General features: G+C 35.9%; 1 protein-coding gene across 1 annotated transcript; it reads left to right on the top strand.

Annotated features, from left to right (window-relative positions):
• Nucleotides 1–34,675: 34,675 nt before the first annotated feature.
• Nucleotides 34,676–42,053, top strand: LOC104896516 (protein NRT1/ PTR FAMILY 3.1). Its single transcript, XM_010683269.4, has 4 exons — nucleotides 34,676–34,979; nucleotides 35,096–35,313; nucleotides 37,570–38,111; nucleotides 41,120–42,053. Exons 1-4 carry the CDS (start codon nucleotides 34,889–34,891, stop codon nucleotides 42,000–42,002), a joined length of 1,734 nt encoding a protein of 577 aa, XP_010681571.2. The 5' UTR covers nucleotides 34,676–34,888; the 3' UTR covers nucleotides 42,003–42,053.
• Nucleotides 42,054–72,089: the final 30,036 nt, after the last annotated feature.

Below are 72,089 nucleotides of genomic sequence, written 5' to 3'. Positions count from 1 at the left end.
AACAAGAAGGATATGTGCCTCCTCAACCATTTCCCCTTGAACCTTACTGCAGCAGCATGATGAGAGTGTTTCTGCCATAGATCTGAGATACTCTACCAAGCTACATGTGCTCTTGTATGAGGTGTTCGGGTTTGCTAGGCTCTTGACAACTTAAATGCTATCAGTGCATACCGTTGAGTCTAGGAAAATAGATCTGATTATTGTATTCATGGTTTTAATGATGAAAAATAAAGTTATTGAGTCTAGGAAAAAATAAGTTGAGTCTAGAAAATAAATTGTGTAACTTAGAATTAATTTTCATATTGTCTTGAGTGTAATTTATTTAATTATAACTTGTGGAGAAATGATTATGAGTTTAACCTAGTCAAGTTATTGAAATAAATTAATTCATTTGCTCGAAATATTATGTGTTATAAATTGCTAACCTAATTACATTCAATATTATTTTGAACAAAAATAATCTCCATGATATTAGAGGGAGTATGCGTTTGTTACTTTCTTATATATTGAATGGGTGAAGTTTTGGGCGTAATAAATCATAACAACCTGAGCTATTGCGAAGGACACTAAAGTCACGCTGCTGTTCCTAAATTCTAGGGAGTGAATTCCTAGAATCTTGGAGGAGTAACCAACTACCAAAGATAATAGCGCACAACTAACCCAAAGCTGAAACTGTGGAAAGGTGGCTAGAAGAACGTGGATTTAGTGGGAAAAATAGCGCGAATATTATGGCTACATCAACGGATAGATCACGGGTAATTTCTAACACCCACATCTATATAATGGAGCAAAAATAGGAGCTGTTGAGATCTCCTATATATGGCTTAACAACAAACCAGAATATTTGTACAACTTTTCAAATTTATTTGTATTATTTTATAAGGACGTTTATTTCGGTTTTATTACTCTTTAAGCAATTATTCGTGTAATACTTTTTGAGTGTGGGTTGAGAGAGAAAAATCTTGTAATCAAGAGTGAGAAATAGAAAGAGAAAGAGAAAAAGAAGAGAGAAAGAGAAGACTTCTAGTGAAGTCAAGTGAAGATAGTCACGTGTTCAGGGGGAACAAGGTGACTGGGAACTGGTTCCTAGAGGAACTAAGTGAGAATTGATTTATAATAAGTTGTAATAACTATTATAAATAAAAGAGAAATGTTTCTTCCTAAAGAATTAAGGAAGAGAACCTTGTTAAAAGGTTCTTCTTGTGTTCTTCCTTATTGTCTTTTCTCTTGATTAGCTTTCAAATTATATTATCCGCAAAAAGGTCAAAAATCTCCCCAACTATAGTTCACCCCCCGCCCCCTCTAGTAGTTGATCTAGTTTTTATACAAGACTAACAATTAGTAATAGAGATCGGTTCCTCCAAAATCAGTTAACCTTGAGGAGCTAGTACCTGGTAATTATTAACACTACGGGAGAAAGGCCAGACGAAAGTAACTTGCCCAACACGAAGGTAGGTTTTAATGTTATTGAAGAAGAGTTATCAGAACTTAAAAAGAACCAGCTTATGAAATTGTTTTTATAAACGTTGGATGACTACATGGCATTCTGCATTACAAAAGATAATATGGAGAATGCCTTAGAAGTCACTAAAGAACATTCATACTAGTTTAAAATTTTAAACTCAAGTAATGAGGAACTTTTCTTTGAAATTTTTGATAAAATCCGAAGTATTCAAGAAGGTTAAAAATGAAAACTACTTCTTGAATATGGAGTTGGCAGAATGGAAACTAGTTGTTCCTGAAGGAACCAATTCCCCTAGAAATACCAGAACTAATTTCGAGAAGTTGAAATCTAACTATCAATCTATTTTATATGAAAATCTGGTACTTAAAGGGAAATTGGAATCTTCAAGAACAAAACTTCCTGATCAGTTTGCTAGATACAAAAATATAAATATAAAGGAAGAAATGGACTAGGTTTCAATCATAAGAAGAAAAGCAAAATGAAGAAGTATGTTGATATGCCAAGCAACAGAATATGCTCTTACTCTGGAAACAACGGTCACTTAGTATCTGACTGTTCCACCACGAAATAACATATTGAAAGAAACACTCGCTTATTTAAGCAAGTGTGGAAGATTAAAAGGAACTCAAGCCCGACAGAGGAATACATGTCTTACTGGGTTCCTACCACTGACTAATTATTCTGGATGCAGGCTAAAGTGAGGGGGAACAACCTGTGGTACCTTGATAGCAGTTGTTCTAAGCATTTGATAGGGGACAAAACCAAATTTCTCTCATTGTCAGTCTATGAAGGAGGAACTGTGACATTTGGAGACAATCTTATAGGTAACATTGTAGATGTAGGTAAGGTTAGGAAATCTCAGTCACATTCCATAGATAATGTATTTTTGGTCGAGGTTTTGAAACATAATTTACTTAGTATTTCCTAATTATGTGATAAGGGGAACAATGTGAAGTTTACTAATAAATATTTCGTAGTAAGTGATGTAGGTACAGGTACCAAGATACTGGAAGGAACTAGGAATGAAAACACTTATGTTGTTGACGTGAACCTGGCTCATAGGAACAACCTGACTTGTCTAAGTGCAATAGAAGATGATCCACTCCTTTAGCATAAAAGGTGTGGACATGCAAGCATGACCTTGCTTCATAAGCTAAGTGGTAAGGACTTAGTCGTTGGTCTTCCGACAATAAAGGTCTCAAACCATGAAGTTTGTGGAGCATGTGCGAAAGGAACATAAGTTAGATCCTCGTTCAAAATAATGAAAATGGTAAGTACACAAAGTCCACTTGAATTGATTCACATGGACTTATGTGGCCTTGTACGTGTCCAAAGCTGATCAAGTAAGAGATATGTATTAGTCATAGTTGATGATTTTTCTAGATACACTTGGGTTATTTTTCTTTATAGCAGAGATGAAGCTTTTGATGAATTTCTGACCTTTGCTAAGAGAATTCAAAGGATGAGTGGTCTTAAATTTGAAATACTTAAGATCTGATCATGGTAAGGAGTTTAAAAACTCCAAGTTTGATGATTTTTGCGGCCATGAGGACTAGATCACAACTTCTCTGCTCCTAGGACCCCACAACAAAATGGCCAGCAATCTTCCTAAGAAATTTTGGGCAGAGGCAGTCAACCAGCGTGCTATATCATCAATATGGTAATGCTAAGACCCATTACCTTGAAAACCCCCTATGAGCTTCTCAAAAAAAGAAAACCCAATATCTTTTACTTTCGAGTCTTTGAATGTAGATGTTTTGTACACAACAATGGTAAAGATAACATAGGAAAATTTGATGCTAGAAGTGATGAGGCTATTTTCATTGGATATACTATAAACTCTAAAGCCCATAGAGTGTCTAACAAAAGAATAATTTGTGTTGAGGAGAGTGTTCACATTATCTTTAATGAAACTAACACACTGCAGGATCCATGTTATAATAATGATTTTGAGATAAGATTGACTCGATTTGAAGAGTCAATCAACTTTGATGAGGAGCTTACTCCTGCAGGTACCAATAGAAAGCATATTCCTGAAGAATAGATGATTGTTCCTGATCCTAGTCCTTAGGGGGAACAGGAAGATGAAGGAACTTCTGATGAAGAAGCACAGGAAGAAGAATTGCATCCAGAAAATGAATCTACAGAAGGACCTCAAGTAGAAGGAACAGGAATAAGAAGGTTTGATCCAAAACCTTGGAAGCACCTAGACTCCCATCCACTGGAGTTGATCATAAGAGATATTGAGAAGGAAACTCAGACAGATCCCAGCTCAAAAACTTCTGTGCATTCCAAGCCTTTATGTCCATGGTAGAACCTCGAGATCATAATGAATCCCTACTAGAGTCTGACTGGATAATTGTCATGCAGGAGGAACTGAATGAGTTCCAGAGGAACAAGGTATGGCATCTTGAGACCAAGCCTAAGAACCAAAAGGTAAATGGGATGAAATGGGTCTTCAAGAACAAGTTAGATGAGCATGGAACAGTCATAATGAACAAAGCCAGACTTGTGGCTAAAGGGTATAATCAACAAGAAGGTATTGTTTTCGATGAAATCTTTGCTCCTGTTACTAGAATAGAAGCTATTAGAATTTTGATTGCATTTGCTGCATTTACGGGGTTTAGGTTTTATCAAATGGACGTTAAATGTGCTTTCTTAAATGGATATTTAATAGAAGACGTCTATGTGGAACAACCTCCCGGATTTGAAAACCCGAATCTTCAAAATCAAGTCTATAAGCTAGATAAAGATCTTTATGGGCTCAAACAAGCTCCTGGATCTTGGTTTGAAAGACTTTCAAAATTCTTACTTTCACATGATTTTATAAAAGGTAAAGTTGATAGGTTCATGTTCCTTCGATCAAAAAGAACAGACATTATAATAGTACAAATTTATGTAGATGATATAATCTTTGGTGTTACTAACAAATCTTTTTGCAAGGAATTTGCTGATATAATGAGTAGTGAATTTGGGATGAGCATGATAGGAAAATTGAACTTCCTTTTTAGTTTGTAAATCAAGCAAACTGAAAGAGGAACAATGATCCATCAGCAAAAATATGTGAAGGCATTATTGAAGAAGTATGGACTTGAACAAGCAAAGACCAACCATACTCCTATAGAAACAAGAACAAGGTTGGATGAGGATCAAAGTGGTAAAGTGGTGGATCAGAAAAAATACAAAGGTATGATTGGATCTTTACTTTATCTAACTGCTAGTAGACCTAACATTTCGTTTAATGTTGGATTGTGTTCTAGATTCCAGTCAAATTCAAAGGAATCCCTTGATAGCAATCAAAAGAATTCTTAGGTATTTGAAAGGAAGTGATGATCTTTGTTTGTTCGATCCTCAAACTGACATGTTTGATCTAGTTAGCTACTCTGATGGTGACTATGCTGGGGACTGGATAAATCGTAAAAGCACTTTTGGAATTACTCAGTTCCTAGGAACAAGCTTAGTTTCTTGGAGTTCAAAAAACAAAACAATGTTGCACTCTCAACAGTTGAGGCCGAGTGTGTAGCAACAACTGCTTGTTGTTCCCAGGTATTGTGGATCAAACAACAGGTACACGATTTTGGCATGAAATATAACTATGTTCATATTTTCTGTGATAACACTAGTGCAATATGTATCTCCAATGATCTAATACATCATTCGAGAGTCAAGCATATTCATATTAGACATCATTTCAGGAAGGACTATGTTGAAAAAGGCTTAGTAAAAGTAGAGTTATGTCTTTCTGAGAATCAAATTGCAGATATCTTGACCAAAACCTCTTTCTAGAGACAAATTTGAAATGATTCGCTTGGAACTAGGGATGATCAGAACAATATGAAAATGCCTTTACATTTTTCTCCTTAAGTAATATTCATTACTAAGTGTGTCCTGCAACTTTTATGAATTTTATTCATACACCTTAGTTAAGGTTAAGGACTTACATTAGTCTCATAATATTCCCCTTAGTGTCCTCACTAGTACTTTGAGAAAATAATACAGTACTTGTACAACTTAGCTCGAAGGTATTATACGCGTGAGTTCAAATACTCGAATTCTCTATTCTTTTTCTTTTATTTTCCCTCATAATTTATCATTTTATTTATTTTTCTTTATTTTTTTGAATTTCCATTTTCTTATTCACATTTCATACGTTGCATTGGTTCGAAATATTTAAATGCATTCCTATTTGAAAAATTGAATGTCTAAGAAAAAGGGAAAGCACCACATTAATGAACTCTCTTTTCACACGCATAAAGCCTCCTTCATAAACACTTCCCTCCATCCCATCATTATTTGCGCCTACTATTCACTCTCAAAATCTCATCACTCCCGAAACTTCTCATTTACTCTATCTCCTCTCAAAAACCCTAATTTTCATGGCACCCAAGCATTCAAGCACCAAAGGTATTCCTCTTCCACAAGAGAAACCTTCGCCTCTTGTGGAATATGATGAAAACGATAATGAAACAAAGGTATCGAGTCAAGCATCATCTACATGCAAGGAAAAATCACTAGAATTGGAACTCTCTTCTAAGCAAATGGAAGACAAAATCGAGGAAGAGGAAGAAGTAGAAAGGGAAATTAGAATTCCTATGAAAAGAGGTAAGAAGTCGAAATCCTCAAAATTTTTAATTGAGTTTTGTGTGGATTTGAGTTGGTGAATGAAAGTTAAGTGGATGAAATTTCTTGTATTAGTAAAATTTCAAAAGTGGTCGAGTATTTTATGTGTTGATGAGGGGTTATATGAAAATGAAATGACTGAATTTTGTTCCAAGTTTGTGAATACAAATGTTCTGTGTATAAGTGTTGTTGGGGGTAATCTGGTACAATTTGACGAACAAAAATTGAGTGACTGGTTCCATGTACCTGCTGCTGGGTACAAGGAATATGTTCAAGGGAAAGCAAAATTAAATGTGGCAGGGGCCACAAAAGGGAAGATCTTGAAATTTTTTGGTGGCCATCCTTATTACCTGTCTATGGACCAAAAAGATCTCAACTCTTTTCATAAATTTCTCTTTCAATTAGTTTGGCGATTCCTTGTTCGTCGTACATTAAAAAGAACCCAAGCCAATCTACTTGACCTCTCCCTCATGTACTGCCTAGCCAACAACAAACACATAAATCTCCCTGTCCTAATCATAACTCATCTTACTCATTGCATAACCCACAAGATTCGCATTGGTTATGGAAATCTCATTTCCATAATCTTGAAAAAAATGCAAGATTAAACTTCCCTCTAAACGCTCTTTTGCCTTCGAACCGGAGAATCATTTAACCAAAGACACCCTCTTCCGTCTAAGCCTAAGAGTTCATGGGGGTGTGTTAGGATTTTAGGTTGAGGAGGTTAAGGTTTAGGTGAGCAGGAGTCTAAGCCTGCTACAAGAGGAAGAGAGAAGAGGAAGCAGGATCTAGGGTCAAGCAATTTATCACGAAGAGCCAGAGACGGGCTGAACCTAGGTAAAACCCAATTAGTGGGATCATGATTGATCTAGAGGAGGATAAAGTTCCTCCAGGAACAGCTACTCAAGCTGTGGACTTTCCCCTCCAGGACAAAGTTGCCTTAATGTTAAGACTGTTGACTATTCTAGTGCTGCAGGTTTCACTACTTAGTTTTGATGATGACAAAAGGGGGAAGATACATTGACACTTGTAAAAAAAATTCTGAAAATTTTCTTAGTCTCTATTGCGCTTTTCTTGATGATTTTTGTCTCTGTTCATAGTCACAGTTTGGTGTCTTAGAGTTTTCGAGTTTTAGAAGTTTTTAAAAGTTCTAGAGTGTCTTAGAGTTTTCACATAATTTCATATTCCTTTCTTTTTCTTTTCTCAATTTTTACCAATTATTTGCCATCATAAAAAAAGGCGGAATATTGTTGTATTCATAGTTTTAATGATGATAAATAATGTTATTAAGCCTAGGAAAAAATAGTTGAGTCTAGGAAATTAATTGTGTAACTTAGAATTAATTTTCATATTGTTTTGAGTGTAATTTATTTAATTATAACTTGTAGAGAAATGGTTATGAGTTCAACCTAGTCAAGTTATTTAAGTAAATTAATTCATTTGCTCAAAATATTATGTGTTATAAATTTCTAACCTAATTACATGGAATATTATTTTGAATAAAAATAATCTCCATGATATTAGAGAGAGTATGCGTTTGTTACTTCCTTATAGATTGAATGGGTGAAATTTTGGGCATAACGAATCTTAACAACCTGAGCTATTGCGAAGACACTAAAGTCACGCTACTGTTCCTGGATTCTAGGGAGTCAGTTCCTAGAATCTTGGAGGAGTAACCAACTACCCAAGAAGATAGCGCACAACTAACCTAATACTGAAACTATGGAAATGTGGTTGGAAGAATGTTTATTTAGTAGGAAAAATGGCGTGGATATTATGGCTACATCAACGGATAGATCATGGGTCATTTCTAACACCCACGTCTATGTAATGGAGCAATTATATGAGCTGCTGAGATCTCCTATATATGGCTCAACAAGGAACCATAATATTTGTAAAACTTCCCAGATTTATTTGTATTATTTTATAAGGAAGTTTATTTCGGTTTTATTACTCTTCAAGCAATTATTCGTGTAATACTTTTCGAGTGTGGATTGAGAGAACAAAATCTTGTAATCAAGAAAGAGAAAGAGAAAGAGAAGACTTCTAGTGAAGTCAAGTGAGGATAGTCACGTGTTCAGGGGAACAAGGTGACTGGGAACTGGTTCCTAGAGGAACTAAGTGAGGATAGATTTATAATAAGCTGTAATAACTATTATAAATAAAAGAGCAAGGTTTCTTCCTAAAGAATTGAGGAAGAGAACCTTGTTAAAAGTATCTTCCTGTATTCTTCCTTATTGTCTTTTCTCTTCATTAGCTTTCAAATTATATTATCTGCAAAAAGGTCGAAAATCTCTCACCCCCCCCCCCTCTTGTAGTTGTTCTAGTGTTTATACTAGACTAACAATGATATTGGATCTCTATCACCAATTTGAACTTGTGTCTTTTGCTTCTCCACACTCGCTCTCTCCTTCTTTCCCAATCTCCTCAACTTTAACTTCCTTCTCTACCTCCTCAATTTGTTTTGCTTCTCCCTCATTGGGTGTCTTAGCACCCTCATAACTTGTTTCCGATCTCAAATAGATAGCTTTATCTTGGTGAAGATTAGGGTAAGGAATGGGTTGGCTTGGAAGTTGATTTATAGGGGTAGAATAATTATTCTCGAGTACGTGGGCAATTTGGGTTTCAAGCATTATATTGTTGGCTTGGAGCTCTCGAAATTTTTGCTCATGGATTTGGAGAATTTTAGTAGTGGTTTGCATTTGTTGGTTCATGGTTTGGAGTTGTTGGAAAAGGTCAAAACATTGATTGTGGTTTTGGTTGTACCCTTGCCCATACTGTTGGTTTCATGTTTAGTTGTAACCTTGTCGAGATTGGTTCCATCCTTGTTGAGATTCGTTAAAATCTTGATTGTAGCTTTTTAGATGAGGTTATTCCAACCCGCTTGTTGATTGCTTATGTACCCTTGGTTGCCTTGAAAACCATCACCTCTTGAGTTAATTGTCGCCACATGCTCAAAGTTTGAACCTTCATAATAAGAATTATCATGGTCCACAAATATCACAAGAGAAAGAGCTTACCTGTTAATGGATTAGGCGATGTGAAGCTGATCTTGGAGAGCTTTTTGTCAACCATGTCCATATTAGCTTGAATTTGATCTATGGGATTCACTTCAAACTTACCACTCTTCTTTGGTTGAGCACCTCTTCTCCTTCGACCCTAAGATTAGTTATTAAGCACCTCTTCAATTGTGGACTCAGGTTTGTCTTGCCAGATCTTTAAAAATTGACCTCCCGCTACGGCGTCAAGGTTGACTCATGACATAGGATCAAGACCATCATATAAGAACCACAAGAGTGACTTTCTATTGAAATCATGGTGAGGGTATGAAAAGATCATCTCCTTGAACCGTTCTCAAGATTCCGCAAGTGTCTCATCGTCCTCTTGCTCAAATAAGGCGATTTTTCTCTTTATGTCTGCTTTCCACTCTAGAAAATGTTCTTGAACCAAAGTAGTAAGGGATTTAGCCGTTAAGCTCTTGAACCAAATTTTACCTTTCTAGTAAGAGAAGACAAGAATAGATGCATCTTTATTTACGTAGTCTAGAGAGACGTCATTTGTCGTTATCATGGAACAAATTTGAAGAAACCTATCAAGATGGTCGAAAGGATCCTCATCCGACCCCCCACTAAATTTTTTCGCTTTCAACATCCGAGTGTACTGAGGATGAATGCAGAAATTAGTAGTATTAGTGGCGAGTCAAATACCACGTTGTAGAATGTAGGAACCCAGATTTCCGAAATCCCTAAATAGTTGTCTATTTTTTTCACCCATATCTTGATCAACTTCTGTACACGAGACTTGTGAATGTGGTTTAGAACCCAAAGACAATTGTTTCAATTTTCTCCGAAGCTATTTGTAAGGTACAGTTGATTTTTGGATCTAGAGGAAAAATGGGTGAACCATGAGTTCTTCTTCTCATGTAACACAACACAGCTAAGTAGAGGATTAGCGAATAATAACCACAAATAAAAATAAAAATAAAGAAAATCAACTATGAAATACTAAACTCAGGCAAACTTCAATCTATAGCAATGGCTACTGGAAACCATCTGAAATGCATCACAAATCTCCTCAAGGGAGAGTATTCTAACTTTGTTAAAAGTCAGCATCTTATAGTCAAAGCAACGATGTTCTTATGCTTACTTATGTTCAACACAAACTTAAAAATTCTAAAGTTAGTTGATCATAAGTAGATTGTTGCACCTGGTTGAGAAGTGAAGATTGCAAGCTTTTGAAATTGCTCATACTCTATTAAAGTTCCTTTTTCATCCTATTGTGTAGAATCCAAGTCCAATAGGGACGTCTATAAATCTTGCTTTCTTTTGTCTTTAGGAATTTTCGCTTTTAATTTTTGTTTTAAACTTTTAGTTTACTAAGTCTTATTGGTTTTATTTCACTGAGATTTAGTTATGTTTTAAATAACTTTTCTTCCTTAGTAGTTTTCATTTGTGTTAAAATTGAAACTTATGTTGTCATCACCAAAAAGGGGAATATTGTTTCACTTGTTGTTTTGATGATGATAACATAACAAATAATCTAAAAATTTCATTAAGTGTGTTTCTAGCTATGAAGTTCCTGAGTTGGAAAAATGTCAAGGGAAGCTGAAATCTGTTCTGAGTAGGAGTATGCAGCTAAGACGGTTCAAAATATCCTCACACACGAAGTGAAGTCAAAAAGCAATCAAGGAGCAGTTAAGGATAAAATTAAAAGATGATATCAAAGTTCTTTGAAAAATAGTTAAAGTTCCTCAGCAGGAACTTAGCTATAAGCCTCTGAGTTAAAATTTCAAAAGGTAAAGAAATGAAGACTAAATTTAAGAATTTTTTTTTAGAACTTATGCAAGTTTTTATGTGTATTAGCTATAGTACTAAGGAATAAGGTAACTCGTACAAGCTTATGCAAATTATTAAGTGTTTTTGGAGAATATAAATTGAAAAATATGCTAGCATATACTTTTACTTATGTTCTAAGCAAAATAAATCACATGTTTCCTAAAGAATCTCTAATTGATTCTTAAGAAACTTTGATGGGATTATGGGTAAGTGTTCCCCAAGTAATCTCAACCAACTAATTGACTGAGCCTAGAAATTAGGAATAAAGTCAATTCGTGGAGAGATTCTTGGAAGAACGCATGCTGGTATTCCATAGTCCTTCTCTATAAATAGAGATAAATGTTTTTCTTTGAACATACAACTGACAACTTCCAAAAAGCAATTTTGAGCTAAAAGTCTTTAGAAAATCCATAAGTTCCTTTGTCAGTTTCAAGTTCCTAGTATTTGACTTGATATTCTAATGACTAGAGTTCTCTTTCTACCGACTTGTAATTGGAAAAGATTTGTGGCAACTCTTGTGAGACTTTGAGTAAAGCCGTGTATAAGAGACAATGAGTAGCACCGTGATAGGTTTATCATTGTGGGGTGGTTAAGTTTCTAGTGGAATTTGATCTTGGGGTCTAGAATAGGTGTTCCTCTATGATAGTAAAAGAGTTAAAAAATCCATAGTTAGTCGAGGTTTTTCTCCTTTTATTGAGATAAGGAGTTCACTCGCTAAATCTCTGTTGCATATTTTAAGTTCCTATTTCTTTATAAGTTCAAAATTCCGCAAACAAAGTTAAATTTTTTGAATAAGAACTCGCACTATAATTCAACTCCCTCTTGTAGTATTTCCCTAGTGTAACAATGATAAAGGTACTTTTACTAAACTGAACATATTTAGCTAAATTGAACTTATTTATACCAAACTTTTTTAAAGTGATTTGAATAGAGGTCAGATGGGTCAAACTATTTTAGGACATTCTATACCTTTTTCAATTCTAACATATTTCTAGATGATGTAGAATTTATAAACTCAGGATACTTTTTTGGATTTTTTTTGTTTTAATAATACAACCTTTTGGCCGTTCGCAACAAATAAGCTAACATTTTACTTATTCCTCAATAATGCAACTTTTATACCCATAAGCTTAATGACTGGTTACTTGAACAAGTGGTAATTTATTTTCATTTTTACAGTTTTACCAATCCTAACACTTTTGACCACCTACCTTACCGCCCAAACCACCAAAACCCACCCACTCATCCCTAAACTTACGAAACCCACTAACCCATCTCTGAAACCACAAAAACTCACTCACCCCATCCAGTGAAACTCACCCACCCCACCCCTAAAACCAGCGAAACTCATGCCATCCCTGAAACCACCAAAACCCACCCCTGAAACCACCGAAACTCACCCTCTCAGCCATTAAATATCGAACCCCGCCCACCCCTGATTTAAAATCCACCCCAATGTTCGTGCGTTGGTGTGTTTGGTACAGTGGTTTGAGTTATGTAGGGGGTGGTTTGTGTGTCGTGGTAGGTGTGGTGGTTCACGTTTCGTGGGGGTGGTTCGTGAGGTGCGGTGGTTCGCGTTTTGTGGGGGTGGTTCGTGTTTTGTGGAGTGGTGCTTTGGGTGATGCTGATGGGGTGGTTTCATGGGGGTGGTTCGTGGAACAAGGAGGAGGGTGAGTTTCGGTGAAAGAGAGAGAAGAAGGTGGTGATGGTGGTTCGTAAAAGAGGAGAAGCTAAGAAGGTGGTGATGATGGGGGACTGATGGGTTTTGGAGGAGGGTGGAAGTGAGAAGAGGAGAGAGAATTCTGGCAGTATTGGCAGGGAGGAGGGTTTTTTTGGGTCATTTCAAATTTTAACTTAAGAACTAATAATTATTTGACACGTGTTCCCTTTACCTGTTGAATAAGTTGCATCTGATTTTTACTCATTTAAAGAACTTTTTGTTAAAAGTTGCATTACTCAGGAATAATTAAAAGGTTAGCTTATTTGTTGCAAATGTCTAAAAGGTTGCATTATGATCAAAATAAAAAAAATCCAACTCTTTTAAAGAATAATCAAAGTTAGTCTAATTAATTGAAGGCTCTCTTCCCATCCCTGTAGCAGGAGCTTGATTCTTACTCCTTGCAAAGTGGAATTTCCAAATCCCTCATCCCCAAATTTCAAGGTATCAACATATTACCTATTAAAAAAAGAGATGGTATTGTGTCAGACGAGTCTGACAAACCATTCTCGTCGGACGTCACACACAGAAGACCAAATGAAAGAAAAATAACACAAGCTGAAAGAATTTACACACCAACCGAAAGAATACAAGAATCAACTAAAAGAATACAATAATCAACTGAAAAACAACACAAGCTGAAAGAATTTACACACCAACTGAAAGAATACAAGAATCAACTGATGAAAGAATACAATAATCAACTGAAAACATCAAAAAATCAAAGAAAAACAAAATCAAAAATACCAAATGAAAGGTAGAAATGTCTAAATGAAAGAAAAACAACATCAAATCAAAGGATAGATCCAACCAAACGATCCTCTTCTCTTAACCCTTTCTTAACCTCCCATTCTTTCTTTTTGTTCAATATTGCTTCCTCTCATCACCTTCATATATAGTTCATTCCTCAACCCCCCCTAATCTCAAAAAGATCCAACCAAACGATCCTCTTCTCTTACTCATCTTCATTAGTCATTTCATACACCAAACAAACTTATAAACATCAAATTAATGCATGGATTAAGATTAAAACCTACCAAATTTCTTCCATGTCGCCTATAATCAGTGAAGTCCTCTCCGGGTTCACCATAAACTCCGCCCTCTGTCATCGAACCCACCTCGTCTCCTCCTTACCATGTCGGCGAGGGGACTTCTTCAGATGTAAGGGAAGAAGAAAGGAAAGTAGAGGAGAGGAGAAAGGAAGAACACAGGTGAGAAGAAAAAGCAAGAGAGAAAAATTTTGAGGGAGGAGGGAGGAAAACGGCTGATTGAGGGAGCATGGTGCCCCGTCCGACGGAACCTATTGGGTCAGACGGTCTGACCCAATAGTTTCACTTAAAAAAAACACTAGAATACCTTTACTTTTGGTAACGTATACAATAACAAAGTATAATAATGCGTAATTTTATTTATTATTTTTTTGTTTTTGGTAAGAAGAAGGCACGCTCTAGAAATGGGAAATAAGGAAAAAAATCCTTCTTAGAATAAGGTTGGTATGATTTGAATAACATATGCAACATAATTAAGTATGTAAAATGTTGTTGAATTTGCCTTCATATACATTTACAAAATATCAACTTTTTATAATTATACTAATCGTTATTTAAAAAATAGTGATGATCAAAGTTGTGAATTGGCAAATGTATAAGTCAAAATATCTATACAAATATATTAAAAGGCGTGGGTGACAATGTGTACACGCCACGTGGCACCTCTGTTACTCTAGTAGAATTGTCCAATGTGTATATATGTCATGTCAATTAACAAAAGTAAAATTAGCTTGCAATAAGATTTGAAATTGTGACCTCTTGCTATTATATATGACACAATTACCATCTCAACCAACTTTTAATCATGCTTTAAGTGTCCACATTATTATATTTGTATAGTTTAAATGTTAAGTTTTTCTTAATATATTTTAATGAGAATGGAAAAAAATTCATATCAAGTTCGAAAAATAATACTAACCCGGGGCAACGCCTGGGCCCAAATATTAGTTTCATTATTTAAAAGATGGAGGAAGTAATTGATGTTAGAGTTGCATCTAATGTTCGAGTGAGATGGGAAGACGAGTTTAATTATATTATATCCACAAATGAAATATTTTTGATATTTTTCCTTAGAAATTGAATTCAATCAGGACAAAATCTTTCATTGTTAATTGATAATTTTAGGGTAATGATTTTCCTTGAACTGAAAGGAGGTAAAATACAGCTTATATACATCACTAATTTAGGCTACAAGCCCAACTATGTATGGAAAGTAATAAACATAATATACAGAAAATACTTTACATATACAAATAGCCTTAATACCCCCCCCCCCCCTCAAGTTGGAGCATGAGGATCATAAATGCCCCACTTGCCAGGAAGGTACAAAAATTGACGTTTCCCAAGAGCTTTGGTGAAGATGTCTGCCAATTGATTCAAGGTGGACACGTGACAAGGAGCAATCAACCCAGAGTGAATAGCATCACGAACATAATGACAATCCACCTCGATATGTTTAGTGCACTCATGAAAGACGGGGTTCTGAGCAATATGTAAGGCAGATTTACTATCGCAAAACAGACACATAGGCTTAGGTTGATGAACCCCGAGGCACTCAAGTAAGGCCTTAAGCCATTTTAGCTCAGAAGTAACGTCGGCTATACAACGATACTCCGCCTCAGCAGAAGAACGAGACACAGTATGTTGTTTCTTAGTTTTCCAAGAAATGGGAGAGCCACCAAGAAACACAAGCTAACCAGTAAGGGAACGACGAGTAAGAGGACAACTCTCCCAATCAGAATCACACCATCCCGTTAAAAAAAGATCACAAGTAGCAGTGAGGAGAATACCTTGACCCGGAGACCCTTTCAAGTACCGAACAACACGTAATGCAGCATCGAGATGATCTTGACGAGGCTGCTGCATGAACTGTGCTAAGATGTGTACGGCATAAGCCAAATCAGGACGTGTGAAGGAAAAATAGGTAAGACGCCCAACAAGGCGACGGTAGGTCTCGGGGTGAGCAAGGAGAGGGCCCGTAGCAAGAGCGAGGGTATAATTTTGCTCGAGAGGAAAGGAAGCAGGCTTGGCACAAAGAAGACCAGCTTCACTAATAATGTCAAGGGTGTACTTACGTTGGCAGAGAAAGATGCCTCCAGAGCTGCGAGCTACTTCAATGCCCATAAAGTATTTGAGAGCACCTAAATCCTTCATGTGAAAACAAGAACCAAAGTATTTGAAGGAGGAGATAGCTGTAGAGTCATTACCAGAGATTAAAAATCGTCTAACATAAATAAGAATGGAGAGTTGGACACCATCTTTGTTGAAGGTAAAGAGAGAATAATCCGAGTAGGTTTGAGTGAAACCATAAGAGATCAATGATGCAGCAAGTTTAGAAAACCAACAGCGAGGAGCATGGCGAAGACCATATAAAGACTTCTGCAAGCGACACACCATCCCAGGAGAAGAGGAGAACCCCGAGGGAGGCTTCATATAAACCTCCTCATCAAGATCACCATGCAGGAAGACATTATGAACATCCATCTGATGCAACTCCCAATTCTTGGCGGCAGCAATAGCAAGAAACGCTCGCACAGTAACCATTTTAACAACAGGAGCAAAAGTTTCATGATAATCAATACCTTCCACCTGATGATTCCCGAATATAACAAGAGGAGCTTTCAGACGCTCAACCGAGCCATCTGAGTGATACTTAATTCGGTAAACCCACTTGCTCCCTAATGCCTTTTTACCAGGAGGTAAAGGGGTCATAACCAGGTGCCATTATCCTTCAAATCACCAATTTCCTTGGCCATAGCCTCACGCCATTAGAATCACGCATGGCCTCGGCAAAAGTATGAGGCTCAACCCCCTCTGTAACTGCAACAAGAAAGACACGATGTCGCACAGAAAATTTATCACAATTTACAAAAGGTGCTAAAGGATATGATGTACCTGAGGAACCAGAGGGAGGAGGTGAAGGCAGAGATGGACTTATTTTCCGTATTGTGTTGATGACATAATCTTTAAGTAGAACCGAAGGTTGTTTAGTGCGACAACCACGAGCCAAAACAGACACCAAATCACCGGAAGTAGTAGCACTAGTATCCGAGGAGATCCTCGATTCGTCAGGATCCACAATAGCTGAGCTGCTGGCAGCACCCATGGCCACAGCCGAGGCATCAGGCCCGGTGGCCGAGAGCTGGGAATCATGGGTAGGAGACCCAGGAGACAAGAGAGGTGAAGCAGTAGGCCCAACAAGAGGGGCTAAAACGAGAACATGCCATGTAGGCATGGCTGGATCGTGAGACCCAGCGTTCGAAGGTGACGGTTCATTAACCAAAATGGACTCAAGGTCATCCAAAAAAAATATCATCAACATGATTATCAAAGACCTCTGGAACATTATCACGAGGAGAATCATGAAAAGGAAATTCATTTTCATGAAATTGCACGTCACGAGAGAAAAAATCTCCACTTTCAAGATCATATAACTTCCATCCTTTCTTCCCAATAGAATAACCAACAAAAATGCACCTACGACTACGGGGGACAAACTTGTTACCTTTGGCTTTTTGGTTATGAGCAAAACATAAGCATCCAAACACTTTCAAAGCATCAAAATCAGGAGGTGTACCAAATAACACCTTATACGGGGTGCGATCATGCAAAACACCAGAGGGAGTTCAATTAATAATGTAGACAACAGATATAACACATTCCCCCCAAAAAGTAACAGGAAGATTTGCTTGAAACATCAAAGCTCGAGCAACATTAAGAATGTGGCGGTGTTTGCGCTTCACTCTGCCATTTTGTTGAGGGGTCCCAACACATGAGGTTTGAAAGAGAATACCACATCAAGTAAAATAATCTAACATGCAATTAAATTCCGTCCCATTGTCAGTACGCACAATTTTGACATGAGTTTCAAATTGACGTTCTACCATAGCAAAAAATGAAGTGAAAGCCTTTTGCACCTCAGTTTTATCGCGCAACAAATACACCCAAATAGCACGAGAAAAGTCATCTACCACAGTCAAAAAATACACAGCATCACAAGAAGAGGGAGTAGAGTAGGGGCCCCACAAATCACAATGAACTAAGGCAAACATAGTTGTGGCATTATTATTACTAGTAGGAAAACTGTCCCGAGTTTGTTTAGCTTGAGCACAAACAACACAAGCCTTATTCAACTTTTTCTTAGTATAGCTAGAACGAATAGCAGGAACTAACTTGACGACACGATCAGAAGGATGCCCCAATCTATGATGCCATAACTCAAACTCTGTTAAATCAGGAACAGTGAATGCTTGTATGGTAGGAATGCTGCGGAAAAAATAAAGTACATCTCGACGTTCATTTTTGTGAGGAACGTTGGTCCTGTATAGCACATATAATGTTATATCGATGGTCCTGTATAACACATAAAGAATTAGTGAAGTGAACAAAACAATGAGACTCATCAATAAGTTGAGATATCGAAATCAAGTTGCAAATTAATTAAGGAACAAATAAAACGTGATGGGGAAGTAGGCCGCCAGGGCTAAGAACGGTGCCCGCGAATGTAGCGACAGTATGACGACCATTGGGTAGGCCGACCGGGAACTCAGAAATAGGCTGCAAGTTAGTAAAAAATTCGCGAGTGCCAGATACATGATGAGATGCTCCAGTATCTAACAACCAAGAAGTGGAGTAACACTCACCCATCATACGATCCTTGGATTTTGTCTCATTGTTAATAAGGTTTAAAAGAACCTGGACTTGTGCAGGACTAAGATCTGAAAGAGGGGTGCCTCCCCCTCCGATCCTGAACGTGGCAGCAGCATTATGAGGCTCAGTAGCATCACCGGGAGTAGGCCCATACATGGTAGCACTAACAAAACCTGACTCGGCAGCACCGGAGTCAAGAATAGCATGGGCACGTACAGCACCCTTCGAACTAGAGGACGGTGGATGCGGGGCAGCAGTAGATGCGGAAGAGCCTCCACCATATTTCTTAATATACCATGGAGAAGGACCATGAAGTTTAAAGCAATGGTCACGGTCATGCCTGCGACGTTTACAGTACGTGCAGGTAAGAGTGGATTTGTCCAGTTTGTCATATTTACGGGCTTTCCCATGAGAAAGGGCACGGAATTTTTCTTCTTGAATAAGAGCTTGGTGCGCACGGTCAAGATTTGAAGGGGGACTTTGAGATACGAGGTTAGTACGTACAGTACCATAAAGGTCATCATCAATGCCAACAAGTAATTGATCAAGACGTTCTTCATCACGATCCGTGGCGAGCTTGGCAGCAAGACCACAAGTACACGAGCCACATGAACAAGAATAGAGAGGTTTCAACCTAGTAAGTTCATCATACAAGCCCATAAGACGATTGAAATAATCTTCCACAGATTCAGTTTTCGATTGTTTACATCCCACAATGAGAGCACGAAGCTGTTGGAGACGAGGTCCATTAGCAACGAAATAATGTTTCTCCAAATAGTCCCATAAACCTTTAGCCTCGACATGAAAGGGAAGGGAAGCAACAAGTTTGGGGTCTAAAGTTCGCAAAATCCAAGAAACAATCATAGAATTTACCGTTTCCTAGTCAAGTAATTTCTTCGAAGTAGAGGGCTTCGAGATTGTACCGTCCACAGAGCCGTATTTGCGGCGCGCCTTGAGCGACAAGGTGATGGCCCTAGTCCAAGCCACGTAATTATCACCTTTAAGAACAACATGAGAAATAATGTTGCTGGGTTGATGACCGGAACCAAGGTAGAACGGTGACGAAGGATCAAGCTTAGCATCGTCACCCATGGCAGCGCACAACAAACCACGTTGGTGGAGCTGTAGGCAGCACAAGCAGAGGACGAGAGAAGAGAATCTTAGTTATTTTTTTTGGTATAGTTGAAAATATTTAAATCTTAGTCTCATATTATCATCAAATTTAAAATATGTATGTCGTTACTGACACTTTTTTAGTTTCAAGTGATTAGTAATTGCAAAACTATTTCTTTTAAACTTCATAACATTTTAAATCACTCATACCTTAGCAGAGGCACAAATGCACAATCTAGTGTTGAATTATGTAAAACTTACAGTCATTGCCATGGCAACGCCCCAACTCATCACTGCATAATATTTTTAAGATTAATTAATATTTGAATATATATTATATAGCTTGAGATCAAATTTTGTTTCATATTACTTGAACTTACAAATATTATCAAAAGAGATGGTTTAATTTTATTATAAAAGTATACCTACTAAATAGATTAAACTAGTGACAGAAAGAAATTAACGTAGTCACTATTAGGCTAATTCTCTTTTTGATATTGGGCTTACCATTGCCTAATTTTAATTTAAAATTAGGTGGTCTCATACAAGAAAAACTCTTAAGGTTATCGTATTTATTTTATCATCTTAGAATATAATTACTTAGATTTGATGTTTATGAATCCCAATTAAATATAAAATTTAAAATAAAAATTGAATTTTGATAATCCAACCTTTAAGTTGTCTTTTTAAAATAGTCCCACTTATGAGTTATTTTTTAATAATCCAGCCTTTTGGTGGTATATTCTTATAATGGTACTTGACATGCTGTGACCGACATAACAGGTCAAGTGTGACACGTATCGCACTCTTATTGGTTAGACCATTTTCTCTGTCCTCTACCTCTTTTAACCACCACATAGCCACCACTACCACCACCCCATGAATTACATATGTTAGAAATTGACAATCGCAATGGCAAAGAGACACTGATTTCAAGATTGTGCCATGGTAGGAGACCACTGACTTGAAAGCAATTACGGCCTGACTACAGTGGTAATCGATCTGGCCGGAAAGCTCCCCAAGGTTAACACAGCAGCCTAAACTGCCACCACTAGCAGTATAGACTTTGGAGAATAGCACGAACCTAGGAAAAGAAAGAGAAGAGAATATTTTGTGTTTGTGGAACTGATCAGAAGGCACTGATTTTATGGGAAGAAATCAGGCAAAAAACGAAAGGCAATAAAACCAGAGAGGATATCACGGGATTGCCATTGATACCGTAACGGTCAAAACGTTACAGTCTTCAACAGTCACACACACGCCCAGCCTGGGTCCAAAAAGTTAGTTAAGTTAAGTTTATTCCCCCAAAGCCCAAGGGTCGGTCCGGGCGGGCGGCGCACGCGCGTGTGTGATAGCAAGCCCAAACTCAAGCATAACATCCAACCACAAAAGCATCTCAAGTACCAACTCAATAAGAGTAAGGAAGAAGAAAGCATGGAATATATAAAGCAAGGGAGTATTCCCTCCCACAAGCAATGTGGGACATTTATTGAAAAGCAGACAACGCTTTTCGAGCCTTGATTCCAACAACATAGTTTAGTAAACTAATCCTTAAGAAGTATTACCACTAGTGGAAAAATGAAGAAGGGTTGCGCTTTTTGACAGCAGTCCTTTCAATAGCAGCCCTTCACTTTTTGATTAGAGTTGCGCTACACAAGTGCAGCCCTTCTAGCTTAGAAGGGCTGCGCTTTTTAGGTAAAAGCACAACCCTTCTAAGCTAGAAGGGTTGCGCTTTACCTAAAAAGCGCAGCCTTTCCTACCAAAAAAAAGAAAATTTTTTTTAACTTTTTGACATTCTTTTACTCATATATTAATCTCACATTTTCTGAATTTTAACATTTGCATTAAACTTTAAAGTAAACCATCCAAATCCAGAAGAGAAGAAATTACAGAAGAGAAGAAATTATAGATCTACAATGCAACTAAACCCAAATATACAGAAGAGAAGAAATTATAGATCTACAATGCAATTAACCCTAAAACAAAAAAAAAGAACGAAACGAAAAGGAACAAAAACTAATATATAGAAGAGAAGAAATTATAGATCTAAAAATACAAGAACATTAATCAAAACAAAGATTAAGGCCTTGTTTGGTTGTATATAGGAAGTCATACTTCTTAGGAAGTTGTTTTTTCCATGTATTTGAAATTCCTAGGAAGTGGAAAATTGTGTTTGGTTGATAATGCAAAGTAGAACTTCCCATGGGAAGTTCTACTTACCTAGGGGGACCTAGGTAAGTAACTTCCTCCATTTTGGAGGAAGTAGAACTTCCGAGGAAGTGCAAATTCCCATGATTTTGCCAACCAAACAACTTCACGTACTTCTACTTCCTAGGAATTTGCACTTTCCATGATTTGTTTTGTCAACCAAGCAAGGCCTAAGAAATTATAGGATTGAAAATACAAGAACATTAATCAAAAACTGCCTCCAAACATTGACCTAATAATGTTTAAATACGTAAAACAAATCCCTAATACATAATTAAGGAAATAAAAAAATTGGGAAAAACTTAAAATGCCTATTTGGAGCCTTAAACGAACTCGGATGGCTTGAAAAGCCTATACGTCACGGCGTAGCGGTGTGTTTGACTCGTTGGCCCGTTCCGCTTCCGAAAAGGTATCACAATAGGCAATCGGACTCCGTCGGCATGATTAGTGCAAATCATTTCAGGCTTTTTGTCGCAATTCTGGGAGTTTTTGAGAGAGAAGAGAGGATGAGAGAGAAGGAGGAAAGGGAGGAGGGACAGGAGAGAGAAGGAGGAAAAGGGAGGAGGGACGTGAGAGAGGAGAGAGAGGGATAATATATTTGAAGCCCGCGAATTTTTTATTTCAAATTTTTTTTAAGAAGGGCTGCGCTTTTCTTCAAATGCGCAGCCCTACATAACAGAAGGGCTGCGCTTTTGAAGAAAAGCGCAACCCTTCACTAGTGGGGCTGCGCTTATAGAAAAAGTGCATCCCTTCCTTTTTTTCCCCTAGTGTACCTTTGTTTTTCAAAGATCTATTCACACATGTATGTTTATACTCCCTTTGTTTTTTTTTATCTTTCTCATTTCTATGTGAGCGTTTCTCAACACATCTCTTTGAACTTAAATTTCTTTTATTATATATTAGTAAAAAGTGTAACGATTGAATATTAATAAAGTACTAATTAAGACAAATTAAACCAGACATCACATGACTATATTTTTTCTTATAAATTGAGAAAAAATAAGATTGTCTCTAAGTATGAATAATGTCAAGATCTCAAGTGAGAAAGATAAAAAACAAAGGGACTACTTTTTGTTTTGTAATATAACATACCTAACATATAAATATTTCAGGCAAGAGTTAAACTATGTATAAGTTGGATTACTATCTCTAGATTATAATGAATTTAGTAACGCCTAAATTTACACGAAGCCATATAAAAAGTTTAGGAACAATATGAAATTTAAAAAAAAAAAAATTAACGGCAGAAAATAGATTTTGAAGAAACAAAAGTACATAATTTAGAAAAAAAAAGAAGAAAATTTCCACTGGTAGGCTCTTGTTGTTGAGAATTCCTAATGGTAGATTAAACTTTTTTTTATTCCCATTGTCAGGCCTCAATTTTCCTAATTTAGTCAAGTGTAACATTAACGCGGCTTAATTGTTAATTTCATGTTTAGTTTAATTATTCTCTTAAGTTTTGCCTCCGTCCTTGATTTATTTAGATCAAACAATAGGTCAAAATTTATCTTTATGATTGATCCTAATATATCTTGATGTACTATTAGTAGTATTAGACCTGGCAAAGTTGGTCCTGATCCGGAAATCCGGTCCGAAATATTCGATCCGTGGTCCGATCTGGGTCCGAACGAGACGGTCCGAACCTTTATCCGAATCCGAAACGGTCCCGATCCGGTCCGAATCCCGATCCGAAATAATCTTCATCCGAAACTCATCCGAAATCCGAATGATCCGATATAATCTTACCCGATCCGACCTGATCTAAAACTGATCCGACCCGAAGGTAAACCGATCCGAAATTATTGGTTTCGATTAGGCTTTGATCTGAAATACCCGAAACTTACCCGTTTTTTTTATATAAAAAATAATCATTGGCATAAGTATTCCATTCATTCCACCATAGTCCGATTCCGATCCGAAATAATAGTCCGAACGATGACCCAATCCGAAACGATCCGATCCCGGTCCAAATGTAACTTGATCCGAAAACAGTCCAATCTGAATTGGTCCGGTCCGATTCCGATCCGAAATAATAGTCCGAACGATGACCCAATCAGAAACGGTCCGATCCGGTCCGATCCCAGTCGGGATGTAACTTGATCCGAAAACGGTCTGATCTGAATTGGTCTGGTCCGAATCCGATCCGATTGGTCCGATTGCCAGGTCTAAGTAGTATGCATACTCCTCATGTGCTTTTTTAATAAACTGAAAGATCCACTATTTTTTTGACTTCTGAAATATATAAAGCATATTTAAGGGGGAAAAAATACACAATGATGAGGTAAAAAGATGGATTTGCCATGAATTTTTTTTTTTTTTTAAAAAAAGAATAAAGCAAGTGAGTGACAGTCATAATGGAACGTATGTTATAATGGGAATGGAGGGTAGGCTAGAGGAAAAGTGAAATTAGAATTGGAGGGGGAAAATTTTTGTTTGTCAATTAGGAGTCTGGACCTAAATAAATTATGGTTAATAGGGCTTACGCAAAACTTAACACAAGTATTAAAATCAAACATGAAATTAACGTTTAAGTCTCGTTAATGTTACATTTGGGTAAATTATGAAAATAAAACCTAACATCGGAAAGAAAAGAAGTTGAATCTACTATTAAAAAGTTACAAGAAAATGAGCCTACCAATAGGAATTTTCCAAAAAGAAAATTGCTGCACATTAAAAAGTTTAGAAACGAGGAGGCAATCAAAAGAATTTTTGCATCATCGTGAGTGTCAATGAGCACTATGCACAGTTTTGATTCAGTTCATGGATATCCATTTTTGTACGAAACTTCGCATGCCTAGCTCGGGGTGACGCCAAACATTGCCGTCCAAATTGTGGATAAAAATAGGTTGTGAAAGATGTGGCAAAATATGAATTGAAATCTTAACGTGAGGGAACCGCACCTCAACAGATGGACATGGTGATTGGCGGATTTTTAGGTCCCCTCGTCTAGCAAAGAAACTTTGGTAGGCAAAACAATAACTTAGTGTCAGATAATTAAATTAAACAAATAGCACTAAATGTCGAATATCAAGAATGTTAATTCTCATGGACAAAGGACGTTTTAAGAAAAAGGCAAAATGGCAGCCCCCAATGTTAACTAAAGCATAAGAATTACATAACCATAATTTCTAAAAGAGAAGATATTCGGTCAGACGCGTCCGACCATAATATTTGGTCGGACGACTTTCAGTTGGTTTCAATTTTTTTTAGTTGGCTTCAATTTTTTTCAGTTGGTTTAAATTTTTGTTCAGAGGACCAAATGAAAGAAAAACAACACAAGTTGAAAGAATTTACACACCAACTGAAAGAACACATAAGACCAAATTAAAGAAAAACAACACAAGTTGAAAGATTTAACACACCAACTGAAAGTCAACAGAAGACCAAATGAAAGAAAAACAACACAAGCTGAAAAAATTTACACACCAACTGAAAGAACACAGAAGACCAAATGAAAGAATTTACACACCAACTGAAAGACAAGTAATCTCTCACCAAATTATTACTATCTTCTTCTCTACTCCTACCTCACACCAACTGCTATGTCTCACTCCTACTCTCTCTCCTACTCTCTCTCCTCCAAACTCTCGAATCTAATCATCCTGACCATCATCTTCCTCATCTTCTTCCTCTCCAACTTCGTTCTCTCTCCGACGACCGCCATTGGCATGTTTTCTGGTGTGGTTCTTCCTCCTCTTCTCCCGCCATCGAAGTAGTTGTATTAAAAGTTCGCTCTCAACTTCCCAGATGGAGAGCAACATGGTTGTGAAAGAAGACACTGAATTTAAGTCTTCATTTGATGAGTATTTAAAGGCGATGGAGTCAAACTGATAGGGACAAGAAGAAAGTTCAAAGAGGGAGTGGCCGTGAAAAGAAGTTTAGTGATATTGCAGTCAGTAAAGATCTTCCGAAACATCAGAAACGGAGGGAGACTGTTAAATTTAAAAGGTTTGTAAGGTCGTCCGACGGAAAGTATTGGGTCAGATGGTCTGACCCAATACTTTCACTTTCTAAAAATATCTAGTCAATCTAGATGTGTTACGGAAGATTGTATATAGTTTCTTATTACTTGTATATTTCCCATCTCTATTAAGTTTTCTTATCATACTTTTAATATATATAATGTGATTGATCAATGAGAAGGCCAAGTTTCAAACACTAATTATATTTTCTCATGGTATCGGAGCCATAATCTCCATTTTTTTCCTCTCTCTCGTCTCCCACTCGCTCGCTAGCCGCTACCAAGCTGCAGCCATGACCCGCGAATCTCCCGAAAAACAAACACCGCCGCCTACCTCCACTCTTCCTCCTCTCAAAATTAATTCTCCTTTCTATCTTGGTACGGGGGATCGTATGAGCTAGGGATTTTATAACTCCAACTCACCTTCCGTTGGATAATTACGATGATTGGACATCCGATATTCAAATAGCTCTTGAAGCTCGACGTAAGTTTGCGTAGATGTTAGGTTTTTTTGAAAGAATATATAGACTTTAGTTAATTGAATGAGTAAAGTTTAGTAGATAATACTTTTTAAGAAATGAATCCAATTTACCTTATTGTTGTTTGTAACGCTTTATACAACAAATACTAGAACTTGTAACAATATTTGGCAAATATTCCTATTCTTTTCCAGACTAGTCCAAACTTGATTTGTAAAATTGATTTATCGTCTCTAGATTCATCCTTGCCAAATGATCTCAAAGGCTTTTCTTCTTCTATGTTTTATGTTAATTCTTAACAAGGTAGATGGTGATCCATGATTGTGATGAAAGTTGGCAAGATCTTATAAAAAACTAACTAAAAGAAATTATAAAACATTTTTCTTGTGGTAAAAAATATCTTATTTGGACAATCAATTTCATAAAGTATTAATCGGAAAAAAGGTACCGCCTGCATAATTATTGGCATCCACCTTTTCCCTTTATTGTTCCTCCCTTTTTCCTTCATATTTTTATTTTCTTTCACTTGACTAGTTGACTTTTTTGGTGTCATAACTCATAGTGCGATATCAAAATGACATCTCACAAAATTTGGTATCAAAACTAAGTCAAAGTGGTACCAAAATGTAACCTTAGTACCAAAATAGAGTTACTTTGGTCATGTATCAAATGACTCTATTTTGGTACCACTTTGACTTAGCTTTGGTACTAGAATTTTTGTCATATGTCATTTTGGCATCTAATTATGAGACGCCAATTCAAGCTCCACAAGTTCACAATTGTAGCCACTGCTACAACAAAATCCAGCATCAAGAAAACATGGAACTGCAAATCATTTATTATAGAATTACTAAACGTCACCCTAATTTTTACTGATTAATGCCCTAATATGTATTTTTATACGTATAACATATTTAAAGTTTCATACTCTCTCGTGCTCACCTTTTAAAGCTTGCTTGGTGGAGGTGGTGGTGAACTCACCTGATGGCTTTGAGGTCAAAAGTTCGAACCTCGCTACCTACTTGTGCTTGGGAGTAGGAATTTCCTTATATCCCCCCTACTCTCAAGCATTGACCAGTGTACCTGGGTTGGCTAACCTGCAAGAGGTGCTAGTCAAGTGGGGGTCCTTTTTCTTACCAAGGGGTCTCGAGTGGGGGCCCAAAAAAATACTTTCTCGTGCTCACCAAGTAGTACTGCTAGTAGTAAGGTTTCTATATTAGAATTTTTAGATTATGAGATCAAACTTCACTAGAGGCACTTTGGGGCAGGATTGTTCTACCTTTCCCCCACTTTTGAAGGGCATTGGATATGTAGCTTGGTAGGTCAGTTTAACTTCTATTAGATTTTGAGCCAATAATATGATTCACCTTACCTATTCTTCTAAAAAAATATTCTCATGCGCTCTCTCTCCCCTCCACATACCCTCTCATCTTTCCCTTTCCCTCTCATCTTTCCACCATTAAAGAACATGAAACACCGTGAGTTCGTCCAAACACCAAAGCAACTGACTTGAAATGATAATCAACGCAACCACGATGCTCAATTGGATTCTCGTCATTATGTTCCCTAACGTTAACACACCACCCTCACATAAATAAATTTTTGGGTGAGAGATTGTCAGATGAAATTATGCCTAAAAGAAGAGGAAGAAAAGAAAGGAATTAGAAAGATGATGATTACAAGCATCCCATCGAAAGAATAAAATATACTTCTTATTAAGAAGAGACAAAGCAAGAGTCGCCACTCTAAGCAATAAAGCACATCATACATTTTTCTCTCTTTTTCAATATTTACTACAACAATCTCCCACTAAAGATAAGAAAATAGAAATGGATAATACAAGAAAGAAGGAAACTTTGGGCCCAAGAGGAGATAATTACTTAATACTTGGTATTACATAAATAAATTTGAAACCAAATGCTTAGTAAAGTAAGGCAACAATCACTAGTATAAAATCAATTATTTGCGTTGGATGCTAGCTAGACTCCATATGCTAGACACCAGCCGTGCCCAGCATGCATGAAACTTATACAATGTGCGTCCGATGTAGGATGAAGTGTGACGAAGATGGGGAAGTATATGCGTCGAGTGTTGGACAATGTTCAACACACATCATCCTGGCCCGCACCACTCCAACCAACACCCTAGCATGCCTACACATGAGCTATGTGCGTCGGATGTTTGCTATGTACGATGCAAATGAATGGCTTCTGCGTCGGTTATTGCCAATGTCTGGCGCAAATGATTGACTTTGTTTCTTATTTTTTACCATTTTTTTTACATAAATTAAACGTCATATATCAAAACTAAACGAACATATATTAATAACTATGAGAAGAAATTTCGGTAGAGTCTTCTTTGTATTTTAGATATCTCATGAAACGATTGGGAAAATTTTAATAAATAACCAAAACCAGTTCTAGTAATATCTCAATCAAGCAACCAACCAAGGTTCGATCAACAAAATATTATTCAATCTAAAAATACATATACTAACTAGCTACTTTCTCGGATGAGCGCTTCAAACTGTTCTCCCCAAGTTCTTTGATTTCGGTGATCTCCTCAAAGGAGTATGGCTTGGTACTTCTTGGAAAATAAAATCCTAAAAATATATTAAATTACTTAATATACTTCAAAATCTATAAGTATCAAATATTATTACTAATAACGAATTTACAACATATACATACCTCATATAAATTATCTGACTAATAAATGTCATCAGGATATAGCCACATTCAGTTCATGTCGATTGTTTAGCACACTACATATATATTAGAATCTCAAATAAAATCATAAATATAATTATAAAATGTGTATCAAATACAAAATCATGAGAGTTTTACCGGCATAGTTATGCAAGATAATTTAGTTCCACTAGATCCTTGAAGGCGCTTGAAACTTGTATACGAACTATAAATATAGAAAATTTGTAACAATTAATTACAATAAACACTTAAAGCTTATTTAAAATATCATAAAGTTCATGTAAAAATAATTAACACGTCTAATAATTATGAAATTACGTAATTAGTGTTAACTTGATAGCTAATGATCTATTTCTCTGGAGCGAATCAAATTCATATACCTCTTTCTTAAATAGAGAAATGACAAGAACAATCTGATGTTCCCTGAGGCATGAAGCAAAATGTGATTTCTATTGAATCACAAGTTCATAAAGATTAAACAAAGTGAAGCTTAGTTTAACTAACATATTTAGCTTCTCAATATACGGACACAGGAAGAAACGCATATCTTGCATCGCTTTCATTGAAGTTGACATGTAGTTAAAAATATAGAGGTTTTCAAGGCTAACAAAATATGAAGATAAGATAGAATGATAAGAAGATTGGCGTGTCGTGGAATACACCATTGACTTGAAGCGATAATCATCGACAAAACCATGATGCTCAATTGTATTCGTCGTTCCGTTCCCCAAGGTTAACATACTTTCACAAAAAGGCATTTTCGGATAAGAGGTTGGTGTCACATAAACTTATGCCAAAATAAGAGGAAGAGAAGAGAGAAATTAATAAGATTATAAAGCATTCCCCTCCAAAGAATGGAATATACTTATTATTAAGAGGAGGCAAAGCAACAGTCAGCACTCTAAGCAATAAAGAATATGAAACATCCTTCATAATTATGAGAAAACCTCCAAATTTAACATGGGAGTCACAAGTAGAAAGATAGAAAATGTAACACCCCAATAATTTTCTATTTTCTAAATTACCTTTTCAATATAAAATTTAGAGAATTATCAAAGTATTATCGCCTGTGTGATAATGTATCAACTTATTCAGAATCTTGCAGCGGAAATATAGTAAATAAACTTAGATATAAAACTTAGTCAACCAATGAAGTCATCTCTAAAAGTTAAACCAAAAATCAACACTTTATAAATTGAATAAAACATGCCAATCAAATTGAATAACAATCACGTATGAACTGAAATTAGTTCCCTATACATGATACTACATAATTCTCATCCTTAGGACATGATACTAGTCCAATCAACATATAGGTTTGTACGTATCTTGTGTAGACAAATCGAGATGCCACTTTCACAACCTTAAAAGTCGCCGAAAGATAATTCTCCGCCTAAAATAACCAATATAACCAAAAATCAATACTTTATAAATTTCCAGCAATATTGAAAAACTTTAGAACCTTCTTAAAAACATTTAAAAACCTTTCCCATCATTAAAACTAAGTTATTAAAGTCTCCTAGTATAGTACTACTATATTAGTTATTAAAAAACCTCAAAAACTCATACTTTAATCATAAAAACTCCATCATTAGCATCCTTTTCAAATTTCCAGCAACTTATAATATAATGAAACCCTTTTTAAACATACTTAAATATAATTAAAATCAGAAGAATACTCAATTTCATAAACTATAATATACTACTATGATTTCCAACTCATAAAACCCTAAAAATTCATGCTTTGCTACTTAAAATCTCAATCCAAACATAATAAGTAAATCAAAAATTTAATTACTTCATTATATAAACTACATAATCTTAGATTCATAATTAAATCGTCAAAATATAATTTTAAACATAAACATATTAAAAATATTCTCAAAAACATAAACTTTGCATTGAAAATAACTTGAGGAGAAAGAAAAATAACCAAACAAAGAAGAGGAGGGAAGAGACACACAACGGCACAGGGGCGACGACTGCTGCTACCTGATCAGTGGTGGTCGTCGGTCGATCACGAAGGAGAAGGGCTGATGGAAAGAAAGAGGAAGAAAGAAAAAAAAAGAAAAGAGGAAGAAAGAGAGAGAGGAGGCCGAAAAAGTGAGGAGGGAAGAGAGAGAAAATAAAGTGTAGGAAACTTGGGATTTGGGGGGTTTATATAGGTTTTTCCTTTTGGGCTTAGGAAAAAGTGTTTGGGATAAAATAATATTTAATGGTTGATGAGTTGAGTAGTTGGGTTCCTCTAACCTAATTTAAAATCTATTTTGTTAAACCCAAATGTATTTTAAGCAATTGAAATATATTTCAAGGTATGACTAAATAAAATATTTGACTTCTTTAAATCATTAAATAATTCCTTTGACTTTCAGATAGTCAACATTTCAAGAAATAAATCGTTTTCATACTAAAACATACTAACATATATATAAATATACATTAGAATATATTTATAAAATTCATAATTTTACGGGGGATTACAGAGTTTTTTGGATTTGGGATGTTGCCTGATCGGGAGGAGTTGCCCGTCACATCAGGCAGAAGCCAAAACATCTATTTTTTACAAACTCTAAATCTACTCTCGCTCGCGATCGGGCTTGGCTTGCCTGAAGCATCGGGCAATACATTTTTCTCTCTTTATTAATATTTACTACAACACCATGTGTGCAGGTGCCTACCATATAGCTTGAGCCTGCGCTGGGGTATCTACAATGGATGTCTCACCGTATCTTTTTTTATTAAAAAAAAGGATTTTCTCACCAAATACCCCCGACAAATTAAAAAATTCACCATATACCCTCAATGTTTCAGAAATGCACCGTATACCATTGAGTTCTCGAAAACGTGCACCAGATACCCTTTTTCTAACTGCAGTTAACCCACCGTTAGCTTTATTTACGATTTTGCCATCATTAAACCCTAATCTTAATCTAATCTAACCCTAACCCTAACCTAACCCTTACTCTAACACCTCTAAACCCTTTCCCTTATTCTAACCCTAACCCTAACTCTTTGGCATCCCCCACCCCCTCCCTCCCCTTCACCCCACCCCACCCTAGCGCTTATCCCTCCCCCTCCCCCACCGTCGCTGCGCATCCGTTCATCGCCGGCCTCCCCCACCCCCTGCGTGTCCGTTCACCGCCAGCCTCCTCTCACCCCTTCCCCAGCGATTTCTCAGCCTCGATTTCACAACCCTTCGAACGCCAAACCCCACCCCTCCCCCTCGAACGCCAAACCTCCACCCCTCCCCTTCGAACTTTCAAAGTCTCAAACTGAAATCACCTTACTATGGTCGGCGGTGAAATCGGCGGGGCTTGGAAATTCCGGCGGTTAAGGACTCAAATTCTGCCGCGAAAACTTGTGTGTTCTTTCCGGCAGCAAATTTCGAATTCGAAGGGGGGAGAGGGGGGCGGTTGGAGGGGGAGAGGGGCAGTTGGAGGGGGACCGTGGAGGGGCAGTTGGAGGGGGACCGTGGAGGGGAAGGGGTGGGGTTAATGGAGGATGGGGGGAAGGGTGGGTTTGGGTTTAGATTTTAGGGTTAGATTAGGATTAAGGTTAGAGTTAGATTAGGGTTAGGTTTTAGGGTTAATAATGGCAAAATGGTAAATAAAGTTAACGGTGAGTTAACGACAATTAGAAAAGGGTATCCGGTGAACGTTTTTGAATAGTCAATATATGGTGAATATCTGGAACATTGAGGGTATATTGTGAATTTTGTAATTTGTCGGGGGTATTTGGTGAAAAAACCCAAAAAAAAAAATCTATTTTTTCTCATAAACTCAAAAGTCATATCTAAACCTTTTCCTTTTGCAGGATTTGTTTCGTGGATGTGATTTTTTTGTGGGATGCCCAGTGGTGGGTTGTGGTGGCAGCGGTTCCAATGATAGTGGCGACTCTAGTGGTGGTAATGGAAGAAGAAGGGAAAGGAAGGAAGAGGGAAGAGGGAAGAGAAATGCCAAGTATAATAAAAAGAAACCCACGTGTTATATATTAATATCTTACCTAAATAATCAAATCAAATCGAACAACCAAAGAAAAAATATTATTTGAAATATTCAAATCATTTCAAGCCCAACTACTAATATTGAAGTAGAATAGTAGTTAAACCGGTTAACGTGTCGGAGTCGGGTTTAAATGTTCAACTCTAATCCATCCCGTTTAATAAACTGGCTATGTTAGGTCCACCCACTTACTTAAATGGCTTGGAAAGCTTAACCCAAACCCACTAATTTTGTGCCGGGTTTTGTTCGGGTTAGCGTATCATGTCAATTTTTTACAACCTCTATTTAATTTATAAAGATGTTCCTTACACATTTTCCGAAACTAAAAACGAGGTGGTGTGATGCTATTCCAATGCACCAAAAAGGATATTAACATATCTCGTTACAAGGATATACATGCAACTATATTCGTAGGATCTGTTCTATTCACGTTATTTTCAATTTTTATCAGAAAAAGAAGTTATGATAAATTTAGATCATTTATACAAGGTCAAATAAGTATAGTTCACAAAATTAAGCAAAAATAAAGCCATACACTCTCACAATATAAGGTCTAATAAGTACGAATAATGTCTAATAAGTTAAGTTAAATTCAGATAATCAAAAATAAATTGAATAGAACAGGTCCTAAATTATTTTTGCTTATATATAAACTTCACTTAAATTATTTGATATTATCAAAAATTATCTGAAGTTATTAGTTCTTATAATTTGACTATATTAGAGTTTATCGAAACTTATTAGATCTTATTTTGTGAGAGTGTCAAATCTTGTTTTTGCTTATTTGAACTTATTAGTGCTTATTACTTTATTAGAACTTGAACATATTTTTTCTAATAACAACTGAAAATAAGGTAAACAGAACAAACTCAAGAGTTCATTCATCATTAAGATTCATTTTTGCTCATCTGCTCATTTGGATCTCTCCTATCTAGTACATTTTGATCATTTGAGATGATTTCACATGAGCAATAAGCAAAGAAAATAGCTTTGAGTACTGTAGTACAATCAGGGTACACCTGGATGTATCATAAATTTGTAGACCCTTAGTGCAAGAACTTAAACCACATATCTGATCCATTTACACTAGATTTGACAAAGTTTATCCAAACCAGTTTATCCAAATTAATTGATTCTCATTCAAAATCGAAAATAATAACCCAAATTGTTTAAGATTTGAATATGATGGAACGAAATCCAATCTAAACCAACATAATATGAACTACAATATTAATAATAATAATTATTATTATAACCACGATAAAATTAATATTATGTTACTTTTTTTTTTTTTGAAGTTGAAAATAGCATTATGTTTCAATGAAATATTACATGTACCAATCAGAATTTTTTTATGTGGAGTAACTTGATCTAATTACCTAAAATAATCAGATTTGAACCCGAAATCAAGTAACTAAAAGATCTAAAAATTGACCGATTTAACCCAAAGCACAAAAAATCTGAGACACTTAAAAGTTGTCCCAACACAATAACATTCAAATCAAAATGAATTTCATTGCATGATTTAGTCCAAATCTTTTTTTTTCCAGATGTAAAAAAATGTCACATTTGATCCCCAATTTCGGGTGTTCTTCCATTGGAAAAATAAAAAAATAAAAACTTTTGTCTCACTTATTTGTACGATTACGTGTATCACTCAATCTTATTGGTGAATGTTAGTTATTATTTGCCTTATTTAAAAAAAAATAAGAAGTTTGTTTAAATGATCTAATTTGATGGTGACTAATAATATTGAGTAGCATGTATAACGATCAGAAAATGGGACAAAAGATTTTGACTCCTTACCACACAATACTTTATCAGCTAAGCTATATAAGAGTTCCACCGAGTTGTAACTATAGACGACGATTTGTAGTGGGTGTCAATTATGTATCATATATTCATATCAACTACTTGTAGCTTTGGATAGTAAAAATGACTACCAATATCTACCATCACTATTGGCTAGTCTTTTCAAAGATTTCTGAAGGACCCTATAAATAAGTGGGCAAACCAAGCTTTAATTTTGGAATTAATACAAGTTACGTACTATAACCAGTTAACCACTATGCAGAGAAAATAATGAAGAACATGGAAGATATGAATGAAAAGAAAGATGGCAAACCTGCTCAAAGGCCTAAGGGTGGCCTTATTACAATGCCCTTCATCTTTGGTAATTCACAAAACCTATCTATTCCCCAGATGATTCTTCTTAATTGTTTTTTATAGTGTTTTTCTATTACAATGTTTTTTTTCTAGTGTTATTAATTTGTTTTGTACGATTTGCAGCCAATGAAATATGTGAAAAGTTGGCAGTGGTAGGGTTTCAGACCAATATGATAAGCTATCTTACTCAGCAGCTTCACATGCCATTAACCAAAGCTGCAAACACCCTTACAAACTTTGGAGGTACTGGTAGTCTGACGCCATTGCTGGGTGCCTTTCTCGCCGACTCGTATGCCGGAAAATTTTGGACTATAACCATTGCTTCCATCATTTACCAACTAGTTAAGCATCCTCTCCCAATTTTATACACACTCTTTTCACTTTTCTTTTTGACATAATGAATATTTTCAATTTGTTATTTTCCGTATAGATGCAAAAATTAACAAGAAGAAAAAGTAACCCATATTTTATAACTCATGTATATGATATCATTAGACATTTTCGTACGAAATTTTCTAAGGAACCAACTCAGTTAATGAAAATTACATTAGGCTAATTGTTGAATGCGTAATGTTTTGTATGAACAATGGAACTTTATTAACATGTGAAGTAGGAGCACCACATGTTGTTTTAACATATAAAATCTTAGAAATTCAGTTAAACTACTAATTTTTTTCTCTGGGTGTGGGGATTATTTTGTTAAGTACTTGTGGTCAGTTATGTCTGGAAAAAAAGGTGTGGGGTACAACTGGTTAAAGCTGATATCCCAGGTTGTGGAAATGCATCCTCGGGAAATTATAAGGGGGAAGGGAGCGAGTCTGGAATAGGCATTTAATCGTGAGAGAAGATAAAATGGTCTTTTACAAGGGTATTTTTGACATTTCGTGTAAAAAACCAAAAAACGGAACTCCACTTTGATACCAACTTATACTAAAGTTAAGTACAATTGGTACCAATATAAAAATAACTATTACTTCCGCACCCAAGTGTAAGTGAATTTTGGTATCAACTTTGAGTTTTATTACCAATTATATTTACTTTGGTACCAATTATACTTACTTTGGTATCAAATTTGAATTTTGTATCATTAATACCAAACTCTTACTTTGATACCTCCAGATAACAAAATTTTGGCTTCTCCAGCTTTGGTACCAGAGGTACCAAAGTGACTCTTATTTTCGTACCTCATGTGAAAGGCAATTTTAATTTGACCTCTCACGCTGAGGCATCAACACTTCCTCTAGGGAGGATTTAAAATATTGTCCTCTTGGTGGATCCTCATTAGGAAGACTAGCCCCAAAATTAATAATTAGTTATTAATAAATGGGGCTAATAAAATAAATTATTTATTTTTAAAGCGAGTGTCATTTAAATATTAACGGAAAAGCTGGTCTATCCACATTCATCACTTTTTTATATTCCATTACCATTTTGAAGCGATTTTTATTAAGTGGGTTGACTATTCACTAGATCAAATATACAATTTAAAAATAATTAATACTCTTGAGTTGTACTAATTATTATGTATATCTCTCGTGTATGAACTTACTCATGGAATTGACAAAGTTTTTTCCACAAGGAAGCTATACATCACGCGGATGTAAGCTTAGTATAGATTACAATAAACATATAATGTAAAACCTAAATCGAATTACTAGATCACACTCAATAATCCATTCAAATTAAGGGGTCGTTTGGTTCAATATATGAAATGGAAAGGGAATGGATACAAATAGAGGAGGGAAATGGTAACAAAAATGATTTCCTTTATTAAGTGTTTGGTTCAAGCCAAGCAATGAAAATGAAGGGTAACCATTGCCTTCAAGTAATGGATTTTGTTACTTGAGGGAGAGGGGAAGGTAACAAATTGGGGGAATCCATTACCGTCAAGTAATGGTAAGGAATTGATGTGGATTGAACCAAACAAGAAGAAAGGGAATCGATAATTGATTACGTTTCTTAAAATTAAAAAATGATGAACCAAATGACCCCTAAGAGTTTCAGACCCGTATATTGGAAGCTACGTTGCTTCCTCCATTCCTAGCTCCATCACAAAATTATGTATCATTGTCTTAGCTTGCATATTATCTACCAATATCTTATCCTAATTGTTAAGATTGAGGTGTTGTGAATGAGATTACTGATTCGGATCCCCCTTTTCCTACTTTGTACTTTGTACTGCCTTTGTGGCTCATATGGATTCAAAAAAAAAAAAAAAAAAAGGCTTGCATATTGTTTTGGTAAGTTCAAGACTACAATTGGAAATTTTATCTCGTTCAAACCTTGTAATTTGGCTCATCAACTGATTACCTCTCATTATGCTTATATCTCAATATGGCCCGTTTTGAACTCTCTTTCTTTCAATCTTTTTTGTTTTTATTACTCAAAACTATCTAAAAATCTTCCTTTGTCTTAACATACATTGCCCATGCCTCAAAAAACAATAAATTACAAAATTGAGAAGTTTGTTTTGTTCCCCTATCTAGAATGGTTTTGTGAAATGTGAACTAAGCTCTTTATAAAGACATTTGAATCTAACATATAAATCTAACTTCATTTATGTACTGCTTTTGTCTTTGTCTCATACAACAAAATAGGGTATGATAAGCTTGACAACATCAGCAATTGTACCAAAGCTAAGGCCACCTCCAGGAGAAGAAGCAAGTGGGGGACAACTTGCAATTTTGTACGTGTCCATTTATCTTGCAGCACTTGGTTCAGGCGGGATCCGACCCTGTGTTGTGGCATTCGGGGCGGAGCAGTTTGACGAGTCGGATCCAAATCAAAAGAATAGCACATGGAAGTATTTCAACTGGTACTATTTTGCAATGGGAGCATCTATGTTAGTGGCAGTTACTGTTTTGGTTTATATCCAAGATAATGTTGGATGGGGATGGGGCCTTGGCATACCAACTTTCTTCATGATTATCTCTATTACTAGTTTTGCTTTCGGGTACCGGCTTTACCGACATTTTGATCCGGTTGGGAGCCCGTTTACCCGGCTGGTTCAAGTATGTTTGGCTGCCTACAAGAAAAGGAAATTACCCATGGTTGATGACCCGTGGTTGCTCTACGAGAATGCCGAGCTTGATGCCTCTATTTCTTTGGCGGGTAAACTCATACACACCAAACAATTAAAGTAAGTCTATCACTACTTGCTTTGTCTATATCTTTTTGTCCCTTACAGTACTACTACGCCTACATGTGTATAATTTTGTCTCGATATTTAACCACTAATATAGCATTAAAGAATCTACCTACTAGGTGATAATGAAACTTCGAAATTCTCTTGTATTAAAGGTATTTCACCCTAAATACATTAAGGTAGTGTTTGGAAATTTGTATTTCATTTCAAATAATGGATTTGTATTTTGGAATTTAAAGTTTGTATTTCAATTCCTAATCATTGTTTTGTAAAGGGGGGTTTGATAGAGGAGAGAGAAATAGAGGTTTAATAGAGGAGGGAGAAAAAGTGTGGGTTAACTAAAAGAGAGAAATAGATATTAGAAAGAGAATGAGTGAAATTGGGATATAGATACTCATGAAGTTGGGATATGTATGAGGAGAGAATTTCAAATGACAAGGTAATAGCTTGAATTTCAAAATCTACTAATATAGGCTTTTGATGAGAATTTGGAAAAATTTCATAATTTCAAATTCCATGCCCTCCAAACAATAGATTTCATCCAAATCCGGGATTTGAAATGAAATCTTGCTATCCAAACATAGCATAAGGGAAATTCTACGTGATGAGATTTTGTTTTGATATTTTTTACATAGTGAAAAGAAAAAAAATTCGTTCTACAATTGACACTATGATATTGCTTTATAAAAAAATATGATATTAATAAGTTTTTCCATCTAATTTTTTGTTACTTTTGAAAAAGGAAAATTCATTTTTTTAAAAACAAACTTCACGACCATCCTTGTGGTACAAGAACCACGAAAGTCAATCGAAAAAAGTACCTTATGCCGATTTTCACGAAGCATCTCGAGACGAACAAAAAAGTAGTTTTGATTTCTAAATTGACATTTTTTTCCGAAAACCTACTTCGTTAACTGTCCTTATATAACACCAAGAACGTGATAGAAATAAGTGCCTACGTCAATGCTCAATGTAACTATGTAAGCATCATGAGCCGGATAAAAAGGCGCTTCTGACCTCGAAAACGACGTTTTTTGCGGAAACGGACTCCGCCTGACCGCCCTTTCAAGAATCCGATCGACATAAGTACCAATATGACATTTTTAATTAGTTAAAAAAAAAGCTATTTATATTTTTAAAAATAAAAAATTAACTGAATTTTGGATGGAACAATGTCACTCTTTTTGTAACACATTAACAGGTGATCATTGAGAGAATGTGTTTTCGTCCTATCTACCATGTAGAAATTTGTAAATATGAGGTGATCACCACGCAAAATTTTCCAATATATTATCTTCTCTCATTTAAATTATATCCTTCACCTTTTTTCACTCTCATTAAGGACTATCATCAATAATTTTTGGCCGAATATAAGGTTAGCTAAAAATCATTGCATGTTGATTATTGGACTTTCGTCACTAAGATACAAGAAGAAATTATGATTACATGAAGGTGAGGTCTACACGAACCTAAAATCATTAAATCTGATAGCTTAGTGTACCTCAAACTTACGTTTCTTATATCACAAAAATCGAAATGTAAATAAATAAAATGGTCTTGGGTCATGTATAGTCCCACAGTATTGCAACTAAAATTTGTCATATGTTACTTTTTTTCAACAATTCGATATCCAAATTCCAAACATGTGCTCTTGTTCTTAACCTAACTCTCCGATTCTAAGAGAGTTGGGAGTTGGGACCAAAGAACAAATTGCTGGGAACTAATATAGTCCCTTGATTGAGTGATATTTGTCACTACTTTTCATTTAATAACAGTCCAGACATCTTTACATATCACAAATTCACAATCACTCAGTTAAGGGATATTTATAGACATATTTTAGACTTTATAAAATACATTTTGGGCCCCGATTGTCGGTATTTTTTTGTAGCCGAAGTATATTTTAGGCTAGATAATACATTTCAGGGAAAAAAAACATTTTGAAAGCCTATTTTTGTGCACATATTTTAAGGAGAAACTAGTTTTTAGGCCCCTGCTATACTTCGGGTAAGGAAAAATTTCATTTATCAATATTGTACTTTAAAATAATAACACTAAATACAACTTGCTCTAGTGGTTAAAACTTTAGTATGTGAACTTGATGTCTTAGGATCAAAACTTATACTATACAATTTCTAATTTTTTTTTTATTGTACATGAATTACATTAACTGACACTTCCTTAGACAGAGCACCACGTGGCACCGTTCCTTATTTAGGAACGCCTTTTAATATATTTATATATAAATATTTTACCCAATTCTAAGAGTTTTGGTGAAAAATCCCTTATATCTTTCGATATTAAGAATATCTTACTCTCTTTTTAAGTAAGATTGATTAGTCATGTTGATTACTAATATATACTTTGATTCCTTTTTTTTAAGAGAAGTTTAATTAATTGAAAGCTAACGACATCTACAATAGAGATTAAAGATAAACAAGATACAATCAAACAATGTTAAATCAAATTCGTCTTCGAAGAAAATACAATGAATCAGATTGAGCAATATCGTGCATCCCCTTGTATTTGTTGAATCAAACAACTATTAATAAGGAAGTCTAATCATTTTGACATAGTTTGGGAAGAGTATTCTTGATCGAGCCATGTTGACTGCATCCGAGATTCCAATACATTCACGTTGAGTCTCGAACTTCAACTAATGAGAACACTTTCTCATATCAAAAGATAAAAAACTATACTTAAATGAGCTAAAAACTGAAAATAAAATGGTTAAAAGGGCTTATCATGAATGAAATCATCTATGGCAGCTCCTAACTGATGAAGATGGGGTAGGGGAGGCTAGGGTTTGACTGAGAAAAATTGAAACACGGAGCGGAGGCCGCTAAGAGACAAATATCTATGTACGCCAATCGATTTCCTTTTATTTTCACTATTTTGCTCATTCAATTCGAAATTTAGTATTAGATTTCTGTGATTATAGCATATTAATCACTCACCTTCACTAATAACTATGCATTTTATTCATCGCAACTTCATTGTAGATTTCTTGACAAGGCCGCTATAGTCACTGAAGAAGACAACCCAAAGGCACCCAACCTATGGAGGCTAAACACAGTTCACAGAGTAGAAGAGCTAAAATCAATAATTAGAATGGGGCCAATATGGGCTGCTGGCATCATTCTAATCACAGCTTATGCCCAACAAAGCACATTTTCTCTCCAACAAGCCAAAACTATGGATAGGCACATCACTAAGACCTTCGAACTACCAGCCGGTTCAATGTCCTTCTTCACCATTTCAACCATGCTGACCACGATAGCAGTCTATGACCGTGTTCTCATCCCTATTGCGCGCAAATTCACTGGCCTAGATCGCGGTATAACCTTCATCCATCGTATGGGTATTGGGTTTGTTATCTCTATATTAGCAACATTGGTTGCTGGTTTTGTTGAACAAAAGAGAAAACATGCAGCGATGGTTTATGGTCTTACGAATGACCCACATTCGATCATTCCCATTTCGTTTCTTTGGCTCGTGCCTCAGTATGCCCTTCATGGTATGGCCGAATCATTTATGTCGATTGGCCATTTAGAGTTCTTCTATGATCAAGCACCCGAGAGCATGAAGAGTACCGCGATGGCATTGTTTTGGACCGCGATTGCTCTTGGTAATTACTTGAGTACGTTTTTGGTTACCATGGTGCACAAGTTTACTGCGGCTAAAGATGGGTCTAATTGGTTGCCGGATGATAACCTGAATAAAGGAAAATTGGAGTACTTTTATTGGTTGATCACGTTATTGCAACTTGCGAATTTCATCTACTATTTAGTTTGTGCTAAGTATTACACTTTTAAGCCTGTTGAACTGCAGATGAAGGATGGCGATGGAAAGAAGGATGAGTTAGAGCTTGTAGCTAAAGTATAATCAGATGGTTATGTTAATATTTCTTATGTAAAAGAATAAGATATCCTGCCATGTTCACATTATACTTTCATGCTGAGTGAAGTTGAAAGATAGGAACTAGTAAATGTATCTTTACTGTTGATATATATATATCCACCGTGTAGTTGGCATTTGATAATACATGGTACTACAGTTCTTAGTTGGGTTACATGTGTACCATTTGTAGAATGAACACTATTTCATTATTTAGTATGGTATATTTGCTAACAAGGGCCATTATACCATCTAAAACACTAAACGAACCTCCAACTTTAGCGCTACAAAGTTTGACAAAATTTTAGTCTGGTGCATGGGCAGATCTAGCGTGGGTTCAACTGAACCCACGAAAATCCGGAGAAAAAAGAAAATTGACAGAATACCGAAACGAAAAACCTAATATAATTATTCTGCGCTCCACTAAATAAAACTTTTGATGTTTGGCTCAATGGTTGTTGGGCCGCAAACTTCGGCTCTTGTCTACCAACGCGCAGGTTCGAATCATGCGGAGGACTCTTTTACAATGTTTTTCTCTTTTTCTTCTTTCCATTTCTTTTTCTATTGGCAATCTCGAGTCTTGAAAACTGATTGCTTCTCATCTACTATTATTTTTCCTTCTGCACAACTCTACTTTTTTTCCTTTTATTTTTTTATTTATATAGAGTTGTACTTTTTTAATTTTAAGTTTTGTAGAGTACTCCCTCCGTTTTCTAAAGATCTTCCCACTTACTGTTCCTATAGATACCAAGGAAAATCAAGTTGTGTGGGGCATGGTGTGAGTAAAGTAGGAGAGAGAAAGGGTTAAGATAAATAAACAAATAAAAGGGTTAAAGTAGGAGAGAGAAAGGGAGTAAAATTGAATTAATAATGTAATGGTGGACATATGATAGTGACATGAGAGGGTAAATAGGGAAATTTGTTTTGCCAAATAAGGAATAAAGCAAAAGAGGGAAGATTTTTGGAAACACCCTTAAACGGAAAGAGGGAAGATCTTTAGGAAACGGAGGGAGTATTTACTTAACCTCAACTTTTACCCATCTTATAATAATCACAATTTTTTATAATTTTGGAAACACACAAGTTCAAGTACTATTTTAACGAAATACTCCATATGAAGTCAACAATTCCCTATATATAATATACTCAAAATGTATTAGTGATGCTGTAACGGCAAAGAAGAAAAGAGTTTGGATTATTATGACAACCATCCCAATATATGAAAACATAAAGTTGGATTATTCACATCAAATTTTTCTTTCTTAATTATTTTTAGATACCAAAACAATCCCTGGCCATGATTATACATATTACTAGTACTTTTGAACTTTTTGTCTTTCAATTTTTAGTTTGCAAATAGTTAATACCTAGCTAGTTAAATTTATTGTTTCTTCCAAAAAGAAGAGGATTTAGTTATCCTTTTGTACATCTATATTTTTTTAAATACGTAGACAAATTGTTAAAATAATTGTTAATGCGTAGACAAATTGTTAATGCATAGACAAGTTTTATATCTCACGTTTTTTCTCAAAGTAATTCGAACCCACGTGGATCAAATCCTAGATCCGCCACTGGTCTGGTGCCTTTTGGTTTCACTAATTTCATTTAGTGTCTTAAGGTTAAAACTTTTTTTTTACTTTGGTATCCTAAGATTTAGGTTGACATTTAATTTTTGTTACCCTAAATTGTGTAATTTCATTTTGATTCCCTAAAATTTAACTTATGTTGATTTTCACTTAGTAACCTATGATTAACTACATTAATCTCTCCATGTAATAATCAATTCATATGTTTTTCCTTGGTGTTGGACATTAAGAATCAACTTGCAATTTTCAATCTCAATAACATACAAACTCCATGATTTCATATGATATGAATTAATGAAAGTATTGGGTCAGACTGTCTGACCCAATACTTTCCGTCGAACGGGTTGAGCAAGCGTAAGGAAGAAGACGAAGAAGATGCAAGGACTTCACCATCTTCACATGAAGCACAATATTGCATAAAATAATCTATCTCCATCTTCATTTCCTCTTTTGTTGTCGTCTCTTATTATTGTTAAGATTTACATCTACTAGATTGCATTTACAGGAAATTTCTTCAATACTATAGCCTCTAAATTCCAGTTTTTTTTTTTCCCTTTTTAAATTTTCTTTTAAAAATTTCATCTTCTTTCTTCTTGTGGGTTCTAATAAGGTTTTTGAGTTTTTGCAATTTTTGGAAGGAGGAGAGAGAGAATGAGTAATCAGAAGAAGAAGACACTAGTAGAATAATTGCTTATTGCTGTGGTTTTACCCATACGCAACAATATATCACGTAAAAAGAAAAAGTAAATATAAAATAAAGATATTGCTTCGGTTTCTAACAAAAACCGCAGCAATATAATATCAATAGAAAAAATATCGAAAAAAAAGTTGACTTTTTGACCAAATCTATTGCTGCGATTTTTATCAAAAACCGCAGCAATATATTAAAATATTATTAAAAAAAATGATAATTTAATATATTGCTGCGGTTCTTGATAAAAACCGCAGCAATAACATTAAAAAAAATGTATAAAACGCATGCTCAGCATTTAGGGTTTGATTTGTTTCCTCTCACAACTCACACGCCGTTTCCTTCACCCCTCTATCCTCTCTCCTTCACCTAACCCTCACTCCTCTCTCTTTCACCCTCACTCCTCTCACCTTGACCCTCACCCTTCATCTTCGACGGTGGTGGAGACGAAGACCTCGAACTGTTTCATCTTCATCTTCGACGGTACGGTTGCCTTCGTCCCTTGTTATAACCTTGTCAAACGGATTCATCTTCGACGGTGGTGGAGACGAAGACCTCGAACTGTTTCATCTTCGACCTTTGTTATAATCTTTTCGAGGATCTGGTTCTTCGACAAAGGACCATGGTTTATACCTTCGTCAAACAACCTAACCATCCTTGGCTATGCGTCATCTTGGTTCCTTCGAAGGCCTTGACCGGCTGAGGAACGTAAAGTCTTTTCAAATTTGGAGACCAATATGTTCGATGCAAGACTAAGCTAAATAGCTGCACTTGTGAGATTCTAGTCGAGTTGTGCGAACAAGAGCCATAGGAGGTCCTTCGCCGTCTCCACCAACGTCGTCCGCAAGAGCCATAGTCTTTTTTCATTTTCTTTTAATTTTTTATTTTCCTTATTAATTTTAAGTATTTCTGTATTTTTATTTTTTTTTCTTTTTCGTTTTTTTAAATTTTTCCTTAAGAGATCTGTTTTTATTTTTTTATATATTTTTTGTAATTAGGATTTGTAAAATATTATTTTTATTGAATATATGGTGGTTTGATGAGTTACTTTTGTGCTATTATTGTAGTGTTGTAATAGTCTCCTTGGATGAGAGAATGATAGTGGATGGGTTAGTTTTCTGTTCTATTCTTTCAAATTTTTTTGCAAAATGCACAAAAAAAATAAAAAAAAATCATGTACCAGGACCTATTGCTGCGGTTTTGGGCAAAAACTGTAGCAATAGACCATTATATTGTTTTGGTTTCTAGCCAAAACCGCAGCAATATTTTATATTTTTTAAATAAAAAATAAAACTATTGTTGCGATTTTGCCCAGAAACCGCAGCAATATGATCAGATATTGATGCGGTTTAAAACCGCAGCAATATATGAATTACATATTGTTGCCCCCTTAGTTGTTGCGCGTCCAAAACCGCAGCAATAGGCCACTTTTTGACCGCAACAATAAGCATTTATTCTACTAGTGAGATAATGCTTTCCTTCCTGTAATATGATTTTTCTTTCATTTGGTATTCTGTGTTCTTTTAGTTGGGGTTTAAATTCTTTCAGCTTGTGTTGTTTTTCTTTCATTTGGTCTTCTGTATTCTTTCAGTTCGTGTGTAAATTCTTTCAGCTTGTGTTGTTTTTCTTTCATTTGGTCTTCTGCGTTCTTTCAGTTGGTGTTTAAATTCTTTCAGCTTGTGTTGTTTTTCTTTCATTTGGTCTTCTATGTTCTTTCAGTTGGTGTTTAAATTCTTTCAGCTTGTGTTGTTTTTCTTTTATTTGGTCTTTTGCGTTCTTTCAGTTGGTGTTTAAATTCTTTCAGCTTCTGTTGTTTTTCTTTCATTTGGTATTCTGAAAAAAAATTGAAACCAACTGAAAGTCGTCCGACCCAATACCCTCTCTATGAATTAATGCAACGAAAACCTCTTGCAACAAATGTTAAATTTTCTTTGTAGGATTCTAGGGTTACAGTCTCTCTCTAAGAGTCTTCCTCACTCGAGTGAGTTCTTCCTCTAGTCTTCTCATCTCTACCAATACCAATCGTTATCTATCAAAGATTGAGTTTTTCAACATGCAAAAGGAAATGTTTGTCTGACATAGTTACTCGCCCCTTCCCCCAAATCAGCGTTTTATTATTTGATTATGTCTTTAACTCATGGTCGTCCAAGCTATACGTATTACACAATCTACAACCCAAATGTATGCAGCACTAGTGGAAAATGAACGCAAGGGTTGTGGTTAGCCCAAAAACTACAGCCTTTCGTATACGAAGGACAGCGGTCAATGCAAAAATCGAAGCCCTTTTAGTGAAGAACTGCGATTAGCCGAAAACCGCAGCCCTTTAAGTAATAAAGAGGTTCAGTTTTTGGGCTAACCGTGGCCCTTTATGGGCCTCTTTGAAAGGAATTCGATCTCACGCGCACGATGGGCTTAAAATGTTAAGCGGCTAGGGTTTAACTTCTCACAATCTCCCTCCCTCATTCTTTCTCGATCTTCTCTCACAATCTCCTTTCATCATTCTCTCCCATCTCTCTCCTCTGCTCTCAATCTTCCCCCCGTTCGCCGCTCTGCTACGCTGCTGCACCAAAGCCATCCCTTGCATGTCCTCTCTTCCTTCCTTTCGAACCAGCCACCAGCTCAGCCCTTCTCCCCCTCGCTTCTTTCTCTCTCCTCAACAACAATGGCGAGCGCAATATCTCCAGCTCAAATCGGTCTTGCAGGTCTAGCAGTAATGGGCCAAAACCTCGCCTTAAACATCGCCGAAAAAGGTTTCCCAATCTCTGTCTACAATCGCACCTGTTCCAAAGTCGACGAAACCCTAGACCGCACCAAAATCGAAGGTGATCTTCCTCTAATCGGCCATTATACTCCTCGTGATTTCGTCGCCGGAGTCTTCTTCGACATCGCTACATCTAGATCGGGAATTTCGGGTTTTTTTATTTTATTTTATTTTATGAGGTTTAATTTGTCATTGTTTTGGAATTTTAGATTTTTTTATTTTATTTTAGGGATGTTGAATTCGAAGGAATTCACATTAGAAATGTTTTGATGCGTTGAGCAGGAGGAGGAGATTGAAGGTGGAGAAGATTAGTTAGGAAAGGAAGTTTCAATTTCATTTTCTAGGTTGTTAAATTTGCTGCTTTTTTTCCCGTTTTGGTTATGTCCAACGTGATATTCTCGGCTTTTCAATATTACCAGTTTATGTTGTAAATTTCTTGATATATTTAGGAGTAAAAAAATGCAAAAAACAATTATTAATTTTGGGGTGAAAACGGTTGTGATTATGTTCAAAGCCGCAGCCCTTTGTACAAAGAAGGGTTGCGGTTTAGGCCTTAAACCGCGACCCTTGGTAGTGAAGGGTTGCGATCAAAAACCGTAGGCCTTCATTTTTGCCGAAGGGCTACTACGGCAAGGGCTGCATGCAAAAAATGCAGCCATTAAGGCCGTTTATTTGACCGCAACCCTTGCGTTTTACTCCCTTCGTCCCAGAATACTCTTTACACTTTCCTTTTTTATTTGTCCCAAAATACTTTTTACACTTCTATTTTGCGATATGGCCCACTATTATTTGAATTCTACCTTTTAACTATTGGCCCACACTCTCTCTCCTCCAAATAAAATAATACCACTGCTATTACCTACCAACTCTAACCATGGCCCACATTCTCTCTCCTTAAAATAAAACAATACTACTTTTACTAACTACTAACTCGTATCACATCTACTTTTTAATAAAATAACAATTGAAAACCAAACAACTTATCATCTAAAACTACGGGCCTGTTCTCTTCGGCATAAAATAGCTGAACAAAACTGAACTGAACTGAACTTATTGGAGCTGAACTGAACTGAATTGAATTATATTAAATTGAATTAAATTGAATGTAATAAATATATAAATAATATTTTAAACAATAGTAATATGAATATTAAATAATTATTATAATGATATGTAATAATAATGAATAATAATAATAATAATAATAATAATATTTTGGATATTTTTAAATGATAGTTATAAATAAATAATATTAATAATCATAAATTAATAATAATAATAATTAATGATAATAATGATAATTAATAATTATTTTTTAATATTATTTGTATTAATATATTAATACTTGATGATGATATATAATAACAATAATAATCTAAGAAGTAAATTAATATTACTATTTTAATAATTAGATTTAATAATGTAAAAATATTTAGTAAATAAAAATAATGATTGGGTTGGACCGCGAAAATTACATCATAAACCTTCTTGACGCGATTTAATTGGTTTATGGGCTAAAAAAAGTGGGTTTATTTGTGCTTTGACCTAAACCATGTTCCTCCTAATAATAGTAATAACAATGAGTAAATCTATAATAAACAAAATAATATATAGAAACAACAATAATAATAATAATGCTTAATAGTAATGATATATATTTAAATAATAATAATAATAATAATGATAATAATAATTATAATAATAATAATTATAATAATAATAATAATAATAATAATAATAATAATAATAAGAGTAATTAGTAAAATAAATTATATCAACATAATAATAATATTTAACAAAATGGTTATAAAAGAATGGAGCTGAACTGAACTGAACTGATTGGAGCTGAACTAAACTGAACTGAACTGATGGGAGCTGAACTGAGGAGAACAGGACCTACGTACCTTGATAACTGTCAAGAGTATTCTGAGACGGAGGGAGTATTCCACTAGTGTAGGTTTTGACAGTTCGGTTTCTTGTGTTTGGTTGTCCTTCCAAATTCTCACACTTGGCAATAATAGTTCTTCAAACTCTTTGTTTTCTCTCTAGTCATCTTTTTAATCTCTTCCTTCTAAAAATGTACATTTGTAATTCCCAACAATAGCATATCGATCCAAAATCCACCCAGAATTTCCTCCATCTACAAAACTATGTAAAATATTGATACTAATTCCTCAAATAACTACCAAATGAGAGTATTAATTTCTCTCCCCACCAACCGTCCTGAACCTAAAATATAAACTAGAATCTGGCAGTGGGGTTTTCTTTGCAAATTGGTCTTTGCATGCGAAAACTCTCCATTGTGCACTCATGGAAAGAGGTACCTGAGGGATTGAAGAAGTGTATATGAGATGATACTATGGTAAGGTTCACGTATAATAACGTTTACTTTATTGATTATTTAGTTAAATATAAGTGCAATATTAATGATAGTGTATAAATTACAATAACTGTGGAAATTAATTTATGAAATGCGTTTTCTTGTAGAATCTTTTCAATATCAAAGATGATGAAGCAAAGAAGAATGTATTTCTATCAAGGCTAAGTTAGTGTATGTGTTAGTCTAGGACAAACACTTAAGCAACTACAAGAGGGGGGTGAATTGTAGTTGGAGAGATTTTCAAACTTTTTGCGGAAATTAAAGAATGAATAAGTAAGAAGGAACTAATTGCACAAATAAAGAAAGAATTAGGAACACGAGATTTTTACAAGGAAAACTTCCTAGCCCCAATAGGAAGAAAAACCTTGACCATTAGGGATTTTGACTCAATTCTCTTTCATCACTTTTAGGCCAAAAGACTCTCTTTTGTACAACCTAAACTTGGACCAACTCTGTTCCTCTAGGAACTTGTTCCCAGTCAGCCTGTTCCCCCTGAACAGTTGACTTCTCCTTAACTTCACTCGAAGTCTTTTCTCTTTCTCTCTTTCTCTTTCTCTCTCTCTTTCTCTCAAGAATGATTACAGATTATGATTCTCTCAGGCCAATCTATAATACATCAATGTCTAAGAAGAAGAAAAATCGAGCAAACTTTCACTAAGAATATTACATAAAAATTCTGAAAGTTATTCTAAAAGATCATTACAAACATCTATTTGTAGAGACCTATTTACTTGATTTCTTCTCCACGAACTTCTCCATGTTCTTCTCCATGAACACACATTCTCTTAGCCACTTCTCCATTTTTGTCCGTTGTAATCTATCCGTTGGCAGTTGAGTTTGTTGGGCTTCCACGATCTTCTCCATGATCTCAGCCACTTCTCCATTATCACACGCCTTCCATATAGTTAGGTTGTTGTGGTTCCTAAATTCTAGGAACTACCTCAACGTTCACTTTTGTTGGCGCTGCTGCTTAGGTTAATGATTTGCGGCTCCATATTTCGAGGAAAATATCAAAGCTGCGCATACATTTCACTATACAAGATGTTATGGAATCTTCATATATTTCATTAGTTATCACCATAATATAAATCGGATAACACAAGTAAATAATAAATAATTTTAAACTTGATTAAATACTTAATCAAACCTTTATAAAATATTTACTATTTTATTTGTGAACCTTAAGAACATTTATTCGTAATAAAACTAGACAAATAAAATAAATAAAACAAAAACAAATAGAGAACTAGAACAAGACATAAACAAGTTACTTCTAACAAGGAACCTAAAAACCGAAATAAACTAATAAACATTAATTATATGTCATTATCAAAATAGTGAAATAACAATATTCCCCCTTTTTGATTATGACAATTAATTAAAAAAAAATTTTAAGGTTTTTGTTTTTGAAAAGTAACTCCAAAAAAAAGAAAATAAACTACACAAACTAACCTAGTGTAAACAACTTTAAAGACTGGGAACAGAAAACAACATAGGTAAGGAACAGAGACAAGCAAAATATCAAGGAACTATGACAAAAAATTTTGTTTTTTGTACACACTTTACTCTTCCCCCTTTGTCATTATCAAAACCAAATGTTGTACCTGCAGCACTAGAGAGTCAACAGTCTAGGCACCAAGCAAGTTGCTCAAACAGATATCTCATAATATTAGCCATCCAAACACACAAGCATAATAGGCAAGCAGAAAGAAGTATTAGGGACATCAAAAATCAATCAATATGCAGAGTAATGAGAAAGAAAATGAAGAAAGCAAAAAAATATTAAAAGTACTTCATATGTCTTAGAAGGACATAAAAAGTAGAATCCAAAAAAGTGTTTAATAATTACAACCCAAAAAAATTGTTCAAAGTAGCCAGAGATAAGAGAAGTTAAGATTTGGTTCGTTTGAAGAGAGAGGAGACCACCGAATCTATCTTGGAAAGCACACCATCCACCTTGTTCCTGATCCCAGTATCAGCATTCTTGAGTGCAAGTAGTTGATCCTGCTGCTGAGAGTCGAGAACATGAACAGTAGCTTCAATTGCATTGATCTTGGTGTGTAGGAGGGTCAAAGAATCCTGAATCTCCCGGAGCATCTTGTTAAGTCCAGTTGTAGAAAGTAAAGGGAAATCCACGGCAGTAGAAGGAACATGATCAGAATCTAGGTGAATAAAAGACAGTTTCACCTTGATCCTGTTCCTTCTGGAATTGGACCCAGCCAACCTTTGGCTTTTTCTGACAGACCCACTGGCAACCCCTTCTTCATCCAACTTTCTTTTACTCCCTACCTCAACCTTAACCGGAGTTTCTTCTCTCTCACACTCTAGCTTCCATTTACCAACCTCAAACTCAGTCTTGATAAATTTCTTTTGTAAGATTATTTTTCGGGCTCAAGAGAAAAGGAGGGGCTGGAAGGGAGTTTAACCTTGCATTGTTTAAAGACATAGGCAGAAGATTACCATAACCCACTTTGTGTTGTGGGTAATGCAGTGAGAGAGATGGGCTATATCAGTGAGGGAAGGTTGATTTTATGTTTTCAGCAAGGCAATACATAATGGAAAGATCCATTAGGCTTGCCTGGGTTCTTTTGGAAGAGCGAGGTAAAATAAAACGCCAAACCAACTGAAACAGCAGCTTATGAAATGGAGACAACTCCTTTTGATCTAAAGATAAAGCATTAGAATGCCGTTAAAGAAGGCAAGAATTTTGGCATTATTGACTCCATTTATATTTAACTTAGCCCTTCCCTTAATGTAATCCTTATAACCCTCATTCGGAATATCAAACCAGTCCCCAAGTTTCTTCTCAGTGATTGTAACAACTGACCCATTAACAAGCGACACACACACCCTCTGTTATTGCAAACCCAGAACAAAATTCTTTCATCTCCTTTTCATAAAGACCCTCATCTATGCTAACAATTTTAACCACTTCTGAAATTTTAAAATTTTCAACAACTCATTCCATTTAGACTTTTTGCACCATGCAATGTCTACACAAAAACCCACAAGAAATTGCGAAGATTTTGTTTTCTTACCTCTTTTTGTAGGTACAGCAAGTTCTTGTTCTTGTTCGCTTTCAATTTCATGATCATCATCTTCCTTTTTCGGGGAGAGAGAAATTGGTGAAGAAGATGCCGTTTTTGACCAGAAGAATCTGCGTCATTCTTGGAGGATTCTTGAGCACTTTCTTCTTCAGGAGATGGTGGTTTCTCTTTCGGTAATTTTGCATGTGCATCAGAGGTTTGAGTTTTGGAAGACATGTTGACAGAGATTTTGTGAGGTTGAAGATGAGAATTAGGAGAGAGAGAGAGAGAGACTTGAGTTGATGTGTGAGAATAGTGAAGGGTCAGTGATTTGATGTGTTAGGTTTATAAAGTAATCATGATGCCGTGTGAAAGAAGTGGAAGTGGTTTAGTGAAGCGGTTTATGGGTTTTTCGGAAGGCAATTAATGAAGTTACTCCTCTTAACTCTAGATTAATTGAACGCTTAATTTGGGCATAATTCAGAGTGATGTGTTTAATTTTTGGACGGAAGGTGTGAAAAGAAAAAGAAACAAGGAAAATTGAAAAAAAATTTACTCTTGCATATGATAAAATTTTCGTCCATAATATACAAACTACAAGCATACCAAATATGTGTAAGGACACTAAGGGTAATATTCAGAGACATATGTGAGTCCTTATACTTGACCCTAGGTGTATGAAAATTAATTCATGAAGATTGCAGTACATATTTAGTAAGAAACAATTTGGGGGAAACCATATCATGTGCACATTTAAACAATCTTTATCATTCCTAGTTCCAAGCGTATCTTTTCAAACCTGTCCCTAGATAGAGGTTTAGTCAATATATCAGCAATTTGATTTTCAGTGGGACAGAAATCAACTTTGACTAACCCTTTCTCTACATTGTCCTTTAGGAAATGATGTCTAATGTGTATATGTTTGACTCTAGATGATGAACTGGATCCTTCGAAATCAAATAGCACTAGTATTGTCACAAAATATAGGAACACACTTGAATTTTATGCCAAAGTCACGTACCTGTTGCTTGATCCACAATACTTGAGAAACAAAGCAGCAGCAGCCACGTATTCAGCTTCTGCTGTGGAAAGAGACAACGGTATTTTGTTTCTTTGAGCTCCAAGAAACCAAGCTTGATCCTAGGAACTGGACAATACCAGATGTGCTTTTGCGATTCACCAAGTCTCCAGCATAGTCAGCATCGGAATAGCTTACAAGATCAAAGATGTCACTTCGAGGATAGAAAACAAGCATATCATCACTTCCTTCAAATATCTAAGAATCCTTTTAACAGCTGTCATATGGGATTCCTTAGGATTTGATTGGAATCTTGCACATAAACCAACACTAAAGGATATATCAGGCCTACTTGCAGTTAGATAGAGTAAGGAACCAATCATACCTCTATAGAGTTTCTGATCTACGGACTTACCACTTTGATCCTCATCTAACCTTGTACCTGTTCCTATAGGAGTATGGTTTGTTTTTGCTTGATCCATTCCATATTTTTTCAATAACTCTTTTACGTATTTTTTTTTGATGGATCATTGTTCTCTCTTCAGTTTGCTTGATTTGCAAACCAAGAAAGAAGTTTAATTCTCCCATCATACTCATTTCAAATTCACTACGCATTAACTCAGCAAATTCTTTACAAAGAGATTCGTTAGTTGCACCAAAAATTATATCATCCACATAAATCTGAACCACTAGGATGTCTGTTCCTTTGGATCGAAGGAACAGGTCCTATCAACTTTGCCTCTTATAAAATCATTAGAAAGTAAGAATTTTGAAAGTCTTTCATACCATGATCTAGGAGCTTGCTTAAGCCCATAAAGGCTTTATCTAGCTTATAGACATGGTTTGGAAGATCCGGGTTTTCAAAACCAGGAGGTTGTTCCACATAGACGTCTTCAATCAAATATCCATTTAAAAAGGCACATTTGACGTCCATCTGATACAACCTAAAACCCATGAATGATGCAAAGGCAATCAAAATTCTTATTGCCTCTATTCTTGCTACAGGGGCAAAGGTTTCATCAAAACCAATACCTTCTTGTTGATTGTACCCTTTGGCTATGAGTCTGGCTTTGTTTCTTATGACTGTTCCATGCTCGTCTAGCTTGTTCCTGAAGACCCATTTTAGCCCAATTACCTTTTGGTTCTTAGGCTTGGTCTCTAGGTGCCAGACCTTGTTCCTCTGGAACTCATTCAGTTCCTCTTGCATGGCGTTTATCCAGTCAGACTCCAGTAGGGCATCATTGTGATCTCGTGGTTCTGTCATAGACAAAAGGCATGGAAAGCACAAAAATTTTTCAATTGGGATCTCGTTTGAGTTCCTTTTTCAATATCACTTACTATTAAATCCAATGGATGGGATTTTAAGTGTTTCCACGATCTTGGTTCAATTCTTCTTGTCTCTGCTCCTCCAGTTTGAGGAGCTTCATTCGTCTCGTCTTCTGGATGAATTTCTGGTGCCTGTTCCTCCTGTATAACAGGATCAGGAACAACTATCTCTTCTTCAGAAATATGCTTTTTGTCGTTACCTGCAGGTGTTAGTTCCTCATCAATGTTTACTGACTCCTCAATACGAGTCAGTCCTATTTCAAAGTCATTTTCATGACTTGGTTCCTGCAGAGAGTTAGTTTCATCGAAAATGACATGGATACTTTCCTCAACACACATTGTTCGTTTGTTGTAAACTCTATAAGGCATATCCAATAAAAACAGCCTCATCGCTTCTAGCATTAAACTTTCCTAAATTGTCTTTACCATTATTATGTACAAAGCATTTACAGCCAAAAACTCTAAAGTATGAGATATTGGGTTTTCTTCCTTTAAGTAGCTCATAAGGGGTCTTTAAGATGATAGGTCTTAGCATGACTCTATTGATAATATAGCATGCCGTATTCACTGCTTCGGCCCAGAAATTCTTCGGAAGATTGCTTGCTATTATCATCGTTCTTGCCATGTCCTCCAAGGTGCGATTCTTCCGTTCTACCACGCCATTTTGTTGTGGGGTTCTAGGAGCTGAGAAGTTGTGATCGAGACCTTCATGCCTGCAAAACTCATCAAATTTTGAGTTTTCAAATTTCCTACCATGATCAGAACGCAAGTGCTTAATCTTAAAACCACTTATTCTTTGAGTTCTTTTAGCAAAGTTAACAAATTCGTCAAATGTTTCATCTTTGCTATGAAGAAAAATAACCCAAGTGTATCTTGAAAAATCATCAACTATTACAAGTACATATCTCTTACCAGATCGACTTTGGATTCGAACAGGGCCACACAAGTCCATATGAATCAATTCAAGGGGACTTTGTGAGCTTACCATTTTCTTTGACTTGAACGAGGATCTAACTTGTTTACCTTTTGCACATGGTCCACAAACTTCATGGTTTGAGACTTTGATAGTTGGTAATCCAATCACCAAGTCCTTACCACTTAGCTTCTGGAGTAATGTCATGCTTGCATGACCACATCTTTTATGCCAAAGAAGTGGTTCATTATCAATGGCACTTAAACATGTTAGATTGTTCCTAGGAACAAGGTTGAGATCAACAACATAGGTATTTCCCTTCCTTGTTCCTTCTAGAATTTTGGTACCTGTTCCTGTATTGCTTACTATACAATGTTCATTAGTAAAATTTACACTGTTCCCTTTGTCCAAAATTGAGAAATACTAAGCAGATTATGTTTTAAACCCTCGACCAAAAATACATTGTCTATGGAATGTGACTTAGACTTTCCTACCTTCCCGATTGCAACTATGTTACCGGTAAGATTGTCTCCAAAGGTCACAGTTCCTCCATCATAGGCTGAAAGCGAGAGGAAATTTCTTTATCTCCTGTCATGTGTTTAGAACAACCGCTGTCGAGGTACCACAGGTTGTTCCCCCTGACTTTAGCCTGAATCATCAAAGCAATCAGTCAGTGGTAGGAACCCAGTTTGACTTGGGTTCCTCTGTTGGGCTAATTCTCTTAGCTTTCCAGACTTGCTTTATTAAGTGGGTATTCATTTCAATATGTTCTTCTCTGGAGGAACAGTCAGACACTAAGTGTCCACTGTTCCCACAGTAAGAGCATATTCGGCTGCTTGGAAGATCAACATATTTTTTCATTTTTTTTTCTTCTTGTGATTGAAACCTAGCCCACTTCTTCCTTCATTTTTATATTTTTGTATCCAATTACTGGATCAGGAAGAGTTTTCTTGAAGTTCCATTTTCTCTTTAAGTACAAGATATTCTCAAAACTTTTTATGTTCGAATTTTAATTTTCGAACTCGGATCTTGTATTTATAGAGGAACTGGTTCCTTCAGGAACAATAGTTTCAATTCAGCCATTTCCATATTCAAGAAGTAGTTTTCATTTTTAGCATTTTCAAAAGCTTCTCGAATACGTCGGTTTTCATCAAAACTTCAAAGAATCTTTCTCAATGTTTGCATTCACTGTTTTAAACCAATTTGAATGTCCTTTGGTGACTTCAAGGCTTTTTCTAAATTTTCTTCTCTAACACAAATTGCCTTGTAGTCATCTAAGGTTTCCAAAAGTAGTTTTATTAGTTGATTCTTTGAAAGTTCTTTTAACTCTTCTTCATATAACATTTATGCGTACCTTGTTGTTGGCAAGTCTTCTTCTTCGTCTGTTTTTGCCATGAGACATAAGTGTGCTGTCTCCTCTTCTGGTTGTTCCTGCTCCTCGTCTGATCGGATTCTCCCCAGGCAGCTACCATGGCCCTTCTCATATCAACTTTTGAGAAAGGTTTTTGTTTTCCTTTCCCTTCTCCTTGTACTTTGCCTTTGCTTTTTCATTTTCCCAGAGAGGGCATTCTTTTATGAAGTGATCCGGACTTCCACACTTGTGACAGCTTAACTTTCCAGGCTTTTTCAGTTCTTCCCTTTGTAGTTCTTGTTGAAGAACTTTTTGAATCTTTTCACGATCAGTGCTGCTTCTTCATCATCAGTATCTGAATCCTCCAGATCATCGGACTTGAGAGCCAAGGCCTTAGGTCTATTGAGTCAACTTCATGAGTTCCTAGATGGATTTCATGAGTTAACAAGGAACCGGAAAGTTGCTCGATATTGAATGTGGTGAAATCTTTAGTTTCGAGCAAGGCAGTGACCTTTGCCATCCATTTTTCATCCTGAGGAAGACTTCGTAGAACTTTACGTACTTGTTCCTCGGGGATGATGATCTTTCCTAGAGATTCAAGCTCATTTATGATGTTGGAGAATCTTGTGAGCATCTCTTGAACAGACTCCTTAGGTTTCATTTGAAATAGCTCATATTTGTGCATGAGCATGTCAATCTTCGATCGCTTGACTTCGCTTGTTCCTTCATGAGTAACTTGAAGAAGTTCCCACATTTGCTTGGCTGACTTGCATCCCATGATTCGATTGTGTTCATGGGGACCAAGACCACAGTGAAGAATTTTCTTCGCCAAGTTGTTCATCTCCATTTTGTCGAAGTCATCTTTATCAAATTTGGAGAGAGGTTTAGGGATGTCTTCACCTTTTTCATTTTCCTCTGTGACTTCGAAGTCACCAATCTCTATTACTCTCCAAACTTGATAGTTTTCGGCCTTGATAAGATTTCCATACGTTCTTCCAGTATGGGTAATACTTGCCATTAAACATGGGTGGACGCTGAGTTGAGTAACCTTCTTCCAATCTTTCTCCTGATGTGTTATCGTTTCCAGGAACTAGCCTCAGTGTTAACTGATTTTGGAGGAACTAGGCTCTGATACCAATTGTTATCTGGACGAACACTTAAGAACTACAAAAGGGGGGGTGAATTGTAGTTGGAGAGATTTTCAAACTTTTTGCGGAAATAAAAGAATGAATAAGTAAGAAGGAACTAATTGCAGAATAAAGAAAGAATAGGAACACGAGATTTTTCAAGGAAAACTTCCTAGGCCCAATAGGAAGAAAAACCTTGACCACTAGGGATTTTGACTCAATTCTCTTTAATCACTTTTAGGCCAAAAGACTCTCTTTTGTACAACCTAAACTTGGACCAACTCTTTCCTCTAGGAACTTGTTCCCAGTCAGCCTGTTCCCCTGAACAGTTGACTTCTCCCTTGACTTCACTCGAAGTCTTTTCTCTTTCTCTTTCTCTTTCTCTTTCTCTCTTTCTCTCAAGAATGATTACAGATTATGATTCTCTAACCCAATCTATAATACATCAATGTCTAAGAAGAAGAAAACCGAGCAAACTTTCACTAAGAATATTACATAAAATTCTGAAAGTTATTCTAAAAGATCATTACAAACATCTATTTGTAGAGACCTATTTACTTGATTTCTTCTCCACGAACTTCTCCATGTTCTTCTCCATGAACACACATTCTCTTAGCCACTTCTCCATTTTGTCCGTTGTAATCTATCCGTTGGCAGTTGAGTTTGTTCGGCTTCCACAATCTTCTCCATGATCTCATCCACTTCTCCATTATCACACGCCTTCCATATAATTAGGTTGTTGTGGTTCCTAAATTCTAGGAACTACCTCAACGTTCACTTTTGTTGGCGCTGCTGCTTAGGTTAATGATTTGCGGTTCCATATTTCAAGGAAAATATCAAAGCTGCGCATACATTTCACTAAACAAGATATTATGGAATCTTCATATATTTCATTAGTTATCACCATAATATAAATCGGATAACACAAGTAAATAATAAATAATTTTAAACTTGATTAAATACTTAATCAAACCTTCATAAAATATTTACTATTTTATTTGTGAACCTTAAGAATATTTATTCGTAATAAAACTAGACAAATAAAATAAATAAAACAAAAACAAATTAGAGAACTAGAACTAAGACATAAACAAGTTACTTCTAACAAGGAACCTAAAAACCGAAATAAACTAATAAAACATTAATTATATGTCATTATCAAAATAGTGAAATAACAGTATGGGTGGATCACTAAGCGGAGGAAACTAGTAGGTACAAAGAAGAAGAAAATCTACGGCGGAGAAACACCATCCGGTTCTCAGGTTTCACCGGAAACATCAGCCGAACCCTCCAAATTACCATTTCAAATATGGAAAAGTATCAAACTTGAAGAGTGGGAAACATTTGTTGCCAAAAACACTACCCCATAAGCTATTGTAAGAATAATTTATTAATATTTACTACACTTAGCTCCAACATTATTGTATAACCTTTGTTTGTAATTGTGTTTTAGGCAATACGAAGTTATGAAGTATTATCATCATTTGGGTGCTCATTCGTATAATGAGGCGAGAGAGAAGTGGATGTTCGCCCATCACCTCCATAACGGGGTCGAAAACGGCAACGAGGACTAGCTCTACCACCACATTTACACAGGCTCGGCAACCAGATAAAGTCCTCGATTGGTGGTGTTCGATGCATGGGGTTGATGCAAAGGGAAAAACGGTCTTACCTGATCCCGGTACAAAACAGATAGCCAACGCCATTGTAAGTACACAAAAAATGTTCTTTTGCTTGTATTCCAAGTGATGTAACCACACTTTTTTGTTGAATATGATAATATGAGGTAGAATATAAATATTGACAATAATCATATCCCCTACATTAAATTATATTATTGAATTTCAAGAACGTAAATGTCATTTTAGGCCTATTTTAGCAATTTCGCGTTCAATTTTTAGATTTTGAGTCATTTAACCCTAATTTCTTTTTGAATATGAGTATATAAGGTATAATATAAGTAGTGTGTAGATTTTTAACCTTCAATTTATTGTGGGTTGAATTTCGGGAACGTAAATGTCATTTTAGGCCTTTTTGACCATTTCCCTGTCCAATACGCCTATTTTGGCCATTTCGTGCCCAATTATTAGATTTTGAGTCATTTAGCCCCAATTTATTTCTGAATATGACTATATAAGGTATAATATAAGTAGTGTGTAGATTTTTAACGTTCAATTATTTATTGTTGGCTGAATTTCAGGAACGTATATATCATTTTAGGCCTATTTTGGCCATTTCGCGTCCAATTATTAGATTTTAGGCATTTAACCCCAATTTCTTTTTTATTATGGTTATATAAGGTATAATATAATCTTTTCGTTCACGAGCATTTCTCTCTTATCCTTATGTAGATTGGCTTGAAGGAAAAACATGCAACCGGTGAGTCACTCCTAAAGCACACATCGATGCATTGCATGAAACTTTTTAGGAAAGGACCACAGTGAACGCGTGAGGGGTGTAGGAGGTGTTGGCCTCGGTTTGAGAAAGGTATATGGTGACCAATACACTACAATGAAAAAATCAAGTGTAAGTAGTGTGAATTTGGCGGCTGTAGATGTGTAGTACATTAAGGCTGCAATTCAGGAGGAGCTCAGGGAAGAGATGACACATAACCTCAACGCCATATTTTTTACCGACTTTTTCATTGAATAAGGGCAGTAGTGTTATTATTTCACAGTCGACCGGTGATCCACGAGCATCCGATGATCAAATGATACCTTTAACTGATCCATCTCGAGTACCCGAGTTGAAGGTAATCACTTAATCCCTTTGTTTTATTAAACAACTATTGTTCTTTTTTCAATGGATTTTCTTCAATGAAATACTATAAATGGACTTTTTTTTTAAGGAGGAGACCGCATGCGAACTCTTAGCTCGAGGTGATGGTTCTGATAGTTTCATTCTGGTAGCCTATGGCCATGCACAACTCCTTAGTAACCAAGTACGATTGCATAACCAGTTAGTGGACAGTAATCACTATGTGGTCACCCTCAATGAAATTGTGTCTGTTTTGAAGAATTACCTCTTCCATACCGAAGCCAAAAGTTGATGTACATTTACTTAGCCATGCAATTGGCAGAGTTGTTCTATGGCCACGTGTATTGGTGCGATTTTCAGATGAGGTACAATTATTAACATACATATATATATATATGCATCTTTTGTTTTCTATTTTTTATGATATATAGTTGGTAATATCTTTACTTTTAACTAATTACTAGGTTTCGGGAAAGGTCGGTTCACATGACAAAAAGGCAAAGAAGGCATGTTCAACTGATAAGAAGGTGAAGGAAAATGTTTCATGTGTAAAGAATCCACTTATTCTCGAGCCAGAGGTGTTGCCAAGCCTTACTATTCCATGCTTTTGGTTACATGAGTGCGCTAGCGATTTACTCGATGATAGTGCAATAGAGGTTGCTTTGGGGGTGGAACAATTCCACTACCTTGAGGAGTCATCGACATTCATTTCTAAGGTTGATATCAAAGAATTCTTATGTGGAGTAGAGTTGAATGTTTATGATACAAACTTTCATGCGGTAATACATGTAATACTTCGTTTTTTAGTAAGTTATTAATTATAATTTTTTAAAAGGTTTTTATTAATTATAAAGGTTTTAAATAGGGTTTTATAATATATTATGGGTTTTTCAAATAGACTCTAGTCCAAATTAGATATTGGGCCTAAAGTTTACAAATTATAATCCAAGTAGTTAGTTTAGTAGTTGAAGATATTTCTTCAAAGAAAACCAGAAAAGATTTACAAAAAAAAGATTTAAAGAAATCTCAAAAAAAAAGATTTATAAAAAGAAAAAAAAAAGTTAAGAAAAATAAAAAATTTCCGGCGCACATCTTAGCTGTTAAGCACTTAAGTGTGTTTGATAAGTTTGGTTACTTTTTTATATTTGCTTTTATTTTAGTCATTTTACCTTATATAATTATGTATTATGGGATAATTTATATCTTTTCTAAATCTTAGTTGGATAATCGTAAATATTATCTATATCTTAGCTAGATTAGTTTTATCTTTTTTTCTAAATTCATCTTTTTATTTCCTAGTCCTATTCCGATTCTATCTATCGAACTAATATAATTAGGGCTCTCCACCCATCATATTGTTCACACCAAGTTTGAGAAATACATCTATTTTCTCAAGTTTAAACTCTCTCTCTCTCTCTTAGCCTACCATTTCTCTTCTCTCCTAATAGTTATTAATTTTCAAGGTGCGTGTATGTGTAGATCTTTAATAATTATTTTGCAAGCGCGGTATCATGTTTTTAGTAAAATATTTTGGATTCAAATGCATGTTTTTATGAGTTTTATTATGAACTACGTTAGTTTTATATGAACATGTTTGAATGTTTATAAATTTTATTTAGGAACTTTGAATGATGTTTTTCGTTTAATATAATTATAAAGTAGTTTGATCTTTGAATTTATATTCAAATATTTTAGGAGTTTGATCTTTAGAATCATGTATAAATATTTTAAAAGGAGTTGTTTTAAATTTTTGTTATTTTTCAGAAGTTACCTCTTAAGCAAGTTATATATTTATGTCTTTATATGGCTAAATTTATAGGTAGTACTATTCTTTTTAAGGGAGGATTATTTCAGAAGGATTTTTATTAAATATATGATCTTTTATAATCGCAAATATAAAGAGGAACGGCTTGTTGTTTATTATCAAGAACGATAGCTATTAATATTATTTACCCAGGCAACGGCTTGTTATTTATTAGCAAGAACGGTAGCCATTATATCATTTACCCATGTACTTTTTGTATAAGTCATGTGGATAAGGTAGAAACCCCTCGTAATAGACTCAGTAAGGAATACTAAACTTGGGGGGTGTGCACACTTTAGGAAGGTACCTAGGCAAGCAAAAAGGATTTTCGTCAAGGTTATACACTTTATATTATACAAGTATTATTAAGTATCAAGAAAGATTTTTCGAAATTAAATATTTCAAATGTTAAATTAAATAAAGCGTTTAATATTCCGAAAATACATGTACTCAGTATTTTTCCTGACACACTTTCATTTGTTTTGTTTTATGGCTTGGTCCTTGTGATGACCCTATTTTGGCGAGTAGATTTTGCTAGTTGATATGATGCATACTTCATGTGGGGGAGCTAGTGAGGAATCATAATTAGTCAAGGAGTTGTTATTTTATTTTCTTATTTCCATTGTTATATGGTATTACAATAAAGTTCATATCATAAAGAGTTAGTTATTCCGCTGCATTAGTTTAAAGTTTAGTTAGTAATAAAGTCTTTAACGTTATCATGTGGCGGTAATACTCTAAAGTTTCTCAAGGAGTTTTATATTAAAATAAGTTTCATAAACTATACCCTTTTGTACTTATTCAAATATTTTATTTATTATGTTGATCTATTATTGAACGCAATTATTTGTATTATTAATACCTTGAAATAAAGGTTTTTTTTACAAGCTTAAAAGTTATCTTTGAAAGTGGTTTTTTAATACCTTGAAATACCCTTTTGTACTGCAAAACATCTCCTGTTTCCGGCCTTGAGATAGTGGGTAAGCTTTTCAAGTGCTCCTTTACGGCCGCGAACGCTTTACTCTACTCTTCGCCCCACTCAAATTTCCTGTTGCCCCTTAGCAAGGTAAAGAAGGGCAGAGCTTTATCTGATGATTTAGAGATGAATCGGGTGAGGGCCGCCATTCTTCCGGTCAGCCTCTGGATATCCTTCACACCCTTGGGCTCAGGTAAATCCACGATTGCTTGGTCTTTCTCCGGATTTGCGTCGATTCCCCTTTTGCTTACAAGGAAGCCTAGGAACTTGCCTGCTTTCACCCCAAAGACACACTTTTTGGGATTAAGCTTCATCTAATATTTTCTTAGCGTCCTGAACGTCTCCGCAAGATCTTCTAAGTGTTCCCGATCATTCTTACTTTTAATTATGGAGTCGTCAATGTAAGCCTCAATGTTTCTTCCTCTCTGATCCGCGAACACTTCATCCACCAGCTTTTGGTATGTAGCTCCGGCATTACGAAGCCCAAATGGCATCGCCTTGTAGTTGTATACTCCACAATCTGTTATGAACGCTGTTTTCTTTCTGTCTGCCTCTAGTAGGCTTATCTGATGATAGCCCGAGAATGCATCCATAAAACTCAATAAAGCATGGCCGCTAGTAAAGTCTACTAGCTGGTCTATTCTGGGTAATGGGTAGCAATCTTTTGGGCATGCCCTATTGAGATCCGTGAAATCTACACACATTCTCCACTGCCCGTCAGCTTTCTTTACCATGACTACATTGGCCAGCTATTCTGGATAGTCGCATGCCTCAATGAAGTCTACTGCTAGCAATTTGTCGACCTCTTCCTCTACGGCCTTATTTTTCTTAGCCGAGAAATTTCTCTTCTTTTGCTTGATGGGACGGACGGTGCTATCTACGTTCAGGCGATGGACCATCACAGCTGGGTCTATCCCCGGCATCTCATCTGCCGAGAACGCGAAGACATCCGCTTTTTCCTTTAAGAGAGTCACCAGGTTGATCCTGACTTCTGGGTCCATATCGGTTCCCACAGCTACTGTCCTTGCCGGATCTTCAGTCAGCATCTCCTGCTGGGTTTCCCCATCTGGCTTGGGCCTTGGCGTATCTTCAGGCCTGGCCTCCAGCTCTTCCATTGACACTTCCATCATTTCTTCCTTATCTTATCCTTCTTCATTCATTAAGGCTCTCCTCTGAGCTCACCTTTGTTTCCTAGTTGGCGGATTCATTTCTTCCACTGGCATTCTCTTCGCTGGCTGCTTAAGCGTTGTTAAGTAGCATGATTTTGCTGCTTCTTGATTTCCTCTCAACTTTGTTGTCGCTCCCTAATTAGTGACATACAACATTGTTAAGTGATATGTGGAAACGATTCTTTGGACGTCATGAATAAGACACTACAAGAAAATTGGTTTTGGGCGACGAAAATAAAATTTAAAGGCGACAAAACAAAATGTTGTGGCTCATAGTTGAAAACAAGGGCAACGAGCTAAATTTGTAGCCCTTAGTGTAAATTATGGGCGACTAAATTCATTGTTGTTGCCCAAATTCATAGTTGGGCAACAAGATCCGTTTTGGGTTGCCCATTACCAAAATTAGGCGACGACACTTTATATTTCGTTGCCCTTGTTTAGTGAATTAGCCAACTTAAATTATATTTCGTTGCACAAACTCGAAGGAAAATCGCGAAAAAGAACCCGCTAATATATCCCCACGAAATCACGTTCTTTGTATTTCACTTGCTCAAGACTTCAACTGCTCATCTCACAGACTCATACCCTCTTCGGTCCGCCAAACTCTTTCTTCATTTCCGGTGATTTGGTGCTGCTTCTGGCGACATGGTGCTGCTTCCGGCGAGATCATAACGGTTTTCAGGTGACGTTTCTTTAGTTAATTATGATGGAAAATTGGATTTGTGGATCATTCGATTGATGAGTAACGAGTTTCTGCTCTCTACAGTCTACCCTAACTTTTTAAATCATGGCAGGTGGTGAAGCGGGTGGAGGTCAGTGGCGAGGCTAGCGGCAAGTTTGGCGTCAAGGTAACTCACGAATCAAACTCTATTTCTTACTTAAATTTGATTGATTTCTAGGTTACTATTTCCCCTGAATGATTTTTCTTTATTGAAGTGATTTTCTACAATTTATTAGATTTCTAGGTTACTTAAGTATTCAATTCCCCCATTGTTATGAAATTTTGGGTCAAAGCACTAATCTTTGAAAGGTTAAAGGATATTACCTTCCCCCAATTCTGATGTATTATGGGGTATTTGAGATCGAATTGCGTATAATATCATTACCTTTATGAGTCTTCATACATTATAATGTAACATAGTTTGTTAAAAGATTCTCAATTATTTAGTAAATTAGAAGGATTAATAGCATGTATCTAATTTGGTAAGTGCATATTCATGATTCATAATCACCTGAATGCAACCCCAAGAGACAAGTGCAAACTTAAACGCTTTTGACAGTTGACATAAGCAATTGGGTAATAAGAAAATGATTTTCAAGTAGTATATGCAAGTGGTATCAAGGGGAAGGTCGGACTCTCTCCTGACGAATTAGCCGATGATCTTGGACTGAAGGATTTATGTCCTCGACTTAAATGCAATTACTAATATATAATGGATCGTATTATAGAGATAATAAGTTCGTTATATTGGGTCGTCTATACGTCTTGCTAGAGAAAGCTATAGAACTTGGATTAGTAAATAAATAAACCCGAAGCCCAATGTAACGGATCCTACAAGGTCACACATTAAACTTGGATCAACAAAAGAAACCTAGACCCAAGAGGGCCCTAGGGTGGCCGGCCAAGAGATAGGAAAAGGGGAGAGAAATCTGACCTAAATACTATTATATATTTGGGTTAGGCAGAAAAAGAAAACAGTCAGTTTATTCTCTTATTATTTTCTCTCTCCTATTCTCTCTCTTCATAAAAGTCACGTTTAAACTCCAAAAACAAGAAAGAAGTTTTCTTCCTTTCCAACTAGCATTGGTGGAGTGTTGATCCGGGTTGGTGGACTAAGTAGAGGAATCACATCTGAGATTCTCAATCCGAGTCATTCAAGCTTTGTGGAAATCACGCTACAAAGGTTATTTCTAAACTTGTATGTGATCCTTAATTATATATGCATGTGATCCTGATTTAAGTGCTTATGAATTTGATTCATGAAATTCCGCTTTATAGTACTTATATATTCCTACAGTGGTATCAGTTTTAGCCTCTTGCATATAGATTTTGGTCATAAAGTTTAGTTTATGTATGATTAATTTTAATTTGATTAAGGGGAGGAATTAAATTATGGATTGAATAATTAATTGAAATTTGTTAGAAGGAGTTTTAATTACTTTCTTTCTCAATATTTCATAGCCGAAATTTTTCACCTCCTAAACCCTAATTTTCGAAATTTATAAAATTCTGATTTTAGATCTCTAAATTTCGAAAATAAATTCATATTATTAATAAAATTTTCATGCTTAAAATCGGTTATGTATGAAGATAAATTCATATAAAAGGTTTTTGTATGAATTAGTGATTAATTATATGAATAATCTGAAAATTAATTAAAATAGAGATTTTAAATTTAATTTTCTGCATTAAGCATAAAGAGTTATGTTTAATTTAATCAAGATCACCTAATTAAATTTACAAGAGGTTGTAATTTTAAATCTTTCAAGAAAAGAAAATAAAGAAAATTGAAAGGGGAAGAAAGGAGCAGCCACCGTGGCTGCTCCGGTGGTCTGCCGGCGAGAACCGGAAAGGGAGACGCTGACTGCCGGCGAGCAGTCGCTGGGGGAAAAGGGTGGCGGCAGCACTGCTCACTTGTCGCACAGTCGTTCGCGGAGCAGGGTGCTCGCTGCGGTGTTATACGGCGGTGTCGGGGCGCGGAAGAAAAGGCCGGTAAGTTCGCCGGCGAGGTGACCTGCGAAGTCGCCGGGTTTTGCTTTTGGTCCGGTCATGGTGGTGCGTGAAAGCAGCCTTGTTGCTGCTGGGTTCACGATTTCGAAATAAATAAAAAAAAAAAAAAAAAAATTTCAAGGAAAACGTGCCTAAACAAAATCTGGGCAGCAGAATTTTTTTTTTATTTTATTTTATCATTTTGGAAGTTTTAATTTTGAAAACAGAATTTTGAGAAAGATAAGTAAATTTCAATTATATTGACTTGGTCATAGATTCAATCCATAATCTGATTTTTTTTTTTAATCTAATTAAAATTAATTAGGCTAGTTTTAAGGGATAGAATCTTTAGGTGATTAGTTATTACTTAAAATTTTATCTTCTTGCTTTAATTAAGAATATTTGATATTTTAATTGATTGGCAAGTATAAATGTGATATTTATGTGGCTTTATATATGATTATTTGCTATGTATGACTAGTATGGCCCAAATTAAGATAGAAAATACGATCTGCGTATCGTGATGTATTCTTGTAATTTTAAATACGATCTGCGTATCGTTAAGTATTTTTGTAATTTATTTAATTTAGTTATTATGTAAATTATTTTGATACTTATGTAATCCAAAGAAGAGTCCATCAAGAGAAGGCCCATGGAAAAGGTGGATGGAGATCCATGAAGAGTCCAAGAAGGAGCCATTGATGATTAGTTCTTAGGATTAGGGCCATACTAGATCATTTTATTTTCGCTTTATTATTCTTTAAAATGCTTATAAGTTTATTGTATGTTGGTTATTGACGCGCTAGAGTTCACTAATTCATAACAACATAATAAACTTAGGCCCCGTAAATATTAAGGTTTGCTTTTCCAAACATAAAGTACTTATAAAACCCTTAATTAATAGTAATAGGTCATGCCTCCGCAGGGTGTTATCATTAATTTTGGGATATAAGGTAAAATTGCGAATTTTACAACTTAGTTTGGTTGTCCTTAACAAAATTATCAAAAGCGTTTTGAATTTTGAAGCAAGAGATAGTTAAACATGCGATGTTTATCCATCTAAACAAGAGTTATAAAGTGTTATAATTAGTAAAAGAGTTTACTTACCTTGATAATGTAACGTTATGATAAGGCCTCCGTCTGCTTAGTTTACATGTTGATAGGATCTTGTAAAACACTTATTCATAGGGGACTTCAATTTTGAATAGGTGGTCAACCTAAACCTTTTACATGTTTTAGGTTGCTTTATAAACATAAAATTGAACTTTGCCTTATTTTTCTGTCTGTAGATATCATGTCTAATAACAACAACAACAACTTGGTTTCAACATTCGTCCTTTTCTGGAAAAGGACAGACTGAATGGTGAAAATTTCCTTAATTGGGAAAGGACCTTAAGACTCGTTCTGAGGTTTGAGGGTCGAGAGGACGTCTTAGATACCCCGCTTCCTGTAATAACTGATGAATCAACTGACGCTGAAAAACGTCGTGCAATATCAGATATCAATGAGGTTTGAGGGTCATGGGCATGTAATGAGGTTTAGTAACCTGAAATAGTCATTAGGCTAAGCAGGGCTAAGGAGGATAAAAGTATATCACAAAAATCACTTTAAGGTTCAAAAAGCAGCAGACAAAAGAACGCCTCTATCACAACAATTGCCACAAGCCATCAGATATCAATGCGTACGATGTCAAAGTCAAGATCAGTCAGCTAATGAGGAACTAACACACAAGAAAATAGAATGGATATAGAAATGAATCCATTGGCAAGAATGAATCCTCACAGTCTAACCAATTCAAGTATGCAGTCAAGATAAGCGCTTTATTATCAAAACTCATTGAGGGTCAAGGCATTTAAAGTTCACATTCCAGCATCACAATCTCAAGTGCCCAACTATCCAGATAAAGGGCCCAAATATACTTTCAAAGCACATCACGGGGCACAGAGAAGCAATCACACCAATCCAGTCAAATCGTATTTTTGGTATTTTTTCAGCAATATTTGTTTTTTTTTTCTCTGAAGGCAAATAAATCTAGCCTAAGAAAACAAAAAAAAATCTACACTAAAAGATAGTAAAAGAGAGAAAATACATACAAAAATCCTCCCCCAAGCTGAACGTGGCGATGTCCTCAGTGCCGCAAGATGAACTATAGGACTATGCTTAGAGGAAAAATTAATGTTAGTACGCCCCGCTCTCTCACTCTCTAAAAGGGAAAAATGAAAAAATAAAAAAGAGATAAGAAAAAAACTACGGGTTGCCTCCCGCTTAGCGCTGGTTTATAAAGGTCCCGCACGACCATTTACCTCCTCAATCTCAAATCGGAGGGCTTGGCAATGAGTCCCCCCTCATCAAACATTTTCCTCCTGCAGCAATTTTGCTCAAGCATAGGAGACTTAACAGCATTGGTTAGTTTAAAAGTGACATTATCATCACCAACACTCAAAGTTAAAGACCCAGACTTGACATCTATAACAGCACCAGCTGTACACAAAAACGGCCTACCAAGAATAATAGGAATTTGAGCATCCTCTCCATATCAAGCACCACAAAATCAACAGGAATATAAAACTTTCCCACCCTAACAGGGACGTCTTCTAAAACACCTAGAGGGTATTTTATAGAACGATCGGCCATTTGCAAAGTAATTTGAGTGCACTTAAGTGTCCCATATTCAGTTTCTTATAAACAGATAAAGGCATGACAGATACAGAAGCACCTAAATCACACAATGCCTTATCTATAAATAACGCACCTACATGGCAAGGGATGGAAAAACTACCAGGATCCTTCAACTTAGCGGGTTCGATTTTGTAAAACAGCACTACACTCTTCAGTTAGAGCGACTCGATCTACCCCACCAAAGTCTTTCTTTTTGGTAATCATGTCTTTCAAAAACTTAGCATAAACAGGCACTTGAGAAATAAGTTCAGTAAAAGGAATTGTTACCTCAAGGTTCTTGACCATAGTCAAGAACTTACCAAGTTGTTGATCGACCTTCGACTTCTGCATCCTATGGGGAAAAGGTAGCCTTTGTAATAGGCGTTTCAGAAACCTTTTCCCTCCGCTTTCCTGTCTGATCTTCCTTAGCTAGTTCGACCTCAGACATCGAACTCTTCTCCGCTTCTTCCTCTACCACTCTTTCTCCTTGCTAGGAGCATCATCATCAATGGGCATGGAGGAGCATCATAAACAGTCCGCTACGAAGTGTAACGCATTACAGTCTCCTTTGGATGGTTGTCCCGGCAGATGACCTGGTTGCCTCTGTGCATTATTTTCCGCCACCTGAGCAAGTTGAGTCTCCAAATGCTTGTGTGTTCTTCAGCTCCTTGATGCTCTCCTCATGATTTTTCTGCATAAAAACCATCATTTTCATTAGATCAGACATAGTAGGCTCTTGGAGATGGTATTATGAGGAGTTTGCTTGATAGCCTTGGGTGAAGGCCTATTGAAACCAGGAGGGGGTTTTGAGGAGCCCTTGATAATATGGTTGTCTAGCAGCATTGTGGTAGGTTTTGATGTTGGTTGGTAGGAAGATTGTGTGGAGGTTGAGGATTTTGAACATTGTTGTTCTTGTAGAAAAATTAGGATGTTCTCTCCAACCTGATTGTGTGTGTTAGAGTATGGTTGTGTGGAGGTCTTTGCTGAAAAACATTTGCATGCGCCATTTGATTCGGATCAGGTTGATTGTAGCAACAATCATGACCAAAGTGGCCTTGAACACCACACACTTCACAAAAGGAAGAAGTAATAGGAGCCATGGAAGACATTGCATTAATACTCATAGGAGGAATACTAGACTGCAAAGATTTCAGTGAGTCCATCTTCATGCTCAACTGGGCTACTTGTGAAACAACAAGGCATATGCATCAACATCCAACTTTTTCTTTGTAATCGTCCTGAAGACTATGATCATTCTCTGCTAAGTTGGCCAGAAAATTATACCCTTCATCCACCTCCTTATCTAAAAGACTCCCCCTGCAGATGAATCGACGTACTCTTGATATGGGTTGTAGACCATTGTAGAATGCTTGGTGATAACCACTTATCCAGATTTGGTGTGGGCATTCTCTCTGCAGATCCTTGAATCTATTCCATGCTTCCTTCAGTGTTTCATCGGTTCTTGTTGGAAGGTGCAAGCTTGTGTCTTATTTCTGCATTTTGTGGGAGGTATACTCTTTCAGGAATGCTTCAGATATAGCACTCCACTCAGTTTCATTAACATCATTCAGCCACTTCTGTCCTTGTCCTTTAGTGAAAATTCAAAAACCATAACCTTCAACTGATCAGGAGTGACCCCTTGTGCTTAACGTACGACAAAGCTGTTAAACCGTTGTAAATGATTTGCAGGGTCTTCAGATGGATGCCACCAAATTGATTCTGCTGGATCATGTGATGAGGCCAGCTTGATCTCGAAGTGACTGCTTGGATATCAGCATATAGGCCTGTGAACATTGCCAGGAGAGGTACCCCATAAGATTTC

Source organism: Beta vulgaris, chromosome 6 (genome assembly GCF_026745355.1).
Source record: "Beta vulgaris subsp. vulgaris cultivar EL10 chromosome 6, EL10.2, whole genome shotgun sequence".
Taxonomy (NCBI): domain Eukaryota; kingdom Viridiplantae; phylum Streptophyta; class Magnoliopsida; order Caryophyllales; family Amaranthaceae; genus Beta; species Beta vulgaris.
This window is presented reverse-complemented; position numbering and strand designations above follow the sequence as displayed.

What these genes read in the sequence shown, in the direction of transcription:
- LOC104896516 (XM_010683269.4), top strand. Translation starts at nt 34,889, where the DNA reads ATGAAGAACATGGAAGATATGAATGAAAAGAAAGATGGCAAACCTGCT. An exon ending in TACAATGCCCTTCATCTTTG is followed by an intron (nt 34,980 to 35,095) that starts GTAATTCACAAA and finishes TACGATTTGCAG; the next exon opens with CCAATGAAATATGTGAAAAG. An exon ending in CTTCCATCATTTACCAACTA is followed by an intron (nt 35,314 to 37,569) that starts GTTAAGCATCCT and finishes ACAACAAAATAG; the next exon opens with GGTATGATAAGCTTGACAAC.